Below are 70,658 nucleotides of genomic sequence, written 5' to 3'. Positions count from 1 at the left end.
ATTTTTGTTTTTTTTTCTTTTGGTCTATACTTTCACCTATACCACACTCTCTGGATTTCTGCAGCCTTAAATAGGAAGCTTGGAAATCGGGTAATGCGAGTCCTCCAGCTCTGTGCGTCCGTGTGTGCTGTATCTTAGGCCTTTGGACTTTCCGTATAAACGTTGAAGAAGGCTTTCGTCGATAGCTACCAAATAGCTTGCTGAGACTTAATTGGGAATACAGTGACTGGATAGATTACATTTGCAACAGCTCATTTTAACAGTAACTCGTCTTCCTATCCATGAACATGGAATAATAGCTCTCCATTTATTTCCTTCTTTTTTGATCTCTTTCCTCAGAGTTTTGTAGTTTTCAGCATATAGATCCCATACATATTTTGTCAAATTTATAGCAAAGTATTTCAATTTGGTGGGGGGCATATGTTGTAACTGGTATTGTTTTCTTAATTTCAATTGTACGTTGCTGATGTATAGAAAAGCAATTGACTTTCATATATTAACCTTGTGTCTTTAGACCCTGCTACACTTGCTCATCAGCTCCAGGAGATAGAGAGACAGACAGATGGGTAGATAGATCTATTTATACGTACATACATAGATTGATTTTTGAATGTAGAAATATGCTTGGTCACGCTGTATAATTATTTTGATATATTGTTGGATTTAACTTGATAGTATTTTGTTGATGAATTTTGCATCTACATTCATAAGAGTTATTGGTTTGTAGTTTTCTTTTACTGTCTTTGCTTTGGTATCAGGGTAATCTGGCCTTACAGGTAAATTAGGAAATGTTCCCTCTGCTTCTATTTCCTTGAGAGAGTGTAGAGAATTGGTATCTTTTATTTCTTAAATGTTTGGTAGAATTCACCAGTGATGTCATCTGGGCCTAGTGCTTTCTTTTTTTGAAGGTTTTTAGTTATTAATTATTGTTCCAATTTCTTTAATAGACATAGTTCTATTCAGTTGACCAGTTTCTCCTTGTGTAAGTTTTGGTAGTTTGTGTCTTTTAAGGAATTGGGCCATTTCACCTTAAGTTTCAAGTTTGTGGACACAGAGCTGTTCACGCTATTCTTTTATGACTCTTTTAACGTCATGGACCAGAAGTGATGCTGCCTCTTTCGTTTCTGATATTGGCAATTCATGTCATCTTTTTTTTCTTGGTTAGCCTGGCTAGAGATTTATCCATTTTTTGGATCTTTTCAAAGAACCAGCTTTTGGTTTTGTTGATTTTCTCTATTGCTTTCCTGTTTTCAGTGTCGTTGATTTCTGCTCTAATCTTTATGGTTTCTTTTTTTCTACTTGTTTTGGTCTTAAATTGCTCTTCTACTTCTAATTTCCTAAGATGAAAGCACAGATTTATTTTAGATCTTTCTTCTTTTCCAACACATACAGTTAATGCTATAGATTTCTCTCTGAGCACTGCCTTCCTAGTATCCTGCAAGTTTTGATAATTTTCATTTTTATTTCCATTTAGTCCAAAATATTTTAAAATTTCTCCCAAGACTCCGTCTTAGGTCCATGTGTTAATTAGACACATGTTGTTTAACTTTCAAATATTTGGGGATTTTCCAGCTTCTCTGTTCTGTTATTATTTCTAATTTAATTCCATTGTGGTCTGAGAATATCTTTTATACGATTTCTAGTCTTTTTTTAAGAATTGGAGTACAGTTGATTTACGATGTTGTGTTAGTTTCAGGTGTACAGCACAGTGATATAATATATATAATCTTTTTCAGACTCTTTTCCCTCATAGGTTATTATAAAATGTTGAGTAGACTTCCCTGTGCTCTACAGTAGGTCCTTGTTGGTTATCTATTTTGTATATACTGGTGTGTATACGTTGATCCCACACTCCTAATTTCTATCCATTTAAATCTGTTACGGTGTGTTTTCCCGCCCAGAATGTGCTCTGTCTGGGTGGATGTGAGGAGGGTGTGGCTTCTGCTGTTGTTGGGTGGAATGTTCCAAAAGTGTCCCTGGAGAAAGGTGATTGGTGGTCTTCATGTTGGCTGTATCCTCCCTGGTTTCCTGACCGCTTGTCCATCAATTACTGGAAGAGGGCTGTTCAAATCTCAGCTATAAACTTGGACTTGTCTATTTCCCCTTGCCATCCTGCTGCCCTTTGCCTCATGTCTTTCGATGCTCTGTGGTGTAGGAGGGCAGGTCAGGCTCTCCCAAGGCTGAGACTATAGAAGTTATGGCGAGGTTCCACTCCATCACTCGGCTGCTGTGGCGTCCCTGTCGCCAGCAGATCCCTCTCTTAGTTGTAGGCCAGTCGCTATTGCCAAGACTGTGCAAAACAGCGGGCAGCAGCGAGTCTGCCGTGGAGTTGGGTCATTCTCCCCAGTGGCCCCTCTTCCACGCACCCCCCCTGCCCCATAGAGGGTTACAGTTGTCTCCTTCAGTGTGTCAGTGCCAGCCCTCCAGCCCGAATCTTGATGTATGGAAAATGCAGCCAACAGGTAGCTGGGGTGAGAAATAATCTTCTCTGTTAACCGTGAGAGTTTGAGGTCGCTGCTACCCCAGCATGGCCTGGCACGGGCTGGCTAACAGAGAGACTGGCCCCTCCATTCGGGGGCTGCCGTCCACAAACCAAAGTGTGTGGCATTGGCCCCGGGGCTGGCCGGGTTGTGTGAGGGTCTGTGATTCGAGGCCGAAGGCTGCTCTTGTCCTGCAGCGGTGGAACATTTGACCAGACTGTCATCTACGATGTCTTGGAAAGCAAAAGCTAGAGGAGGTTGTGGATTCAGGCAAAGACATTTGGAAACCTCAGGCTGAAGGAAGCAGGAGGTGCAGATGGAAACTGGTTTGCAAACAGCATTGAAAGCATGGCTATAGGCAGACCTGGCTCTATTGAGCTTTGCAGATACTGCGTTTTCTACAGTTGAAGGGTTGTGGTGACCCCGCGTCCGTCAGATCTATAGCTGCATCTATAGCTGCCATTTGTCCAACAGCGTTTGCTCACGTTGTGTCTCTGTGTCGTATCTGCTAATTCTCACAACAGTCCAAATGTCTTCTTCATGATTCTTATATTTGTTACTGTGCTCTGTGACTCACTGAAGGTTCAGGTGATGATTAGCATTTTTTTAGCAATAAAGTATTTTAAGTTAAGGCGCGTACATAGCTTTTCAGACATAACGCTTTTGCACACTTAATAGACTACAGCAGAGCATAAATATAAATTTATAAGCACCGGTAAACCAAAAACTTCATGTGACTCACTTCACTGTGATATTTGCTTTATTGGGGTGTCTGGGACTGAAGCTGCAGGATCTCCGAGGTCTGCCTGTACTTCTTCTCTCTGATCAGTACAAGATAAAACTAGAAATGCTTCACTAATAACTGCCAATTAGACTCAGCCTGGTGGCAAAGACCAGATGGAGAGGGTGACCACCAGGCCTTCTGTTACAGTCTTGGGATAGACTAAGGGGACAGCCCAGCAGATCTTTTCTGCAGGTGAAACTTTGCAGGAAGAGGGATTGAGGGCCCTCCTCTCCTGAGGAAGCCCAGTAAGCTTGAGGTGGCCGTCAGCGAGTCTAGAGAGAAAGGCGTGTCTCCAGAAATGCTGTGGGCCTGGTGACCAGCACAGGAAGTGGCCTGGAATCAAATAGCTACGGAGCCAGTGAGGTGCTGAGGGGACCGGGCAGCCAGCTTGGATTAACAGTGCCTGTGGACGTGCAAGTCTCAGGGCTTCCAACCTCCTGTGGGCAAGATGCAGGATGCATTTCCAGATATGGTCCAGAGGGTGATGGAAAAGGAAAGGCTCCCTGGATTGGGAACCTGATGCTGTTTTGAATGGGACGTTGGGGTCCTCTCCCAGGTGTCACGTGAGAGGAGAGGGAGGCAAATGTTCACAGCCAACGGGGTGGGCTCCTCTCCTCCTGAGAGGGTTGCCTCTCTCACTTCATTCACACCAGGCTTGTCCAGATAGACATAGAAGAGGGGGCATGCCACATCCAGGCAGAAACTTTAAGGGTGCCAGGTGGTTCTGCCACAGTCTCTCTCCCTCGGCCTGAGAATGACCCAGAGAAGGCCTGCATCTTTAGCCTGGATCCCATGAGAAAGAAGGCACACAGAGCAGACCTGGCCTATTGCCTGCATGTGACATGAGCAAGAAATAGTTCTGCAGCACAAGGCTCCGGGATTCGGGGATGTTTGTTACTGCAACATCGCATAGCATGAGCTGACGGATACACACTGAGTCCTTACCTTTCTCTTGGAGGTCATCACTGACCTCCAGGTTGACAAGCACAATGGACCTCCTGTGTTCTCCACCCTGCTCCCCAGCCCTGCAAGCACTGTCTGCATCCCCACCTTGCTGTCCCATTTGACATATTTTAAACCAGAGGAGAAAGGAAAGGTGAGCAGGAGCCAGAGAAGACTCCTGAGGGTGGACGCACCCCTGGGCAGAGTGGGGCTGGGCGCAGGCAGCATGGGTGATGTGGGCAGCCCTTCCGGGACCCCAGAGACCCCAGGCATTTTTGGTGTCCACATTCTTTTAGCTTTAATGAATTCCTCTAAAATCTTCAGTTACGGGTTTTCTGTTCCAATCTGAATCTGCATCTTTCAGAAGACTTTACAGATTTGAGGGCTTCTTGAATATTATTTCGATCCTCCAGCTAATAGAGCAATTGGAGAATCGCATCGATTAAGGACAGTTACTCTGGGAGGAGAAGGAAGCAGATCAAACACTTATCTGTATGAATAAATTCAGCGCAATCCACAATTAAGCAGCATTTGACATTTAAAAAATATTTGATCCATGTTTTGGCTTCCAGGGCTGCTTAAGGGGGTTGCGATATGTAAATTACATTCAAATCAGGGTTAAATATAGTTCTCAGAGAAAGATTGTACGATTTAAATTGCCTAATTATTTGGGGGAAAAATCTGTTCTCCAACAATTAGGAGAGTGAGGATGTTTGGCTTGTCGGAGAGAGACAGAGACAGACAGACAGACAGACAGATGAGAAATGGATATTTCTGGCCTTGGAGACCTGGAGGTGCTGCCTGGGGAGGGGTCGCGTCTACACAGGCCTGGGGGTGGGGGCGGGGTCTACAGTGAAACGGGACAGGCACCAGCGCAGCATCGCGGGCGGGGCGGGGGGTGGGCTGAGCCAGGGGCCCGGCGGCCGGGCCAAGCGGGGATGAGGTGACATTTCTGCCTGGCAGGGCCGGCCGGCATACGAGAGCACCCAGGCTGCGGCCAAACGCCTCGGGAGGGAACTTGGCACTGCTGGGAGCCAGCGATCCGTTAATTAGGTGATATTTCTTAAAAGTCACGTGGGGGGAGGGGTGTGGATGGCAGGCTGCCTTCAGGAAAAAATCCAAACCGTAGCAGTCCCTCCTTCCAGGATTAAGAAGTGGTGGGGTGGGGGACTCCAGGGTAGGAGATAGGCAGGTTCAGCTGAGGGGGCCTCCGAGCCCCCCTTGACACGAGGCACGCGACCTTGGGCCGATGCAGAGGGGCTCTGAGGCCCTGGTTCCTCATCTGTGAAATGGGAGCATTAACGACATCTCTCCGGTCTGCACCGAGGATTAAACGTGGGTGTGGCTGGCATGCAGCGCAGGAGTCAGCATCTGGACGCAGATGTCTGGCCTGGAGCCTCTGCTCTGTGACTTTGGACGAATTACTTAACCTCTCTGAGCCTCACTTCTCCATCTGGAAAGCGGGGATAGTACCTGCAGCTACCTCGCAGGCTGTTGGGAGATGAGTTTAATCAGACATTCTTTCTCTAGCGAGGCTGGCGCTGTGGCTGGCACGCGGCAGGCGCTCTGCTCCTGCATCTCAATATTTCCTGAGCACCTGTGCGACCACCCAGGTGCCAGTCTTCCTCTAGGAACAGGGTAGGAAAAACTCCTGCTCTCGTTCTAGTGTGGAAATCCGGCCGTAAGGAGGAAATGGGATCATTGCAGAAAGCCCTGTGTGTTCTAACCACAAGGGGTCCGGGGAAGGCCCGAGGAAGTCTGGGGGTGGGAGGGGCAGCTGCAGGTTGTGGGGTCTGCAGAGGCCAGTTGGGGTGAGAAGGAGCCTTTCCAAGAGTGGCGGGGGGGCTCGGGGCTGGGAGGGGCTGCGAGGGTGGCAGTGGGGCACCGTGCAGTTCATGCTGTGCGGGGGTCACTCTGTCCCCCCCGAACTGGATACAGCACAGGTCTGAGGGTAGGGCACTGACCGTGGTCTCAGGCCTGGGGGCCCTGGTCCCTTCTCCGCAGGAAGGGGTCCAGTGTGTAGGCGGCCAGCGTGAGGGTCAGGGGCTGGTGGGGCGATGCCTACAGGGGAGCGGAGGTCGGCTGGCACCCGGGCATCTGGCAGGGTTTTCAGCCGCTGCCTTTGGTTGCTGGAGAAGCCCTCTCCCTCCAGAGCTGCCCCTCTGAGACACCTGCTCTCAGGAAGGACCCCCAGCTCCACCCAACACAACCTCCTGGGGGCTCTGAAAGGGTGGCAGTGCCTTGGGGGCCCCACCTAGCCTTACCTCCCTGCTGGAGGCCGGGACTTAACTCTTCCTGCCGTCCCACGGGCTATGTGTCCGCTCTGGGACGGTCAGCTATGACCACAGGGCTGGATGCCAAGGCCCGTGGCCCCAGGATGGTGGGGTCGGCCTTGAGGTGGGGGCAGTAGGAGTGTGGGTGAGCTGCGGTGGCCACGAGCTGTTGCCCCCCGCGCCCGGCACAGACTCTCCCCACCACACGTGAGGGACGGTGGGTGTGCATTCCCCACGCCAGGCCCCCCTCCAAGCCGACCAGGGGGCCCTTGTCTGGGCACAGAGCAGGTCCCGGGCCCCTGGCTGGGAATATGCTCATTTTGAACTTGGTGCACTTCGAGTGGACTTCTAGAAATTCCTGATCTGTCTTTGTGTCGGTTCTGCAGCCGGGCAATGGCCTTGTACCTGTGCTTCCCGGTCCCTGGAAAGGGCGCTGGAGGTAACCTTGGCGTCCGCCCCTCCCCAGCAGCACTTCTGCGATCACACAGGAGAGAAGAGGGTGGGCGGGGAGGCGGGCGGGGGAGCTGCGCAGCCAGCTGGCGTGAGGTCACATTGGTAAGTGGGAGCGCTGAGCGGCTGGGCTTATAAACCCCCGGCGGTAATTGGATCTGGGCAGGAGTCCTTGACGGGGTCGTTAGAGGAGTGGGCTTCGGCGACGGCTCCTCTCCAGACAGGCCAGGGCCGAGCTTCTCTCAGGACTGCGCAGGCGCTGGGGCATGGACATGATGACCCCTCCACGATGGGGACAGGCCTAGAGCCACAGCCTGGGCCTTTCCACCACCAGGGTCAAGGCTGCTCAGTCCCCACCCCCTTCCTGAGTGTCTGGAACCTGGCTGTCTCCGTGGGCGGGTGGTCACTCTGGTAGCCGGGGGGTGCGCCCTGTGCTGGCACGGGGGTGCCATGGTGACTTGGACCCTGAGCCTGGCCCGTGCCCCAGGTGAGCGAGGGGGGAGGGGGTGTCCAGGCACAGACCTTCCAGAAGGCCCAGATGGTGCCCGGCAGAGCCAAGCCAGCAAGGGCGGGGTCCTGGGGCGGACAGCAGAGGCCTCTGGGTCGGGGTGAGCCGCCAGGCCTGCGCTGAGGCTGGAGGGTCAGGAGGTCTGCTGCCCGCCGAGAGGATGGTGATGAGGGGTAGTGCTAGTAGGAGTGCTTCCACCTGGCCCAGAGAGGTTGAGCGACGTTCCCCCAGGTAGCTCAGCGTGCCCGTGGTGGTCCCCAGGTAGGAACGCTGCACAGACGGCAGGAAAGCCAGTGTGCTTGCCTCGAGGGCCGGTTACCTGGTGTCCCTCAGCTGGCCTCTGCTTCAGTGACTGTGGGGCTGTGGCCCGGCTTCCCGGCAGAGCTGGCGAGGGGGGTGCCCTCGGCACACCTGGCTGGGGCGGGGGATTGGGGGCTGGTGAATTATTTAGTGTTGCCAAAGGTGGTGAGTTAGAAGCTAATTAAAAAAGCTATCTGCAGAGCAACGCAATAAAAAAGCATAAAATTCCAATCTCATTTGTTCCACTCAGCTTCCCCGGTGCAGGATGCCCGCGTGCGCTCCCACCGTCTGTGGGCGGCTCGCCAGGCGCGAGCCCAGCGGCGGTGTGCGGCCCTCCGTGGGGTTCGGCAGGGTGCGCGGCTCGCTGGGCCGCCTCGCTGGCTGGGGCTGGGGAGGGTCCTAACGAGCGGGGCAGGGGCCGGGAGGCTGGGCTGGCAGCCGTGCCGGCTGCGGCGGTGCTGGGGCCCCAGGACTCTGCAGTGGCCTTGCGGTGGGTGGGGGCAGGTGCCTCATGCAGGGCAGGAATGAGACCCGATGTAGGTAAGCAGGTGGGCTTGCCAGACTGCGGGCAGGTGCCCCCTCCTCTGAGGCTGCAGTGGGCCTGCCTGCGGGGCTGGGACGGTGGCGAGATCCCCACGTGGGCGGGGTGGGGCGGGGCCTACCCAGCAAGGGGAGGGGCCTTCTCCCCACTGGCTGGAGGCCTGGCCTTGCTGGCATTTGCTGCGCCCTCGCTATGCCCCTAGTGTGTGCAGCTCTGTGCTCGGTGCCCTGTCCCAGCCGGGGGAGGCCTCACGGAAAAGGGGGGCCGAGGTGGGAGAGCCTGCGTTTGCCCGTGTTGGCCCTGGTCGCCCTCTGGAGCTGTGCGCGGCCTGTGTGCCGGCCACCGAGGGGCCGAGAGTGGCCCCTTTGCGTGGGTCCTGGCGGAACGTGGCTCAGGGTTCAGGTGGGCACCTTTGGGAAAGTCACTTTAGCATCAAAATTATGGGCCTCACCCTCCGGAACCGGATGCTGGCTTGGTCCTGGCTCTTCCTCTATTGGCTGCAGGCCTTTATCTCTCTGTTTCTCAGTTTCTGCACCTGCGGAATGGGTCACAATGGCCACAGCTTTGATGGGCCACGGGGAGGGTACAGTGAGCTGGTCACCTCACCTGCCTGGCTCCGAGCACGGGCTCCCTAAGTGCCAGCGAAGACCAGGGCCTGCCCCCCAGACTGCAGCTCACAGAGCTTGTGTCCTGGGGCCCGTGAGCCCCAAACGCGCCACACCTCTCCCAGTTTAAGGACGGGACGTGGATGCTCAGAGAACTTGGTACCGGGGCCATTCGTCCTGTGGCTGCACGACCTGGGTCTTCTGCTCACAAGAAGCCCCCGGCCTGGCCACGCCCCCATGGACGGGGGACGCAGGCTGCAGAGAGCTCCCCAAGCAAGGACGGGAGAAAAGCCAGGGGCTGATTTGCCGTCTCCCTGGGGCTCCCGAGAAGCCCGGGGCTGCAGCAGGGGAGGAGGCATCCTGTGGTCCTGGGGCCAGTCGATGCCTGGGTCTTAGCTTCACCCACACGCAGGCTTGATTCACCTGCCGGCTGCCCACTGTGTGAGGGCACCAGTCACATCAGGAGGCAGGAGAACCCAGCCACTCCCCCAAGGCAGGAGCCCGGGCGCCCAGGCCACTCTGCAGCCCCGGAGGCCTTGGCAGGCCTGTGAGCCATGGCTGGCGTCCGAAGTTTATCTGGGCCGCACAGGCCAGCCGACAGCATCCTTAATCGAGCCAGGAGAGCGGGCGCTGTCTGGGATAATAGGAGATGGGCCCTTGCCAGCCGAGCCTGCAAGCTGTAATTTGATACCATCTCAGCACAAAGAGGCCTGATTTCTCCAGGCTGGTGGCCTGTGTTGGGTGCGCTGGGGACAGCGTTAGTCTCCAGGCTGGGAGGCTTGGATGTTCGTCATTCGACCAAACTGTCCAAACCCGACGAGGGTGGGAACAGGAAAGGGAGGTGTTTGGAAAAGCCTCACTATAGGCGGTCCTGGAGGGGAGGGCCGGCCCCGTCTGTCCCCAGACCACTTGGGGACCAGGCCGGGGGGCGAGGGCCGTGACTAATTCCGGGGGCAGGTCTACAGGGTGGGCCCTGGAGGAAGGCTGCCGTAGCCTCAGGGTTTGAGGCAAGTGTATGAGTGAGAGTCAAGGGCAGAGGGCAGGCAGGAGGGCGGAGGGGGGAGGTGTCCCTAGACGGGAGACCTGTGTGATTTAAGGCATCACTGCTTCAACAAGAAGCCCAGTCTTGGAACTTGACCTTGCTGGTGGGATGGGTCCTGGTAGAGGGGCTGCTGTCTTTCGTGTGGAGACTCAGGGCCCTGGGTCCCTCCAGCCTGGGCTCTGCCACCCCGTGGACCTCACTTCTGCCAATGGAGGGAAGGGAGAGCATCGGGGCCCCCTGGAAATGGCACCCCAACTGCAGTGAGGCAGGGGTTGAGGACAGGACGTGCAGCCAGAGGGAAGGCAGCAGGCGCTTGGGCGGTCAGCCTCCGCCCAGGGGTGCCCAAGGCGGGGTGACTGGGATGGGATGAGAGACACCAGCACAGGCCGTACGGCATGAGGCCGTGTGTGGAGAAGCTCGCACACAGCCAGGCTGCACACGCGCACACACACGCACACGTGCCAGCGCAGAGGAGGCTCCGCCGGAGAACGGCAGTCGCCCTGCAGAGGCCCCTCGGACCGAGGACGGGGGACAAGGGACTGCTCTGTTGGTGCAGTTTGATTACCATGATATATATTTATTCACAAATCATTTGCATAAAAGAAGAACTAAACTGGAGCAGATTATATGGGAGGTTGGGGATAAGGAAACTGTGACGCAGCCTCGGGGCCGCGCTGGCGGCACTGGCTGGCTGGCTCCCTTGGGCCACCTCTCGGCCCCCAGGCTGGGGAAGGCCTCCATCCTCCAAGGCACCGGCTGTCATTTTTGGCTTCCCTGTTGGTCCAGGGCCGGGACGTGTCGGGAGTCCTCTGCCTCCTGCCCCGCCAGGCCCGGCTCGCGGCAGGAGATGGGGCGGGGCCCACTGGGATGCAAGGACTGGGGAGGCCGCCACCCTGGGGAGTGTGGCGTGTGCCAGCGGAGCTCTGGTGTGGCCCAGTGCCCCTGCGCGGCCCTGCCCGTGTGGGCCTGGGGCCCCGGGCAAGGGGCCGGCAAGAGCGCCCGGCAACAGGGGCTTCGGGGATGAAGGTGAGTTCTGGACGTGAAGTCTGGGAGCAGGTGGCCCGGGGTGGCCAGGAGACTCAGCCCTGCCGTCCTTAGCCCATGGGTGGTCCAGGTTCGCTGCCTTTTGGTCCAAGATGCCCCTTGGCCCATGGTGGCCCCCCGAGCAGGAAGGAGGGGAGGCCTTTCCCGCAGGCCCAGAAGACCCCTTTCACATCTCACTGGCCAAGCAAGACAAGGACTGGCCGGACCAGCCTGGCTCCACCCCTAGCAAGGCGGGCGCTGCCCTCTCTACCTGCATTCAAGTCGTTTTTATTTTATTTTGTCAACGGCGAGAAAAGGCAGCGGGGTGCGGTGAGCAGAGGACCATCTGTCTCTGCCTTCCCGGGAGTGCCTGGGCAGTTCCTGTCGTGGGTCTCGTCCGTGAGGCAGGAATCATGGCATTGGCATCAGACCAAAGGCGCACCTTCCAGGGCTCGTCACGAGACTTCACACGTGTGAATTCTTCTGCTCTTGACAACAACACACGGCACTTTTGTTCATTCATCCCTCCCGTGTGAAGGTGAGGGAGCAGAGGCCCTGGGCCCCAGGTCGGGAGTGGAGGCCCAGAGTGCCAGCCCAGAGCTGCTTCCGGGCGCCTGGGGGCCACCAGCCACTCCTGCACCCGGGAGCCCCCCGGGTGCACCGCAACAGGGTTCTTGTGTGTGGGCAGACGTGCCTGCCGCAGCGCTTCTGAGAACTGGGGGGTCCTCCCAGATGCCCTGTGATACACATGAATTTCATAAAGTTTGAAAAGTCCAGGCAAGCGCAAGGAGAAGAGTCACCCTTTAGCGTCGTGTCCCAGAGACGTCCACCGTGAACACTTGGTGGCAAAGGTGTTGGGGTGTTTTCTGTGCACGTGTTCACATCATTCAGCTCACGTTCCGCACACTGCTTTTCAAATCTTGAAGATCTCTCATTGTGAACAAATACCTGCCCCAAACAACGTCTAAAGCTTGTTTAGGGTTCTGTTATATGGCTGCTCCCCTAATGTGACCGCCCATCCACGGGTGGCCGTTCAAGGTCCCTCCAGGTCTGTCCAGCGGTGACGGCCGTCCTCTGCCACCTCCCCAAGCACATGTCCCAGCCTGTCCCCTCATCAGCCCTCAGCCACCTCCTCCTGGCACTGTTTTCCTAGACACCCCAAGCCCATTCTTTCCTCAGGACCTTCGCACGTCCCAGGAATTCTGACCGGAGTGTCCCCCCCGCAACGTTGTCCTAATTGATCCATCACTTTGCTGGGGTCTCTGGTTGGCTATCACTAGATCAGAGCATCTTCCTGCCCCCGGCCTGTGCGGACGCACCCCTGGTCCTGCCCCACTCCAGTCAAGTCCTGTTCCTCCAGCCCCGTTTTCTTCTTCATAGCATTTCCCACCACCTGGAATTGCTCCTTTGCTTCCACGCTCCCCCCTGGAAGGCAGGTCCCAGAGGCTCTGGCCCCCGTATGCACCCAGCACGAGGACAGCAGTTTTTCTGAGATGTCGGCTAAGTGGCTGGATGATGCCTCCTGGAAGCCCTGTCTGAGAACTGCCCCCACGTTCATCCTCTGAAATAGCACCGGAAGGCCCAACGGCACACACGTGCCCCCAGAGCGGCCGCCGCCTGGGCAGCAGCCAGCGCAGCGCCCCCGCCTTTGCCGCCTTTGCCGCCAGCGCGGTGAGTGGCGCTTCTTGCTGTCGGGAGTTTTCCACGCCCTGCGGTCCTTTGTTCTTTTGCGAATTGCTGCGCTGAGCTTTCTGCCCATCTTTCTGCCCTGATGCCCGTTTTTCCTCATCGAGTCCCGGCCCCTAGCACAGTGTGTGGGCTCTGCTCTGTCTGGCAGTGGGGGTGTGTGGGGGGTGAGCAGGTACAGGGCGCCCAGGAGGAGGTGGCCCTGGGACCACAGTGGGACCTGGCGTCCCCCAGGTTGAGTCTGGCATTCTGGGGGGCATCTGGGTGACCGTCCGCATGAGGGGGAGGCTGGGGCTCTGGAGGGTCACGGGAGGGGCTGCCGGGCCTCCCTGAGAGGCGGACCTGCGGCACAGGCGGGGAACAGCCAGAGGGCGGGGGGACAGCAGGGGCCACAGCGGTGAGGGCCCTGCAGACGGCACCCAGGGATCCGTAGAGCCTGCAGAAGCCCGGGCCTCGGCCCTCCCTCTCTGGGGGCAGCTGTGTGGCCACACTGTGGGGCTCCTGCAAGCCCACCCCTCTTTCCATCACCAGATAATTAAGGAAGGGGTGTGCCGGGGGGCCCTGGGAGCCCAGCCCCCCACCTCTTTGAAGTGGTCCCGGGGGCAGCCCCGCGGCGCCTTCTGCCCAGGGTGGTCGGAGTGCCCGCGGCTGCCCACGGACCACTCTGCCTGCACAGACATCACTTCTTTCCTGAACGGCGCCCAGCCTCCTGCGTCTCCTTAATAGCCGAGCTGTTTTACTTACCGATAATTGGTGTTTACCCGCAGCCTTTACGCACAGCTCCCGCCGAGCTCGGCTTCCTTACACAGGCGGGCTGTGCGGGGGGCCCAGCCTCCAGCCCCCTCCGCAGCCCACGGTCCTCCCGCCCCCCAGGCCTCCCCGCAGGACCCCTCGGGCGACTGGAGCAGGCCGGGTGGTGACAGATGTCCCGCGGCCTCCGTCCGTGTAGCATCCTCCTGTCGGCACCTCCCTTCTTGTCTACAGAGCCCGGCTGGCGGGGGACGGGCAGCACCTGCCTGACCTGGGATGAACCTGGAGGGAGTAAGGCTCAGGGCTTCACTGGCACGTTGCGAGCCTGCCCCGTCCCAGGCCCTGCCCTGGACATCCCAGTGCGGGTCAGGGACTAGACAGTGTTACAGTGCAAGTCACACAGCTGTTCCCTCTCCACCGCGGGGGCAGGGGGGCTCCCGCTGCTGGGCCTGGGGTCTTTGGGGATCCTCTGGGTGATGGGTCCTGGGGCAGGAGTGGGCAGGAAGGAACAGGACAAAGGGTGTGAGGGAGGGGAGGGGTCTGGGGGTTCCCGAGCCCGAGGGGAGCGCCCAGCCGCCCTCTGCAGCCTCGCCCTTCCCACAACCTCTCTGTCCTCTGCATCCAGAGGCCGCAGTGCTTCTGGAGTCTTCTCTGCCCCTCGAAGGGGGTGCTCACCCCACGGGGCAAACCGGGTGCTGCCCCAGCCAACCCACTCTGTGGAGAGGCTTCCTGATGGGCCGGGATGTCCCCGGGATGCTGGAGGAGGCTCTGGCGGGGGGATTTCCGGTCTGGCATCTCTTGTCCCCCAGCTGCAAGAGCCCTGGTGTGGCCACGCCCCTTCCCAGAGGTCCCAGGATGGGGAGCTCCTAGCTGGGTACTTGCATGGCCTGGGTGCCACGTTGTTGTCCTGCGGCTCGATGCCCTGGGCCAGCTCGGGGCCCTCAAGGGGCGAGCCCGGCTCTCTGCGTCTTGCGGGCAGGTGGCCTGAGTGGCTGACGCACCCCACACCCTGTTGGAGTCGGCCGTGCGCAGCGCGTGTGCAGTGTCAACAGACATTGACTGAACTTGGGAAGTCCCTTCTCTGGCTTCCTCAGACCCGCTCTGGGAGGGGTCTGTGCTTGGGGCTGGGAGGGGGCTGGCAGGCAGAGACGGGAAGAGGGTGCGCTGGGGTGTCGGATGTTTGGGGCCCAGGGGCAACGCCTGCCGTCCTCGCGGCCTCTCGCTGTGACTTGCCGTCTCTTCCTGAAAGTGGGCTTTTGTTCGACGCAGCATCTGTGGTTCTTGACGGATTCTGAAGCATTTAATAAATGTTTGGCTTCCGGTTTCAAAATGTTCTGTGTCCTTTTTCGTTTGCCTTATGGAAAGAGACTGGATATCATTACCTCGACTCCTGGGATCCCACGAGCCAGGGTGGGCAGGGTGGGCGTCTCGGACCTCTCACCCCCACACTGCCCAGGCCTGCCACGGGTGGAGACGGGCTCAGTATCCCAACTGGATACTGTGAGTGAGAGACACGGGTCAGCGGAGCGCACGCCCCGAGGGGGCCGGGGTGGGGCCACAGGCCGGGGGCAGCTCTTTGGAGGTCATCCAAGCAAACGTCCGGGAGAGGCTCTCCGTAGAACAGAAGGGCTGTGTTGAGGAGGAAAGCTGGTCTGAGATGGGCCTGGGAGGGCCCGACTCCCACCCCGAGCTGGGGAGGGCTTACGGCTCCCAGGCTGCTCTGGGACGGGGGGAGGAGCCCCGCCTAGGGAGGGGGGCGAGCAGAGAGCCTGCCGCTGGTGGGCATGTGGTGAGGGGCACACAGAGGGGTCCTTCTCAGGCTCCTGTGATCATTTCTGGAGCCCCAGAACCGGGCAGAGCCGGGCTCAGCCGGCGAACGATGCAGGGCCGATGCGGCAAGGTCACGAGCAGACCAAGCCTGCGGCCGGGCCAAGCCCTGAGGGGTGGTGCCTCCCTGTCCGGGCAGCTCGGTGGTGACCGCGCCCCAGCAGGACGCCATCCTGGCTTGTCTCATACATCTCACCATTTACAGCTATTGACGGCGCGAGCTCAGGGCCAGGCCGCCGCCGCCGCAGCCCCGCGTGATGAATTGGCAGATCACCGAGCGCGCTGTCCGACAAGCGATTGTTTCAGCGAAAATGAGAAATAACGATCAGGGCCAGAAGCAGATTATTAAGAAAGACTTCCTGCGACTTCGCGGGTTGTCCTGGCTGTTCTAACAATCAGGGCCTGGCCAGGAGACGCGAGCTTCCGGGGGCAGCCTTCTTCCACTACGAGACAGGCCAGCCATGTGGTTTACACAGACATCCCGGTGGACGGTCAGGAGGCAGGCAGGGGCCCCGGCTAGGCATTGGTGGGGTCCTTCCTGACCGTGCTCGTGGCCCGCGTACGTGGCCAGGGTGGGCCAGGCCGGGGCTCGCTGCATCTGGTTTCTAACGGAGCTCCTGACCTCCCGGTGGGCTTGGAGAAGTGGGGGCATCTGTGTGGTCCACCCCCGGGAGAGGTGGTCATTCCTAGAGCTGGTGTCCACTTGCCTGTGGCCTCCCTGGGGCCCCGGGTCTAGCATTGTTCATCTTCTCTTCTTTTCTAAGGTGGAGAGTAGGCGTCCGTGGGGATGAATTCTCCGGACCGCAGGCTGCAGACAGACGGTGGGCTGGGGTCGGGGGCCTGCTGGTCCTCGGGTGGCCAGGCAGGGGTGGTCTAACGGAGAAGAGTCTGGACTAAATGAATGAATGAATACAGGAAGGAGCCAGGGAGAGCCCCCCAGCCACCTGTCCAGCTCCCTTCCTTCCTCCCGTCCTGCCCGAGTTCCTTCCGAGGGCTGACCCCGTGGCTGCAGGTCCTGCCAGGGAACCTCGAGGCCCGAGAATCCACCTGCTATTTAAAGGCTCAACGACCAGGGAGGGTGTCTGCGGGGATGACCTAAGCAGTCGTCCCTTGGCGGTCCCTGGGCTGGGGCAGGAGCACAGAGGGGTCGTGGCGGCCTGGCTCCTGGGCGGTTCACGTTTGGGGGTTGAAACATGGCCAGTGGAGGGTTAAAGCAGGAAGCAGCTCATCGAGCCCCGTTAAGAAAATGATGATCTGCTGCTTGACGTCATTTTAATTCCATTTCAAGCGCATTTAATCTCGTTTGCCGATGACTGATCCCTGGCTGTGGGTGGATTGGCTCACCGCCCCTCCTCCCCGGGGAAGCAGACCCTTGCAGCCGAGACGTGGCGCCATTGTGTCCTGCCTCGAGTGGGTGGGGGCAGCGGGGAGGACCTCACCCCCGGCCTTGGCATTTGCTCGGCCTTTGGAACTTTCCAGAACGGTGCTGGCTGGCTGTTTCTCCTCGGCCTCACCCTGGCGGGTGGAAGGTGCCCATTTCTCAGGCCTGGGATGAAGGTCCAGGGTCCAGTGATGGCAGGTGCCAGTGTCCAGGGGGCGGCCCTTGAAGGCAAGGGCGGGGACAAGCCCTTTCAGCGCTTTGTTTGGGGAAACTGCAAGTCACGGGGCCTGGGATTTTTCCCTCCATCCAGGCCTACCCAGAGGCAGCAGCAGGCAGGTCACAGCCCCGGAGGCCACAGGCACCAGGCCCAGGGAGGAGAGAAGTGGCCGTAGGGGACGTGACCTCCAGTAACCTTCTCCCGCTCCCCCCACATCTGGTTTTCCTCCTGCTGGTAACTCCACGCTTTCCAGAAACTTCTGCAGATCACTCTAAGTGCTCACCCTGGCCTGGACTTCGCTGAGCTTTGGGGACTTAAGCTGGGGCCGCGTCCAAGCTTGGGGGTGGTGGGATCCGCGTGAAGACCACAGTGCCTGTGGTGCAGGAGCCCGGGGCTTCCCACATGGTCTCAGAAGCCAGTGAGCCCAGCCCCCAGGCCCAGGCCTTGTTCCCCACCTGCATGAGCGTCCCAACACCTGGACACCCGGGGGGGCGGGAGTGTGGGGCACGATGTTTGACCTGGGGACTGAAGGACAGTGTGGTCCACAGGCTGGAGAGGTTGGGACATTGGGTTATACACAGAATGATGGATCACACCATTTCAGACCCCAAAGCATGGCCGATGTGGACGGCACGGGGTTGACCTCCAGCATCCGTGCACCCTGGTGATGCCCCGGGCCCGTCACGACGGCCCCTCCCTTGCCATTGGCTCAGGGATGCGAGGCCTGAACCAGCTTGCTCTGGTGCATGGGAAAGGGGTGCCAGTGGGGCTTGCCCACAGCCCGTGGGCCATATGGGGGCAAGGGGGTTCATGCTTCATGGCTGCTGCAACCAAGGTCCACTCAGGCAGAGCGGCCCCTGACTGAGGATGACGCCAGCACTGAGGATCTTTGCCCACCCGTCTACCCACCCTCCCACCCACCCTTCCTTCCATCCATCCATCCATCCGTCCACCCACCCATCCATCCATCCACCCACCCACCCATCCATCCATCCGTCCATCCATCCTTCCATCTGTCCATCCATCCATCCATCCACCCATCCATCCATCCACCCACCCATCCATCCTTCCATCCGTCCATCCATCCATCCATCCATCCATCCGTCCATCCATCCGTCCATCCATCCGTCCATCCATCCATCCATCCATCCAACATTTATTTGGATCCTGACGTTTCCTGACCAGCGTCTGCAACATCCTGGACTGTGACAGAGGGTAGTTTGGGGGTGGGCGTGGGGTGGGCGTGGGGTGGGCTGTGGCAGCTCAGAGGAGGCCCCTGGTCCCAGAGAGCTAATAATCATATTCCTTTCAAATAAAGCTACCCATGAGATGTGTCGTTTCCCCGACATGGCAATCTTCTACAACACTTTTCAGGAGTCAGATTACGATGTAGAAAAGAATCCTCTGCCAGGATCTTAATTTGGGTCTGGAAAGTACAGCTGTGCAGCTCTAGGGATTTCTTAGAAGGTTCCTTGGAAGTTCAGAACTGGGACCCCAGAGGTGGGTAGAAACAGGATAGATGGGAACTTCATGCTCACAATAAGTTTTAAAAAAACGTTGTGAATTAGCACAGGTGCCGTGGTCACGGAGGTCCTTTAGGCCAAACAACAAAGTATAGAGCTCAGAAAGTGCTGGGTGCCTTCCTAGCGGCTGTGTGACCTTGGGCAAGCAATTTGACCTCTCTGAGCCTCAGCTTTCTCTTTGGCAAAATGGGGATGCGAATTCTAGCTTTCAGGTGGTTGGGCCTAACAGGTGCTTGTACGTGGTGGCTGTGAGAGGCTCTCACCCGCCTGCCCCTGACTCTGGGGCCGCTGCTCTGGCAGGTGTCCCAGGAGTGAGCAGGATCGAGGCGCATCACCCCTCACGTGGCCGGATCCTCCCCAGCCCCTCCTGGCCGGGAGGAGTGCAGGGCTGGGAGGGCTTGGGCGAGAAGCTGGCTCTCTCCTTATTGGATTATCTCATTTGCAAACAATAAATGTCAACAGCAGGAGACCTTGTCAGACTTCCCTTCCAGGATGCAAATGTAGCCTTTCTCTGCCTGCGCCCTTTATTAAAACAACCACAGAGCCACGGCAGATAAACAAGACAATTCAATGTAAATGAGGTCATCTCCCTCCTCCGTTCGCATTAATGAGGCGCCCAGGCCTGGCCGGGCGCTGGCTGGGAGCTGGAAGAGGCTGAATCCGATTACAACGCAACCAAGAGGCGACAGTGACCTTTCGCTTTTAACAGCTGACCCAGCGCCTGAGCGGGTGTGACGGCTGGGACTGGCCGGCTCTGGTCTTTACAGCGACTGCGTTTAAATGCAGAATATTTACTGTCTGCCCTTAATGGGCCGCCCTCCAGCGCTGATTGCACATGAAGAGCCCTGCGTGCTTGGTGGACCGAGGTCCCCCCGGCCCTGCTCAGCGCCTGCAGGCCTGGAGGGGGTGCCTCCCTGGGTGGGGACCCTGCGGTGGCTGCACAGGTGCCGCCACGGAAGCGGGAAGAGACGCTGAAGGCCGTTGGCAGGACCGAGAGATCGTGGCACTCCTGGGAGGAAGGGCTGGGGGTGGGAGACACGCTATGGAAGGAGCGGGGAGCAGAGGTGCGTCCTGAGACCCTGCCAGGCCACGAGGAGCCGCGGAGGCAGACCCACGACAGCCGCATCTGCAGGGCGACAGGACCACCGCCACTGACGTCACTACGGGGGGGCGGGGGTGGAGGACCACCGCCGCAGATGTTACTACCGGGTGGGGGAGAGACCACCGCCACCGATGCCACCACTGCTGTTACTACTACCCACTACTATTCCTACTTCGAGTACCACGGGAGGGGCCGAGGTCTGAGCCCGCCGCGGGGCCCAGGGCCCGTGCTCTCTCCAGGGCGGCCTGACGCCCGGACCGAACACTCAGGCCTCACTGTGGATGTCGCCATACAGTTCAAAGCGTCGCTCCTCCCCCCCACCCCGGGGGACATGGCCTGAGGGTCTGCTGGTGCGGGCGCGCTCATGTGTGCGTGCCTGCGGATGTGCCCGGAGCACGCGTGCGCACATGGTACCCGCGCGGGGTGCCTGCAGGCGCCCGGCCAGGGGGCGAGCGTGGCTGCGCCTCGGCCGTGGTGTGCGCGCCGCTCGGGGCCCTGCTGCTTTCAGCCTGTTCCTCGCGTGCTCACGCCTGTAGCCCCAGGGTCAGCCTGTCCCTCGAGCGCTCACGCCTGTAGCCCCAGGGTCAGCCTGTCCCTCGAGCGCTCACGCCTGTAGCCCCAGGGGAGCTTCAGCCACCGGGGCGGGTCGCTCCGCTTTGGAGATTTGTCTCCTACGAAGCTGCTTCTGGTTTCTGTGTGGCAAACAGAGGAGCCCTGTGCGGGCAGACGGTGGCAGGTCCCTGGGTCGGGGGGCTGGTGACCCACAGGCATCCTAGCCTCACTCCCTGCCTCCCTCTCCCGAGACTGTCCCGGTTGAGAGCTGGCGCCCTGCCCGGCGGGCTGGCCCAGGGTCAGGCCGAGGGTAAGCACTGCTTAACAGCACAGGCTCAGACACCCAGGCTCAAACCCCGCCTCTGCCTCATGCCAGCTGTGTGGCGTCAGGCACGGCCCTTAACCTCTCTGGGCTTCCGTTCACGCGTCTGTAAAATGAGGGAAGCAGCCCCGCCCGCGTGAGCTTGGTGTGAAGGTATGTGCGCTAAAACATTAGGACAGGGCCAGCCAGCACGCAGCAAGTGTTCCTATTATTACATTACAGCAGGCGAATGGGCCGGAATTTCAATAACTCTGACATTAAATATGCAGTCAATTAAGCCTTCCCAGCTCTCCAGAAACACTCCAGCAGCACCAGGGAGAAGCAATTTCGTGTACTGTCAGGTGCCGCTAACAAGGAAGCCAAAGCTGGGGTTTCCGGAACCTCCTGCGCCCCCAGGAGCCCCATCTGTCGGCCTTCCCGTGGCTGTGGCCCAGTGGTCAGTTTGCTGGCCAGACGGTGAGCCCTGCAGGCAGGCTGTGCTTCATCACTCCCCCCCCCCCCCCCCCGGCCAATGGCCAGCCCCAGCTCGGCCCACGGGGCCAGGAAGGTGGGCGGGTGGAGGCTAGGCTGTCCGGGGGCCGAGGCTGCAGGACGTACAGGGTCCAACCCTGCGAGACCTGGGCCGGTCAGCACTCGGCTGGGAGAGCCACGTGGGGCAAGGGAGCTGCCGGCAGGGTCCTGCAGACCCAGGACCAGAACCAGGGCAGAACCTCTGAGCCCCCAGCTCCTCGGGCTCTCTGCCTCCCAGGCCCTGGAACAGATGCCCTCCTGCGTGTGCCCTGTACAAAGACTGACACTAATCTGCAAGCACGCAACGTCACATCAGACTTCCGGCTCCAAACGGCAGACTGGTCATCCTGCCGAGCACAGCTGTGCTCTGAGCTGAGGGCAAAGGAGCGCCACGGTCCAGATCCAGAGACTGAAACGGGGCAGGGGGCCCTCCTCAGAGACCCTTCCCTGGCGGATCAGTCTCTCGAGCGGCCCCAACAAAGGACCACAGGCCGGCAGGCTTACACACAGAAGCTGTTCTCTCATGGTCCCGGAGGCTGGAGGCCCGTAGTCAAGGTGTCGCGGGGCTGGTCCTCCTGGAGGCCCCGAGGGAGAGTCTGTTCCGCGCATCTCTCCCAGCTCTTAGCGCTGGCGGCGTCTCTGGGGTCCCTGGGCTTGTGGACACGTCACTCCAGTCTCTGCTTCCATCTTCACTTGGCTCCTCCCTGTGTCTGTTTCCAGATTCACCCTTCTTACAAGGACACAGTCATACTGGATTAGGGCCCACCCCAATGACCTCATTTTAACTTAATCACCTCTTCAAAGATCCCCATCTCCAGATACAGGCACCTAACTGCGGCTTTGCCAACGCCTGATGCCACCGGCCTTGTGGCCCCAGCAGCCGGGGGTGAGGGCGCCCAGGGCTCTGGGAGCCTGTGCTTTGGGGTCTTGCGGTGCCGAGGTCACTGTGGCACCCCGAGCCTCACCAGGACCGGATCCCTTGCACCTGCCTGCCCGGACAAGCCCGTCCCTGCCGCCGCCCCCTGCTCTGCAGTTCCGTTCCTCCCGCCCATCCGGCTTCGGCTGGAACCTCCACTCAGGCGTCATTGTCCCCTGACGATGCAGGTTAGAGCCCCTCAGGGTCTCACTCGCAGCGGTCTGGCCCTGAGTGTCGCAGGCGTGTGCCGTGGTTGGCGTGTGTTAGGCCCGGGGCTCTGCTCTGTCTCTCGTGCTCTCTCACCAAGTCACCAGTTCCTGATCTCCTGGCCAGGCACCCACTCCCTGCTCCGTGGGTCCCGCGGGTCCCAGCTCACATATCCCCTCCCCAGAGAGGCCTCCCCTGCCCCACACCCCGGCCCCCAGCGCAACTCCTCAGGGCCCCAGGTTTGGTTATGGACCAGAGGAGGGGCCCAGGGTCTGGACAGGAGGAGGGGTCTCTGAGTGCCAGGGGGAGGCAGGGGGTGAGCTCCCGGGCACCAGCAGGGTGAGGGACCACCCCGCGCGGGCACAGCCGCCAGCACTCTGCCAGCCTCACTCCTGGTTTTGTCATCTGGGGATGGGCCTTAATTAGTCATTTGTGTGCACCTCCCAGAAGCAGAGCAGGGGCTTCTGACCTGCCCCGCTGGCTCGGGGCGGGCGCTGGGGCGTGGGCGGCTGGGAGGAGGCCGGGCCATCTCTTCACACCAGCTTCAGGGCGTTGGTAGAGACCACCGGGGGTTCTCGACATGGTGGTGCTGTGGGCAGGGCTCGGCCCTCAGCTCTGGGCCACGTTGGTGTTCCTGATGGGCCGAGGCTGCGCGCCCGGCCCCGCAGAGATGACGGGGGTGCGGGGGACTTAGCGGGGAGGTGGCAGAAGCACCAGCAGGGAGAGGGGGGTGGGATGGGCTGGGGGAGGCCACGCGGAGGAGCGGCCCCCAGGAGGTCCAGGGGTGCAGACGGGCCAGAGGCCGAGTCTCTGGAAAATCGAGACCCGCGTCCCCCAGGGGCCCTGGCAGCCTGGCACAGCCCCCACCCAGGGTGCCGGCTGTCGCCAGCATGCGCGAAAATGGGGGAGCGTCTGAGAGGAGGAGGGCGAGGCAGGGAGGAGGGTGGGGCGCGGAATGACGCCAACGGGCAAACGGGGGTACCAGGCCGGGCAGGGCTGTGGGGGCTGGGACGGGGTGGGCCTGGGGGCTTGTCCTGGGGCCCTGGAGGACGGGAGTGCCCCCGCGGCCCTCAGTCTGCTCATCTCTGAAATGGGGCGTGACCAGGGCTGCCCAGGGTGTTTGCGCAGGGCCAGGACCAGAGGAGAGGCAGGGGCTTACAGCCGCCGTGTGACAGGCAGCGGATGGGCACTGCCGCCCGCCGAGGGCGTGGGGCCGGGGCAGTGGGCTGGGCAGGCTGGAGCCCCACCCCGGGTGCCGGCAGTCTGAGCAGGGAGGGGGGGTGAGGGCTGCCGTCTCCACCCTGGGGAGCCTCCCGCTGGGGGGTTCCCGGACACGGGCCCTGGCGGACCCCCCGGCCCAGCACCTCGTGTTTCCAGTTTGGCCCCTCCCTGGCTTCCTGGCCGCACCGCCCGCCTCCTCCTGCCCTTCCTCCGGCCTATCAGGGCTGGCCCTGTTTATCCAGCTGGGCCAGAGGAAACAGCTCCTCTGAGACGAGACAGGAGCGGCCATCAGTCAGGGTGGAAACTGGAAATTACCCGAACATGGGGGTGGCCCGGGGGAAACACAGGCGTGGGGGGGTGGAGCAGACGGACCCCGGGAGCTTCCGGCGGCTGCTGGCACTGCCCGGGGGCATGGGGCCAGCAAGTTTGGTCATCCATGAGCCGCACCTCCCAGCCCAACCCCGGCTGACCTTTCGGGAGCACCTCCCCTGCAGCCCCGGGAGCCACGTGTACTCTTGCGGGACCCGGGCCAGGCGGGACAGGTGGGTCGGGCCGGGGGCAGCCCCAGGGGGTGAGTGGTGGGCGGGGCCTGAGCCCATCCGCGCATCAGGAGGGTGGACGTTTGCCAGGGTCTTGACGGCCAAGTGGGAGTTTGCCCGTTGGGGCGGGAAAGCCACTTTAGGGTGGCACTGTCCTGAGCAGAGATCCCTAAAGTAGAGGTCCAGGGCTGATAGGGACACGGTCCGGGGCTCAGGGCAATTCTTCAGATAAGCAGCCCGTCCTGAGAAGAGCAGCTGCAGAGTGCCATTCTTTACAGCCACGGGCCACTGCCCTCAGTGGGGTCCTGCCATCCTGTGACCCTGCCCTCTAGCTGGCTCTTCCTGCCACCTGGCATGGGGACACAGAGTCACACAGTGGACGGGACCCACCATCGTTCAGGCCACATCCCGACCACAGGCGGCTCACACACCTCCAGGGACAGCCCCCCGCTCCCGGACAGAGAGGAGAAGGAGAGGCTTCAGGGCTGGACCCAGGGGGGAGCCCGGGGCTCCCCCTTGGCCACCTGCCCAAACGGGAGCAGAGAGCTGATGGGCTGGCCCTGCCACTTCCTGGGGAGGGACACCAGCCCTGGAGCCCTGCTGGCCGGGGGCTGGCCCACCATGGAGCTGCCGGCGTCACCATGACGATCTGTGCCATTGCCGCCAATCAGAGCCCCTTCCCTGTGGGGCCCTCTTCACAAAGGCAGAGACCGCCATTACTAATTGGCTATTCCGTAAGTTAGACGCAAGGACAGATGTTGTGAGTGTTGGAAAAACACTGTCTAATAATTGGGTTATTCTCCTAAGAGGAGAGCCGATTTGCTACCTGTCACATGGCATTCCACCTCCTGCCTTTCTCCTGCTTGGTTGGCTAGAGGCTGGCTTGGGGGCCTGGGGATAGAGGACCTGAGGACCCCCAGAACTCTCTGGGTCCCCAACATCTGGGGGCACACCTGGTCGGTGTGGGGACACCCACTGCTGGCCCGGAAAGCCTGGGCTCTCCCAAACCCCACACATCCCTCACTGTCCCCCAGCAGGAGGGTCTCTCCTGTGCCGAACCTGGGCCATGGTCGTCCAGCCTCCAGGCCCACTCCTACAGCCCTCCTGCCTGGGAGCTCTCAGGCCCCCTGTGCACCTTCTAAGGACCCTGCTGACACCCCAACTCCCCAGGAAGCCTTCTCACCCTTGGCCGCAGCCTGCGGGGACCGGCGAGTCAGCACGGGCCGTGCCCGTGGCCTCCTGGAGGTGAGGAATCATGTCTGCCCGTCTCCACGGCCTCAGCCTGCTTTGCACAGGCCACCCTGACCTGATGGGAAAGGCAGTCCTGGGTGAGAAGGTGCCTGACGCATGGGCTTCTGCGCACATGCTAGGGACACCCACAGTCCAGCAGTAGCTCCCCCCACCCATGCCTGGGGCACCCGAAGTCCGGCAGCAGTCCCCCACCCCAAGGCTGCAGCTGCAGGTGCTTGCACAACCTCGGCACAGGGAGCTCACAGCATCGGGACAGTACTGGCCGTCGGCCCGGCTGCCGTGCACCTCTGTCTGGCCTCCCCAGGCCTCCCCGAGCCTCCCCGGTGGAGAACTATCTCCAAGCACAAGAGGGACACAAGCCCTTGCAGGGCAGAGGCAGAAGGACGGGCTGCATAGGGACCAGGCAGGCAGGCACCTCCCCGGCTGGCAGGGGGGCCGGGTCTCCATCCTTGGCCAAGGCCCAGGGGCTGTATCCTGGCCACTTGGTAGCTTTAGGGCGGCCTCAGGGCCCAGGCTGCGGGGCAGGTGAGGATAGCTCTTGGGTTCAGCAGCGGCTGGGCTTTACTCTCTGTCCCTTCCTCCAAGTGACACAGCCCAGCAGGAAGCCGGTACCTCTGGGCCCAACAGTCCTGAGTGGGAAGACAGAGTGTGGAGAGAGAGGCAGGAAGTGACCTACGTGACCCCAGGTGGGGCTGCCAGGGCTGTCTGGGAGGTGGCAGAGTCCAGAGACTGTCCTTACTGGAGCCAGTGGCCCCACCCCCTCCTCTTTGACCCATTTTCCTGCTCTGGCCCTCTGCAGGGTAACAAATGGCCCTGAAGCCCTTCTCCCTCAGCAATGCTAGGATGTGGGTGGGACAGGGACCCCTCTACAGAAGCCCAGAGAAACAGACTGGGGAGAGCCCTCGTGGAGGTGACTTTAGAACTGAGATGGGGGAAGGAAGAGCTCTCTAGGCAGGGGGAACAGCAAGTGCAAAGTCCCTGAGGTGGGAGGGAGTGGGATAAGCACCGAGGGTGGAAGAAGCTGGTGGGACTGTAGGGCAGGGGGGCAGTGGGACAGCAAGAGGGAGCTCCAGGGGTGAAGGGGGCAGTTCATTTGTAACCAGTACCCTTCTAAATAATACATGTTCATGAAGGGAGTTTAGGGAAATAAAAAATAACAGTGAACTAAGTGAAAATGAAACACAACATGTCAAAAATTGTGGGTCACAGTGAAAGCAGAGCTGAGAAGGAAATCTATAGCACTAAATACACACATTAGAAAAGAGGAAAAGTTTCAAATCAATGACCTAAGCTTCTGCCTCAATAATCTAGAAAAAAGAAGAGCAAAATAAACCGAAAACAAGCAGAAGGAGGGAAATAACAAAGAGCAGAGCTAAATCGAATTGAAAACAGAAAAACAATAGAGAAAACCAATGAAACAAAGAGCTTGTTTTTTTAAAAAGATTGATAAAATGGGCATACCTCTAGTAAGAGTGACAAAGAAAAAAAGAAGACACAACTTAGCAATATCAGGAACAAACAGGGGCATCACTACAGACCCTGCAGACATCGAAAGGATAACAAAGGAATGCTGTGAGCAACTCTACACACAGAAGTTTGACCACTTCGGTGAGAAGGACCACTTCCTCAAAAAACACAAACTACCACAACTCACTCAAAAAACAAAGTACCACAACTCACCCAAAATAAAGTAGGTAATTTGAATAACCCTATAACGATTAAGGAAATTGAGTTCATAACTTAAAAACTCACACAAAAAATCTCTAAATCCAGGTAGTTTCAATGGAGAATTCTAATTAATATTTCTAATATCGATTCTGTTTCATATCTTCCAGAAAGTGGAAGAGAAAAGAACATTTCCCAATTCATTAAATGAAGCTATTATTACCCTGATACTAAAACCAAAGACAGTAAGAAGAAAGAAGGCTACAAACCAGCATCCCTCATGAATATAGACACAGAATCTGTAACAAATCCAAATAGAATTCATCAAATATAAAAATAATTATATACCAGAACCAAATGGCATTTATTCTAGATATGCAAGGCTGGTTTAATATTTAAAAGTCAACCAGTGTGATTCACTATATTAAGAGGATACAGAAGAGAAATCACATGATGATATTAATCTATGAAAAAAATCATTTGACAAAATTCAATATCCATTCACAAAAACTCTAAGCAAACTGGGAACATAGGGGCCCTTCCTCAACTTGATAAACAACACTTACAGGAAAACTACAGTGAACATAATGTTATAACTAAATATGTAATTAATAACTGAATTATTTCCCTCAAGATAGGAACAAGTCAAGGATGTCCACTCTCACCACTTTATTTAACATAGTGGTGGAAGTGCTAGCCAGTGCAACAAGGCAAGAAAAGGAAATAAAAGGCATACAGATCTGAAAGGAAGAAATAAGACTGTCCCTGTTTGCAGGTGGCATTATTTTCTCCATAGACCACCCCAATGAATCTACACAAAACTCATTGGACTAATACAGGGATTCAGTAAGTTTGCTGGATACAAGACAAACATACAGAAATCGATTGTATTTCTATATCCTAGCAATGAACATGTGGACACTGAAGTTAAAATACACTGCCATTTATAACCTTTCAAAAAATGAAATACTTGGGTGTACATCTATTAAAACATATACAAGACTTGTGTGCTGACTCTGCTGCAAAACACTGACTGAAGAAATCAAGGAAGATCTGGGAGTGGGGGATGGTGGCGGCGGGATGAAATGGGAGATTGGGATTGACATATATAAACTAATATGTATAAAGTAGATAACTAATGAGAAGCTGCTGTATAAAAAATTAATTAATTAAAAAAAGAAATCAAGGAAGATCTACATAAATGGAGAGAATAACTGTGTTCACGGATTGGAAAATTCAATATAGCAAAGATGTCAGTTCTCCCCAAATTGATATGGTGATTTAACGCTATTCCTCTCAAAATCTTAGCAGTATTTTTTGTAGATTTAGACAAGAAAATTATAAAATTTACATGAAAAGACAAAGGAACTAGAGTAGCTGAAATAATTTTGAAAAAGAAGAGTAAAAGAATCAGTCTACCTGATTTTAAGACTTATTAGGTAGCCGCATTAACAAAGAGCGTGAGATACTCAGGGAGGGATGGATGCACAGATCAATGGAACAGAACAGAGAACCCAGAAACAGACACACACCAATGTGCCCTGCTGGTTTTTGACGGACGTGCAAAAGCACTTCAGTGGAGGATAAATAGCATTCAAACCAATGTAGCTAGACCAACTGGATATTCGTGAGCAAAAAAAGCCCCCAAACAAACAAACAAAAACAAAACAAAAAAAACCCCAACCCCGACCTAAGTTTACACCTTATGCAAAAATTAACTTGAAGTGGACCGTTGACCTTAAATGTAAATTGTAAAACCGAAGCTTGTAGAAAAAGACATAGGGGAAAACCTGTAGGATCTAGGGTTAGGCAAAGCGTTCAAAGACTTGACACCAAAAACATGGTCCTTCAAAGGAAACATTTATATTTGAGCTTCATCAAAATTAAAAACTTTTGCTCTGTGAAAGGCATTGTTAAGAGGATAAATTACAAGCTACAGAAGAGGAGAACATATTTGAAACCATTTATCTGACAAAGGACAAGGATCTAATCTATACATAAAACTCTCAAAGCTCAACAGTGAGAAAGGAATCCAATTAGAAAATGAGCAAAGGACATGAAGAGACATTTCACAGAGGAGGATTTACAGATGGCAGTAAGCAGATGAAAAGGTATCTAACCTCATTAACTGTTCTGGGAAATGCAAATTAAAATCATAATGAGATGTTACTACACACCCATTAGAATGATTATAATAAAAAATAGTGGGACTTCCCTGGTGGTCCAGTGTCTAAGACTCCACGCTCCCAATGCAGGGGGCCTGGGTTCGATCCCTGGTCAGGGAACTAGATCCCACATGCCACAACTAAAGATCCCACATGCTGCAACTGAAGATCCCATGTGCCGCAACTAAGACCTGGCGCAGCCAAATAAATAAATAAATATTTTTTTTAAAAAGTGTTTAAAAAAATAAAAAATAGTGACAACACCGAATGCTGGTGAAGATGTAGAGAAACAGGAGATTGCTCACGCGTTGCTGGAAGGAACGGAAAACGGTACAGCCACTCTGGAAAACAGTGTGGCAGTCTCTCAAAAAACAAAAACATGCAACCACCATCATCTGCAGTGATTGCACACCTGGTCAGGTGTCCCAGAGAAATGAAGATGTGTGTTCACACGAAAATTAGTACATGAGTGATTATAGCAGCTTTCTTTATAATAGCCCCAAACTGGAGACTACCGAGATGTCCTTCAGTGGGTGGATGGCCAGAAACTGTGCACACACAGGGGACACAAGCAGGAACAAGCTGACTCCATCCTCTGCCCTCCTGGAGCAAGCGGCTGCCCTGCCTCCATCGTGGCCAGGATGTGTGGGGTGGGGGTGGGCTGGGGGGTCTCCCATGTTCCTGACCAAGATGCATAGGCGATTCTCAGGGTCACCCTTGTTGCCTGTCTGAGCACCACCCTGAGGTGGACCTCCGCTAGGGGCAGGAAAGAGGAGGTACAGTGAGCAGGGGGCTGCAGCCCTCCCCCACCAGTGCCCGGCGTCATTTAGACCCTGGGATTTCCCTAGACAGACAGGCATGGGGTCACTCCTCTGAGCACACCTGACCCCTCAGTGTCCAAGAAGAAGCTGCAGCCGCAGACGCAGCTTCTCCGCAGCACGGGGAGGCTGGCCGGCCTGACGCGCAGGCACGAAGGCTGCCGGGCACTGACACCAGGCACTCAGCGTCCAGGCAGGCCTTCGGGTCTCTGAGGACTTGTCTGCTGGCCCTGCCCTCTTCTGGGGCATTCTGTGCCTGCCCAGACCCAGCTGAGAGTGGAACCCCACCCCGGGACCAGATCCGAGCATCCCATGGGGCAGTTTGGGTGAACACACCAGAGCAGCGGGTGGTGTGGTCCGAACTGCCCACCGGAAACCCACCTCGCCCTGTGGCCACCCGCTTACCCAGCCCCAGCCGCTGGGGTCTCCACCTGCTGTGGAATGGTCTGGCCACGCTACAGCGCCCACCCCGTTTTAATTGGAATTGCCCTATCGAGGGCTTAAATTAAAAACCAAACACTCAAAGCACGACTGCCTTTTAGGTGACTAAAATTAAAACCTAATTGAATTTTCCCAGGGAAAAATATCTTGTGGAAATTTAATTAAGGAAGTAAAGGGCTGGGTTTTTAAAAATAGATATATATGGTTTTTAATTCAGGGTTATTTGCAAAGCAAATTAAAAAATAAAAAGAACTCGCTCCATGAAGAAGTTGGATGCAGACACAGGAGCTCGGCGAGGTCCCTGAGCGCGTGGCAGGGCTGCGCGGGCGCCCCGCGTGCAGCCACCTGGACGGTGACTCTCCTGCCCCTCTGCCCCTGGACCGAGTGCCGCTGTCAGACTCGGAGGACAAGCTCTGCTCATCTGGGCTGGTTTTCAGGCTCTGGGCTCTAAGGGGAGTCCTTCGAGGACTGTGGGAACCCCGCACCCCAATGCCGTGGCCTGCACAGCCTCTTCCCCTGGGCTGGGCCCCCCACCACACTTCCTGCCCCCCCCGCCCCCGACCACAGGCCTGGGTGCCGTGTCTTTGTCGTTCTTCCTTCTATTCCGGAAAGCGTTTTTGAAAAACTAGAACTCTATACTGAGAACCGCCTGGCGCGACGCTCACTCCAGCATCCGGCCTCAGCTACAGCCTGTCTCCTCGCAGGTGGATCAGGCCCGGGCAGTGGTGGCCGACACCCCGGCCTTGGTCACCGCAGCACCTGTGCCCTGGAAGATACAGGATGGCCTCCCCACCCCAAAATTAGTCCTGATGGTGCCACACGCACCAAAGGCCATGAAAGGGCTTGTTACTCACATAATGAGGCTTCTGGGGGAGAGCAGGGGACCCCACGCTGCTCTGGAAATGGCTGGGGAGCACCGACGGGGGGTGCTGATGGGCACCGTGCAGGCCAGGCTCCTACGGTTTGAATCTTCCACGGTGCCAAAGGAAGGGCCACCGGGGACCCCCAAAAGGGCTCGGCCTTCTCCTTAAGCCTCGTTCACCTCCCCCTCGCCTTCCGCCTGCCTGGACCCTGACCCCAACTCCAGGGCCACCTTCCTTAACCCTGTCTGCTGGCCCCCAGCAGTGGGGCTGGGTCCCTTGGCCCCCCCGGGGCAGCCCGGCCCGTCGTTCAGATCTCAGACTCTCCCACCCCCAGCCTTCCCCTCTGTCTCCCACGTGGCTGTTGACTGAGCCTGGTCTCTCCCGAGGGGCGGTGGGTGGGCACATCCTGCTCCCAAGGGGGTCAGCAGAGGGTTCTTCCAGGACCCTGCCAGCCCGGGACTCACCAAGGGTGCCTTGTCTCCGCAGAGCCGCAGGCTGACGACGGCTCCCACCTTTGTTCTGGGCGCTCCTGTTTGCACCTGCAGGGAAGCCGCAGCCTCTGCATCCTGGGCTGTGACGAAGGCCGGATTGAAGGTCGAAGGAGGGGGTCAGGTGAGAGCCCAGGGAACGAGACCTGGCAGGTGGAGGTGGGTGCCGTGACGGGGGGAGTGTGTGCATGCGGGGTCACCAGCCTGGCCGAGGCCAGCCGTCAGCCCTCCTGTGAAGGCAGCCCCTGGGTTGGAAATTCGGAGCTAATTCTGATGAGCTTGGGGTGTGAGCAGGTTGGGCAGAGGCCGGGCTTCTGGGTCCCCCAGTGCCTCTGCTGAGGGGCATCCGGGCCTGACTGCCAAGGCAGGGCCTGCGTCTCCCTGTCCTCTTCCCTGAGGAGTGGTTGTCGTGCCCACGGAGAGATCCTGGGAGAGAAGGGGCTGCAGACGCCCCCGGGGGCACATTTGGAGGCGGAGGGCTGCTGTGCCCCGCCTCCCCCTTGGGAGGGCCCCGCCCCCCCCTTGGGAGGGCCCCGCCCACCTCCTCCCATCCCCCACCTTTGCCTTCAGACCTTCAGGATCTCGAAGTTGTACTGTTTTGGTAACTAAAGGGTTTTCACAGTCTCGCCAGCGAGCCGGCCTGGCACGTGGCGGGAGGAGTCCGGGCCGCTTGCTGTTACCTATCAAAGGGGCAGATTGCTGAAAGGTGCTGCCTCGGCCCCTATTGGGAGCACGCTTTCATTAAGTGGGGACAAGCGAGGTGCCGGCAGTTTCTGGGGGACGCTGGGTGCCACCAGCGTCTCATTACCTGCCTGTCAATGCGTCATGGGCCTGGCAGGAAACTCGGGAGGGTGGGGGGAGAACGTTTGCAGCTAGGTCAGCCTCAGGATGCATGGCTTCGAGGAGAGGGACGCGTGTCCATTTCTGCTCCAGGTCTGCCGATTTTCACTGAGCACCTACTACGTGCCAGGCCTGCATTCACAGGCGCAAATGTCCTCCGGGTCTCTGCCCTCACAGGGTGGTGAGAATGAGGAGTGGGTATAGGGGACCCCAGGAGGGCCCAAGGGGGTCAGAGGAGGTAGCCACAGGGAGAGCAGCCTGTGCAAGGGGCCTGGGGCCAGGAGGAGCAAGGGTCAGGAGTGACAGTATGGCTGGATTAGGAGGCCAGACGGAGGGCGCTGAGGGAAGAGCTGCGTGGGGTGCAGGTGGAGAAGGGGGCGTGCAGGCTCTGCAGGGAGTTTTTGTTCCAGGCTGGGAGCCCTGGAGTCCCCTTCCCTGGTTCCAGTCACATTTTGGAGGAATTGCTTCCTCGGGGCGCTGTGTGGGCAGAGTGGGCGGGGTGCAAGCAGGGAGGCCCGAGGGCAGGCGGCGACCGTGCGGCCCGCGTGGGTGGCCCTCAGCGCAGCCGTGGAGCTGGAGGGGCTTCGGGACCTCGAAGGCCTGGGTGCCTGCACACTTGAGGGTCTCCCACCCTCCCCTCTTCCCTCCCTGTCCTTGTAGCCAAGGTCCCTGCTCTGCAGCGCCCCCCTCAAGGGACACCCCTGCCCCAGGCCTGGGGTAGCCTGGGGGCCTCTGGAGAAGAGTCTCTCGGGGTGTGGTCCGAGTTTCTGGCCTGTTTATGTGGGGGCCACGTCCTCCCGCTTCCCCTCAGGAAGCGGGGAGCCAGGGCTTTGCTAATGTGGCCCCTTGGACCAGCCCCTCCAGTACAGACAGGCCCAGCTTTATGACTGGCCAGTGTGGACCACACACTGTTGGAAGGACCCTGCCACGGGAGGCTTATTTCGGTCGCTGCCCTGAGAGGACAGTGGTTAAGAGCAGACAGCCTGGGTTCAGGCCGGGCTCCGCCCCTGCTGGCTGTGTGACCTCAGGCAAATTACTGACCTGCTCTGTGCACTGCCTCACCTGCAAATGGGCCCATGGTGACAGGGGAGTTGAGAGAGCAGAGCAGAGGCGTGTGTCTGTGCTCGTGGAAGCCGCCTGCCCTGAACACTAACGGGCACGAAGGAACGGACAACACAGAAATCAATGTTTTACTAAGCGGTGCATTGTCTAAAGTACGGACGCTTTTCTGAGAGCATTGCAGGCCGCCGCTGTGGACCTCAGGGCTTTGCACAGCGAATCCCTTTTCTGGGTCCCCAGGACGCTGACCATATGGAACCCCCTCACCGAAGACCCAAGAGCAGTGGGTCCCCTGAATTATTACGGAGTCAAGTCGTTTCCCCCACAGCTCGGCCTGGGGCTCCCCCAAGCCGGTCTGGAGGTGGGACCCGTGCATCTCCCTGCCCCCCTTCCCCCAGTCACCTGCCTCTTGGGCGGTGGCCTTCGGTGGCTTCCCCAAGGCACAGGGCGGGGTGCTGGGTGGGGAAGGGGCTCCCAGACTCTCCCTCCTGCCCGGAACGCACAGTCCAGGAGGACGGGACCATCAGAGAGCCATCTGCAGGGCCCGCTGCAGCCTGGCCCCTTCACCCCTGTGCTGGGCTCCTGTCCTGTCGGTGGCCGGTCCGCGTCTCTGTCCTGCTCTCACCGCCACGCAGGGAAGCTGCAGTGGCTTTGAGGCCGGCCGCCTGCAACCAGAGCCTTCGTTGGCCTGAATGTGACAGAAGTTGGAAAGATTACACGTTGTAAATGGATATTAATGTACCAGAGCGGCTGCAGGCTCCCACAGAACGAGCTTCCACGCCCCATGTCTGCCCCTGCCTGTCGGGGGCCCGCACCCGGGCCGGCAGCTTCTCCCCCATCCCTGGTGGTCTCCGCCTGCTACCCATAAGGCCCGTCACCTCCAGCTTCGGGGGCACATGAGTGAGCCTCTGTGCGGACAGCACCCCCCCTGAGTCAGAGAGGTGGGGAAGCCGAGGTCTGGGGAGGTGCAGGGCAGTCCCCCCATCCCAGGGCACTTTCTGAAGACCCCAGCCTCCATGGCTTCAGATCTTCTAATGAACCGAGAGGGCCTGCAGGCCGTGTGGGGCAGTGGGGCCTGGTCAGCTCCGGCCATCCCGGGCCGAGCCCTCTGGGGTCCCCTCCCGGCTGCCCCGCCCCCCTCGTCTGACTAGCAGCTCTGTGTCCTCGTGTCCTCAGCTGGGCTGGCTTGGGTTGGATGAGCCTGACACTCCTTGGCCGAGGTGCCTCCTGGGGGGATGCCCAGCTCTGGTCCCTCTGCACAAGGGCTTGGGGATGTTCGGCTTCAGCTGGGAGGAGAGACGGAGGGCCGAGAAGCCAGGCCGCCCCGCCCTCTCCCAGCCTCCTGCCCGCAGCTCCGTCTCCCTCTCTTGGTGACAGCTGGGCCTCGTTCCTGGGCGAGGGCCGCATCTAGAGCCTGGTGATGCTTTCGGAAGCAGCTGTCACTCTGGGAGGACGTCTGTTGCTGGGGTTCCCTCTCCACGCAGCCCAAGCTGGCCACGTTGGGGGGTCGGCCAGGGCAGGTGCTGTCAAATGGGTGGCAGTGGGAAATAGCACCCCTTGTGTGGCCCCCCTCTGCTGCCGAGCGGCCCGGTCTCAGGGCTGGGAAGCAGGCTTACAGCTGAACCCCTCCTTTCCGGGAAGACCGGGAAGGCCGAGTTTACACCTCCTGCCCGGGATCTGTCTTCCCCGGGGTCTTGGGTCTCCTCTCAGGGGCTGTGCTCTGCTCTGCTGGGTGTGGACAGAGGGTCGGGGGTCTCCCTGTGCCCCTGCACTGCCCCCCATGGCCTCTCCTGTGTAGCCGTGCTGGACCGGGCGAGGCGAGGCGGTCAGAGTCTCATCGCAGGGGCCGCGCGCCTCTGGAAGTGTCTCCCGGCTTAGTGAGGTGCACCACGGTCCTCAGCTGGGGCCACGACGCCCGGGGTTTCTGCCACCGCTCACGAGGACCCCGGGGCAGTGCTGAAACGTGTGGCACCCAGGCCTGTGTACAAGACCCTGGGTGCGGGGGGTCTGGGGGCTGCAAGACAGGCCCCCGCCTCTCTTCTGAAGGAGAGTGGCCGCAGATGCTTTAGAATTCATCAGACTCCCCATGCTTCAAAGTGCACGCACAGGGAAGAGAACGGGTTCTAAATTAGTGAAACTTTTTTACAGGGGACGTTTGTCAAGGGTCATCTTTAACTGCAAGTATAAAAATAAGAAAAACCCACTCCGAAAGCTGGCCGTGTAGAGGGCGTTCTGACTGCTCCTGCCCGTAGCAGGAGAAGGGCAGAGAGATCCGGCCCCCCCGGCCCCGACAGGCGTGTCCTCCTCAGCTCAGTGCTCAGCCCTCCACAACCCAGAGTTCCTCCCTTCTGGACTGGCTAGGCCTGGCCCCAGGCTCCTGTGGGGATCCAGGGCTGTCATTGCCCAGCCCAAGGCTGCATCCTTAGGGGCAGAGTGTCCCATGGATAGGAGGTCTGCTCAGAGGACAGGGACAGGGGGCTGGGGCCTGACCACGTCCAGCTGGAGAGTAGGAGAGAGAAGATGCTGGCCATGGGGCCCTGCAGGCAGAGGCTGGGCAGGGGAGCGATTGGTCCCTGGGGAGGGAGGGAGCTTCCCGCCACCAGGGGTGTGCAAGCGGAGGCGTCAGGCTTCTCTGGCAGGGAGGTGGGGTTATTTTAAGTGCCCCCGCTCTGAGCTGTGGCTAAAGGCGGTCCCTGGTCCCAGGGGGGTGGGGTCTGTGCCAGTGGAGCAGTGGTTGGGTCTCAAAGAGTGCTTTTCACAGAGCCCGCGGTGGAGACAATAACACCTCTTAAAACGTGGTAATTAACATCCTCTCTGCACACAGCGATAAATCCACGCAGCACAACTTCCTTGTAAAAATGACCTTGGGAGATGGTCTTTTCCAGTCGTGGGTTTTATCAGTATCACACGTGGACAGCACCCAACATGCAATACGGGTCTCCCTCCCGTCTTCCCGCCGAGGCTCCTCGGCCCTGATGCCCACCACACCGCCCCCAGGCCTGCCGCCTTTCTAGATGCTGCTCAGATGCCTGGGTGCCCCCTCTGCTGGCTGCCTGCCCACGCCCCCGTGCCCTGTGCTGGCTTGGGCTCCCACCCCCACCACTGACCTGTCCAGAGCTCCCGGCCCAGCACCGGAACTTTCCAGGCCGTCTGGTGTTAAGGCAGGGACGCTCCTCAGCAGGGAGCTTGGGGGTCACCCGCGCTGGTCCTGTGCCGTGTCGGGGGAGAGACAGCAGGTCCTCCCTGCTCAGCGAGGGAGGAACGGTGCGTGTGCATCCTCCCGCCTGTCACGACGACGGTAACAGCTGCCAGTGAGTGTCACCAGGAAGGGAAGGGACGCATGGCTGTCCTCAGCAGGGCCTGTGGCGATGCTGTCTTCTCGCTCGTGGACAGGCTCTGTGGGGCCCTATAGCTCCTCACAATCTTCCTGCTGGGACCATGGGAATCCCCGTGACAGACGGGGAGACCGAGGCTCGGTGGGGCTCACAGACACGAGTCACACGGGTGGCCGGTGGAGGAGAGGGGCTTTGTGGCCAGGGGTCCGGCTTGGATATGAGCAGGTGCAGATGGAGAGATTAGCCCGCCAGCCCCTGGAGCTGCCCCAGGGGGCGAGGGCTGCCTCCAGGTACAAGACGCATCAGGCGGCATCAGGTGGGGCCTGAGGACCCCTTCCCGAAGCTACGCCCCGCCTCCTGATGACTTCCTGATCGCCTGGAGCCCGCGTCTGCTGCTTCTCCTGCTGGTTCTCCCTGCTCCGGGGACCCAAGGGCCCGTGGGATGCTTCCTTCTCTGACGTGGAGCGGGGGCAGGGAGACTCCGCGAGGCGGGGAGAAGAGGCTCTACAAACACTGTGCAGGCACCGCCTCTCCTACCTCCAGGCCTCCTCTTCTGCACCCCTAGCGCCTGCGCATGCCACCCCATCCTTCAGCCTCTCTTTAAAAATAGCTTTGTTTTGATGCAATTCATTTACCATATAATTCACTCATTTAAAGCGTGCACTTCAGGGACTTCCCTGGCGGTCCAGTGGTTAAAACTCTGCGCTTCCACTGCAGGGAGCTTGGGAACGATCCCTGGTTGGGGAACTAAGATCCTGCGTGCCACTCGGCCTAAAAATAAAATAAAATAAAAAATAAAGTGTGCACTTGAACGGTTTTTAGCAGATTCACAGACGGGGCAGCCACCCCTCTGCCTCCCGTCTCGATGGATCTGCCCGTCCAACCTTCACGTGAGCGGGGTCACACTCTGTGGCTTTTTGCATCTGGCCTCGCCGGCAGAATGCCGCTCAACTTCTGTATTTTTGCCAATCTGATAGGTGGGAAACGTATCTGGTCTGGCCTGCATTTGTGTGTCTCTCATTATGGGGAAGTCGCAGGGCCACTTGCATTTCTGTGTGTGAACCGCGTCCATCTCTGACACGGGAGACGTGTAAACCCAAAGATGATATGAAGGCAAGAAACCGCCATCCAACTCACAGCCCCGACACACTGCTTTCAGGTCAGGACCTTCTGCATCTTAAGGGAACACAGGAAGTCCTGAATTGGGGGGGTCCTGAGGGGCTGCTCTGATGGCCAAGGGAGGACCTGGAGGGGCAGAGCCGGAGATGTGGGGGGCAGCCCGGCTTCCTTCCCTGGGGGGCGTTTTGTCTTGTTGAATGAGAGAAAATAACTAAGGCCATGGAGGGTGCAGTCCCCTCCCCCAGCCCCCTCCCTCACAGTGGGCGCTGGCGTGTGGAAGGCCCCTCCAGGAGCAAACAGAGCCCAGCAGCCTGCTTGCTGGTTTCAGGCCAAAGCCGGAAGGGGTCTGTTCAGAGAACTTTCCGGGCACCGCTGCTGGTGCCGAGGAGAGGGACCTGCCCTGAGGGGCTCGGGCTTCTGTGGAGGCAGCAGCAGGACGGGGGACATTTATTTCCGGAGCATCAGCTGGTGGGGGCCAGGGGACAGCAAAGACTCTGAGAGACCCACACACCGGGGGAGGTGAGGCCGCGGTGCGAGGGTCAGAGGTGCTGCAATGAGTGACAACGCTCGGGGTGCTGGACAGGCAGTGGGGACGTCTTAGGCCCGGCGCTGGTGGAGGGGTCTTGCGGGGGAGATGGGGGGCTGACTTGGCCACAGGAGGAGTTTGGGAAAGTACAAGGCAGACGCACCGAGCGGAGTGGCTGGGCATCTTCTAGGAGGTGCAGGTGGGCTTTGCAGCTGGGAAGGAGCCAGAGAGGAAAAGGAGGACGGGGTGCTGGCCAAGAACCTGGCTTTGACTCAGGCTGCAAAGGGCAGCGTGGTCTGGGCCTTGGGAAGCTCTGTCAGTGAGGGTGGACGCCAGGGTGGAGCCTGCAGCCAGGAGGCTTGGTGGGCCGGAGTCTCAGCTGTGGGGGTTGGGGGAGGGCTGGGCTTTGGGAAGCTCTGTCAGTGAGGGTGGACACCAGGGTGGAGCCTGCAGCCAGGAGGCTTGGTGGGCCGGAGTCTCAGCTGTGGGGGTGGGGTGGGCTGGTGTCTCAGCTGTGGGGTGGGGGGAGGTGATCGGGATCCTGTGACTTGGAGCTGGGGTGGCAGGATCTGCTCATGAGTGAGGAGTGGTGGGAGAGAGAGAGAGGAAAGTCAGGGTGGCTCCTCCTGGGCCTGGCAGAGTCAGCGAGTCCTGCTGCCGTCAGCTGCCATTGGGAAAGTGTGGGGAGCTGTGGAGGTTTGGGAGGAGAAATCCATGGCCCCTTTTGACCATCTGGGAAACGTGCAGGGAGAGATGTGGAGAAGGCGGTGAGGGTACCAGTCTGGGGCTCAGTGAAGCCATCAGCCCTCGGGTGGGATTTAAGCTGTGGGTCTGGGGTCAGGTAGGGTGGGTTCAAGGGGGCACGGTCAGCTGACAAATGGGAATGCAGGTAACGTGTTACCAGGGATGGTGGAGCCAGGAGCTAGGTGAGCCCCTGGGGACCTGGCCTGGGCTGCACCCCCTTTCTTCTCCCCTGTTGAGATTCTCCTTCTTCTGGAGGCCAGCTTGCCACACCATCACCTCTGAGGAACGTGGGGTCTCTGCCCCCCACGTCTGTGCCACTGTCCTTACCAACACCCCCTTGCACCCCGCCCAGGTCTGTGTGGGCCCTAAACCTCCCTGCTTCCAGACAGTGCCCTGCCCTGGCCCCTGACCCCTGAACTCCACTGGTATTGGGAAAGGCCTGGCCCGGGGCACAGACGGCCCCTCCTCCTCTGGACCCTGTCATCTCCCCTGTGCCTCGAGGCCCCGACAGGTGAGCTCAGGTGCTGCTGGCTCCAGCACCCCGAGGCGTCCCAGGTGCACGGCCTGTAGAGAAGAGAAGCTCGCAGAGTCCAGGGCTGCCCCAGGCCCGTGGGCGGGGAATGGCGCCTCGGGTGGGCGGGGCCTAGCATGGGCGGGGCCTCCTAGCAGCAGTCTGCGCTGTCGGATGCGCCCTGAAAGCCAGACCCCAGAGGGAGCAGGAGGTCGTCCCGTGACACCCCCGCCCCTCCACGTCCCCCCCTACACCCCGCCGTGAGGAAGGCAACCAGCACATTCCAGGGACAGCTCTTGGGGTGGACCTTTGATACGCTGGCTCTGCACGGGTCACACCCCTCTTAGCGCCCACACCTGTGTGGTCAGAGGGGTTGGCGGGACACCAGCCCCCCAGGCCTCAGCGGGCAGCCGAGCTCAGTCTCTGTAGCCCCTCTGGCCCCTGCAGGAAAAGCCCGTCCCTCTCGGGCGCCAATGTGAGCGCTTGGTGCGCCCCCGACGCGCTCTCCGTGTGGACCCTGGGATGTGCGGGAACCGGGCTGCTTGATTCTGGAAGGGGAGCTGCGGGGCCAGCCTTGTGGAGACAGCGGGCTGTCCTCTTCCGCCCCTGGCGGTTTGGGCGGCCCGCGGTGGGGCTCTCATTCCCAGGCCCCGGGCTCTGGCTGGACACAGCATCCCACGAAACGGGTGCAGCTGAGGTGGGGCCCGGGGAGGACGAGGGCTGCTGGCGCGGGCTTTACAATTCTGAACCCGGGATCAGAGGGCGGACCCCGAAGGGAGAGGGCAGAGCCGAACCCAGTTGATTCTCACGCAGAGGGAGGGCCTCCACGACCGCCCTGCCCGGACACCCAGGAACATACTTACCTGTGACACTGTTTGGGTCACATGGCCTCTCTGTGACCCCATTTGTCCCTGTCATCACCTCGGCGCTGCCCGCCTTTCCTTTCCAATGGCAGCAGAGACCACCGCTCAGCCAGCCACATTTGGCCAGGCCGCCTGGCCTGCGGGATCTTAGTTCCCTGACCGGGGATCAAACCTGGGCCCTCGGCAGCGAGAACGTGGAATTCTAACCACTGGACCGCCAGGGAATTCCCAGCTGCTTTCTTTTCTGGGGGAGGACTTAGCCAGGCCACAGTGGGCAGCTGTCTGCAGGGCTTCCTCCCTCCACGCTTGGGCCAGGGTAGGACAGCTGGGCCACAGGGCGGCAGCTCCACTGACTTGTCTGCCGGGGGTCTTGGTACTTTCTGTTCATCACTTCTCTTCCCGCTGGTTCCAGGGCCTCTTCCCCTCTCTTCTTGTGGCTTCTCCGCACGGCCTCTCAACGTGGTATCAGGTTCAAGGCGATGGAGAAATAAACTCTGCTTCTGCACAGGGGCAGTGGCAGGGAATTTGCAGCCACCTCTAATGCACCACAGATGAGTCCAGCATCTCAGACGCGGGACCCAGTGCCCGGTATGCAGACGCGCCCAAGCAACAGCCCTGGGTTGAGCAGAGCCGCCGCTCCACGGTGGCCTTGGAACTAGCCAGAAGCGAGACCAGACCTTACGAAGACGCCCCTCCCCTCCCCTTGATGGCCGCCAGCCTGGAGACCCTGAGCTGCCCCAGGGTGGCTGTGCACAAGGGACTTCAGCACAAGGGCGGGTGCGGACAGGTTTGCAGTGGGGTGGTCGCATCTATGGGCTGAAGAGGCACTGAGAAGGAAGCAGGGAGGGGTGGGCTGGGCTGGCACCGCCTCCAGAGCCTCCGCAACCCCTGCCCGGAGCCCTTCCCCATTCACTGCTCCTCTGCAGGTCCCCAGCCAGGGTCCAGGGAGCCGAGCTGAATTCGGGCCAGTCTGCACTTGATAAAGGATTTCACCCTGTTCTCTGTTGTTGCTGACCACCCAAGTGTCCCTGTGACACAGGACAGAAGCAGCAGTCCAGGGATGATGTAGGTGGTGACGCCCCATCACACACTTTCCATGTGCTTGTCTCGTCTTTTAATTGTCACTAATTCAGATTTGTTTGTAAGAGAAAATTCAAAGGGAAAAGTATCTGGGTTTAAAGTTCAGGGGGTCCTGTTGGTTTCTGGAGATGGACACATCTTAAACTGTGGACAGGCAGAGGAATTGCTCAGTTCTTCCCTTCGACTCCTGGAAGAAGGGTTAGGAATTTTTCTTCAGGCTTTAAAGTGGGATCACCCAGATCTAGACATTCTTTGAAGCCAAATCACTAAGGAACCCACATTTTTTGCTTAGGGAGAAATATTACAGAAGAGCAAAATGCTTCAGTGTTTCATTTTAAGAAATTCGAAGGCACAGACAGTTTCCATCCGTTCAGATTTTGTTACGTGGACATGAAATTCATGAGGCCACCTTGTTACAACGACTCGGGGCTAGCGATCGCCCAGATGTCACACCTCTTTCACAAGCATGACGCTGTATTTCATGCCCACTTTAACATCTTCCAGGGCAGCCAATGCTCCGCAGGCTGCAGAGTGAGCCAGCGGCAGCCGGAAAAACCAGACAGCATGCCATCCACGGCCTCACCAGGGTCCGGGATGGTCATGCCAGCAGGGATCACCTCAGGGCTGGTCTCAACCAGAGGGTGAGGTGGACACCGGGACCCCCTCCAGGGCTGCGCCTGTCAGGGCTCCTTAGACAGTGCCTGGTCCTACCGGCTGGCGGCCGCCGGAGGACAGGCCCGGGTCAGACAACACATATGTTGCGGCAACACCATTATCTCCCGGGTAAACGGCCCCGTCTCTGCGCGGCCAGGCAGAGCCCCGGCTGCCGTGTAATTGGACCATTCAAAAGTAAATTATCTGCAGCTGGAAACAAGACACTGCCTTTTAACTCGGGCATTATAAGGTCAGGACTCGAGACATCACGGGGAAGAGCATTTATTGAAAAGCGATGGGAAAATGAAATTTTAAATTCAAAGCCTTCATGTATGGCGGGGGAGGCGGGAGGCTCTGCGTTCTTCGGTGGCCCTGGGGGCGGGTCAGGGGACTTATTTGCATCTTTATTTTGCTGACGCGGGAGAGCACCACATGAAGTGACTCTGATATCCATCTGATGAAAAAATAAATCCTGGGACAAAAGCCGCACGGTGTCACGGAGACTCGGCAGTGCCGGGCGAGCCTCGCAGCAGAGTCCAGTGCGGAGGTGGGAAGCAGGCAGGGCTCTGGGCGCCCAGCTGGCATGGGGGCCTCGTCCAGGCCGGTGACTCAGTGTCCAAGACTCCATGCCCCGCCCCGCCCCTCGCGAGGGCGAGCTCACCCGGTGCTTCCCGTGGTCCTTGGCACGTCTGTGGCTCCAGCCTGCGTCTTCCCTGTGACTCGTCTGTCCCACGTCCTCCCTGTCCTTAGGTCACCCCAGGTTGGGCACCCTCCCCTGCCCTCTGAGACCTCGCCCTGTGCGTCCTGTGCTCCACTGCGGGCACTGCCAGGGACTTTCCCTCTGCCAGGTCCCCACGCTGTGCACGCAGTGCTGGGTACTTACCCAGGCTTCCCCACACAGCCATGCTTTATGGGACACTTTGAGGGCCAGCAGACCCTTTCCCACACCAGCAAACAGCTCAGAGCCTTAAAGGGACTTGGCCAACATCAGACAGCCAGTTGGTGTGTTGGTGACAGGATGGGGCCCTGGTCTGCCTGGTGCCTCAGGCTCCCCAGGCTCCCCCGTGCTCCCCCGTGCTCCCCCAGCCTCCCCCAGGCTCCCCAGCCTCTCCCGTGCTCTCCCAGCCTCCCCCAGGCTCCCCAGTCTCCCCCGGGCTCCTGCAGCCTCCCCCGGGCTCCTGCAGCCTCCCCCAGCCTCCCCCGTGCTCCCCCAGCCTCCCCTGTGCTCCCCCAGCCTCCCCCAGGCTCCCCAGCCTCCCCCAGGCTCCCCAGGCTCCCCAGCCCACTCCACCTCCCCCAGTGGTCCCCTGAGCGTGTGGGCAAGTAATGGTCTTTAGTTGTTCTACTTTGATTTTGGAGAATTTTCTGCTGCATCTCACTCCTATACCAAATTAGGATTAGGCTTGGCTGGATATAACAGAAAGCCCACAAATAATCATGAATTCAAAGTGATATAAATATATATTTCTCTTCATGCGTGTAAAGTCTGAAAGGGTCAGCCCAGGACCATCATGGTGCATCCTGTGTCAGGCCCCCTGGATCCTTCGGCCTCTACTATGTTCCACTGTGTATGAGTTTTATTCCTGAGGTTACACCATGGTCCAAGATGGCTGCCGATGCTCCAGCCATTACATCACATTTTAACCAACAGAGAAGAGGAGACCATGAAGGGCACACCTTCCCCCTTCCCCAGTAAGAACACTTCCTAGGAGTTACACACACACACATTCCTCTTAATTTCCATTGCAAGAGGAACGTGGTTGAACTATATTGCAAATAGGGCAGGGAAATTCAGTCTTTATTCCTGGTGGCCAAGTACTCAGCTAAAAACTGGGGGTTCTATTACTCGAGAAGAAGGGGAGTACAGATATTTGGGGCAGCTAGAATCTACGCATGCCCTAAAACTGTACACCTGAGAAAAAATATTTTAAAGAGTAATAATAATGACAACAATAATGAAAATAATTATAATGTGAACTCTTGTGTAGCCACCACTCAGACTGCGAAGCAAAATCTCTCTTTAAGTGCAGGTTTCTCATGACTAACCACTCTGTCTTCCCCATCCCTGACCCCGCCCCCAGGTAATACTAATTTGAATTTCTATTCATCTTTCCCTTGCTTCTCTGTATCATTTTTACCATTTATGTTTGTAGTCCCCCAAAACACATAGTTTAGTTTTAGCTGCTTTTTAAACTTTATGTATAGTCTTCCTTTATATGTAATAGTTGTGTTTTGCTTCTTCCGTCTAATATTCCACGCATGAGATTCATCCCTGTCAACGCTTATGGTGTCACTCATTAGTCTTTCCTCTTGTTTGCTATTCCATTGTGTGACTATATCACACTTTGTCTACCAGTGCTATTGTTCATGGACATTTCTGTTGTGTCCAGGCTTTCTACTATCACAGCACTGCTGTAAACATCCTAGTACAGATCTCCAGGTGCACATGCGTAATCCTTTCTCTGGATGAGCCCACTGGGTGCTGTGGCTGGGGTGCAGATATGTCTGAGTGATGGACCTGCCTGTACTTGAGTAGCTGGGCAGGGGCTGGGGCAGCCTGGGCCCTGGACCTCCTGGCTGGCCCCAATGTCCTGGAGAAGCCTTGCCCACTTACTTCACTGTGCCATGCAAGTACTATCATGTTTTGCACAGCGAAAAAGGTTGGGGAGCATTGCTCTAGGGACATCACCAGGTGGGGAATTGCTGCTCATGGGTTATGTGCAAATCACCTTTACTAGGTATGGTGAAGTGTTTTCCGAAGTACCTGTAACTCTGACTGTTACGGCTGACAGTTCCTATTGCCCCGCACCCTTTCCAGTACCTGGAATGGGCCTGCTTTTTAATTAGTGCAAATTTCGTTGTAGTAAAATGATATTTTGTTGTTTTGTTTTAAATTAACAAATAATGCAAGTTAAATACAATAAATCAATTGTATATTGTTGAACATGCATCTAGTAAACAAAACAAAATGCCAAATTCATGTACAGATCTTTCTCTACTATGGGGTTATGTCCCAATAAACCCATCCTAAGTTGAAAACATTGTAAGTTGAAAATGAGCCTTACCTACTGAACATTGTAGCTTAGTCTAGCCTACCTTAAACATGCTCACATCATTAGCCTACAGTTGGACAAAATCATCTAACACAAAGGCTATTTTTATAATAAAGTATTGAATTTCTCATGTAATTTATTGAATGCTATACTGAAAGTGATAAACAGAATGTCAGTGAGTGTATCAGTTGTGACTGTGTAGCAGACTGGGAGCTCCAGCCTACTGCCCAGCATGGTGAGAGAGTATCATACTGCATATTACTCACCCAGGAAAAGGTAAAAATTCAAAAGCAGGGACTGTCTGTACTAAAAATCTATGACAAAATACAGTAGTTCATTGATCATTGATCCTCCCTTCCTTGATCCCTCAAAAATCAACCATTATTAGATTTTTAAATAATTTTTCTGGCTTTCACACACCACATATTTCTAAATTATATCTATCTATCTATCTATCATCTATCTATCTATCTTACTATCCTGTTACCTTTTGATTAATCAATTTAAGACATAATTTTTAAGATTTCCTATTAGAGTAGATGAGAGTTTAGCCCTCGTATTCTGACACCCCCTCTGCTTCCCCTCTCTACTCTTCCAGTATAGTTATAATTTTTGGTTAAATCAAACTGAATCTGTTGGTATAGATCACATTATATCTATACAATCATAGCTTAACTTAGCATTATAGCGTACTCCAATTGTTTCCTTTCTTACTCTTTGTATTTCCTAAAGTTATTAGTTGCCTCCCTTTTTCGTTTGCTAAATATTTTCTAACCTATTACTCATTCTTCGCACATTTGCCAATACCCTTTTTCCTGTACTTGTCCACATTCATTGTTCCTGGAGGCTCTCTGCCTGGAGGTCTCTTTCTCCTCTGATCTGCCCTACCCCCTCTCTGGGCTGGCTGCACACTGTCATCCTAACATCTGCTTCTGCTGATGCCTTGCCTTTCTCCTGGGTGGGAGCCCTGTTTCCTGAATCCCACCCATGCCTTCCTGGTTTACTCTCTTGTTTCGGTGGGAACCATTCTCCTATGGTTAAGTGAAGATAAAAAGATGGTTCATCGGTAGAAATCATCATGACGACAATTTGGTCTCCCGGAAATGCTCCTCTGATCTGGACAGGTTGCCCTGGGTGCTTGGGCTTGCCCTTCATCATCATCCCTGAACGTTTACTTCTCTCCTGTTTCCTGGACGCTGTGGCTTCTTTGTTTACTCCCTTGTTTGTGGAGCACACCCACCTGTAATTCACTGAGGAAGGACACACAGGAGGTAAATTGTCTGAGATGTGTTTTTCTGAAAACAATTTTATTCCACCTTCACAGTTGATTGACACAGGGCTTGGATATGGAAATGTGGGTTGGAAATCAGTTTCCTTTAAAATTATGAAGGCATTGCTCCATTGTTTTCTTGTTTCCACGTTGCTTTTCTCAAGGTTGGGGCCATTGTTTTCCTGATCTTCAAACATGCCCATCATTGTGCCACAAGATACAGAACTAGTCCATCACCATGAAAATCCCCCTCATGTTACCTCTTTGAAGTCAAACCCCTCCACCCCTGCCCCCCCCCCACCCTCACTGTCATCCTTAACTCTTGGCAACCTACATTCTGTTTTTCTTCTATATAATTTTTATCGTTTCTAGAATACTGAATAAATGGAATAAGAAGGCATGTGAACTTTGAGGCTGGCCTTTCTTCACTCAGCATAACTGAGAGCTATCCAGGTTGCTTCACATGTCAATACTTTGCTCCTTCCTGTTGCTGTTCCATGGTATGGGTGTGCCATTTTGTTTAACCATTCACCTGTTGGGGGTCATTTGGTCTGTTCTAGTTTTTGGCTATTACACATACAGCTGCTATGAACAATCATGAATAGGTTGTTTTGCACATACATAAATTTTCATTCATCTGGGACAAATGCCCAGGAGCACGATTGCTAGGTCACATGGGAAGCGTACGTCTGTTCATTTAAGACACTGCAAACTATTTTCCCGAGTGTTTTTACTGTTTTATAGTCCCACGAGCAATGTATGAGAGACCCAGTTTTCTGCACCCTTGCCAGCATTTGGTGCCGTCATTATTTTCTATTTTAGATGTTATACTGGGTGTGTGGTGATCTCTCCTTGTAGCCTTAATTTGCATCTCTCTAATTTGCATCTCTCTAATTTGCATCTCTCCTTAAATTTTGTGCTCTGGCACTACTTTTACCTCACTTTGGTCCTGGTTCTGCCACCACCTCTGCATTCCCAGTCCCAGAAACACCTGCTACTACCACTTCCTGAATATTTGAAAAGTCTTGGGAACAAACCAGGTTCATTCACAGTTTTCCCCCTGTTAGCCTAGAATTTATCTTCCTCTGGTCTGCTAAGGCAGTCACCACTTGTTCGTATGTTTTTCAGCTTCCAGAATCTTCTTGTTTTTGTCTCCTGTTCTGTTCTTCTATCCTTAATGGTTTATGTCATAACAAATTCTCATTACTATAGTTTTAGTGGGATTTTGGAGGGAAAATAATGAGATGTACATGCTCAGCCTGTGATCTGAACCTGAATTCCCCATATCAGGGGTCCCCAACCCCTGGGCCGTGGCCTGTTAGGAACCGGGCCGCACACCAGGAGGTGAGCGGTGGGCGAGCGAGCGAAGCTTCATCCGCCGCTCCCCATCGCGCTCCCCGTCGCTCGCGTTGCCGCCTGAACAATGCCCCCCACCCCATCCGTGGAAAAACTGTCTTCCACGAAACCAGTCCCTGGTGCCAAAAAGGCTGGAAGCTGCTGCCCTATGAGACTTGACATATCCTTGGCTGCTAGTGACGTTGGCTTTTTCCAAACACTTATGAGCCTGTATGTTTCTTTTTCTGTGAAATGCTTGTTCCTAAGTCTTGCCCATTTTTTCTATGAGACCGTTTGCCTTGTCATAGTGATTCCTAGGAGCTCCTTATGTATTTTGTATGTTGTCTCTTGTCAGTTAGATGTGTTGCAAATATTTTGTGTCAGTTTGTGACTTCTCTTTTCACTTTCTTTATGGTTTCTTTTAATTAATTGAATTTCTTAATTTTAATGTGGTTGAATTTGTCAGTTTTTCCTTTATTGCTTGCTCTTGTTTGAGAAATGATTTTCTATTCCATAGCCTTTTTCGTTACGCTTTTCATCTTTTGCCTTTAATCATTAGAGCTTTATTTCTAAGTATGGCGTGAGGTAGGGATTCGTTATTTTCAGTATGTTTAGTCAGGTTCCCAGTATCTCACAAAAACTCCGTCTTTTTTACACCAGTCTGCACTGTTTACTCAATCACAAACTATGCTTCAAGTTTCCATAAATGTATATTTTAATTGTGTTCTTATTCTCTTCCATTCTTCTCTTTGTCCATCCCAGCATCTGTGCCAGATGGCTTAATGACTGGCTTTATCATAATTATTGATGCTTTGGTGGGGCAAGCTCCCCGGCTTACTTCTCTTCTCCAGGACTGTCTTAGCTGATATTGGTCATTTTCTCATCCATAAAATTTTAAATCAGTTTGCCAAGTTTCATGAAAAGACTTCTTGGGATTTTTTTTTTTTTTTTTTTTTTTTTTTTGCGGTACATGGGCCTCTCACTGTTGTGGCCTCTCCCGTTGCGGAGCAACAGGCTCCGGACGCACAGGCTCAGCGGCCATGGCTCACGGGACCAGCCGCTCCGCGGCATGTGGGATCCTCCCGGACCGGGGCACGAACCCGCGTCCTCTGCATTGGCAGGTGGACTCTCAACCACCGCGCCACCAGGGAAGCCCAACTTCTTGGGATTTTTGATGTAATTGTATTAAATCTTTAGATCAGGTTTGGGAAATTTGACATCTTTATGAAATACACAGCATATCTTTCCTTTTACTTAGGTTTTCTTTAATGTCTTTAAAGAACGTTCTAATAATTTTCCCATAATGTGTTTACACACTTCTTTTTGGCTTTATTCCTAGGTGTTTTATATATACTTTTTGCTGATACTGTAAATGGCATTTAAATTTTATATTTTCTTTCTGATTGTAGTTGATATCAATGTATGGAAATGCAGCTGAGTTTGGGATATTGATTTTGTATCCAGCCTACTTATTAAACTTTCTTATTAAGTAAGTAAGTAAGTAAATAAATATTTGTTTGTTGTTTGTTTCGCTTGTTCATGGACAATCATATCACCTACAAATGATGAAAATCTTTTTTCATTTTTTATGCATTTATTTCCCTTCTTTCTTCACAGAATTGTTTGAAAACGTTGGTCAGCTTCTATTTTTATTGTGGTAAAATATACATATCATGAACTTTACCATTTTAACTATTTTAAGTGACAGTTCAGTGGCATTAACTATATTTACATTGTTGTGTAACCATCACCACCTTCCATCTCCAGAACTTTTTCATCTCTCCAGAATGAAACTCTGTGCCCATCAAATGCTAACTCCCCATTTACCCCTCCCCCAGACCCTGGCAACCACTATCCTACGTTCTGTCTCTCTGAATTTGACTCCTCTAGGGACCTCATATGCACGAGTGGAATAATACAGAATTTGTCTTTTGGGTAACGTCTGTCTTTGTATATAAGTGTATTAAACATGAATAACCACTAAAAGAATGTAAGTAGTATGTATAGCTTCCAAACCAGAAGAGGAGGAAAAGTAAGAAATTTAAAAAAGCTTAATTCTTATGAAGGCCAGAAAGGAGGGGGGAAAATGAACAAAAACCAAAACTAAAAACAAAAAACAGAGGAAAAGTACTAATAGGAACGTTATGATGCAGAAATCAGGGGAAGTTGCCTGCAACACCGCCTGTAGGCAGGAGGAACTCGAGGCAACCCCAGCTCGGCTCCCTGGATCTAGCTGGCCCACCTTGTGGTTCCTAAGGACTAGATCCTGCAGAGACCTCACCACCCACATGACCCAGGGTCCATGCTGCTTGCCTACAGAGGACTCTCAAGAATTCCAAGAGGTGCAGCGATGCCGTCGTAAAGCAACATAAAACGCTATAAAAGAGTTTAATCGTGCACACATGGCAGACATCGCATCTAATTTATCGCTCCGCAAAATTAAAGCCGTTCCAGGGTTTGCCATCGCTCATGCAGCATGGAGTTATTTATTGGACACTGTCAGAGCTGAGGGGATCCGGAATTCAGGTCAGGAAAAGTCAAGTTTTCCAAAGGCTTGTCTGAGTCCTCAGGGGCCCAGCCAGCTCAGGGCGATGCTCCTGGGTTGCTTTGCTGCAGACGCAGGAAGGGGAGAAAGTACTGTGTTCATTTCCCTGATGAGAAATCGGAGGCCCCACGAAGGTGTCTGGGATGCCCCCTCTCCTGTTCTCCTTGCTCTGACCCCCTGGACTAGCCTCTGGAACTCTAAGTGGGCTGTCTCCTGCACCTGTCCTCGAACAGTGTACCAGGTGACAGGTGCTTGAAGTGCATGCTTCCACCATGCCCAGTCCTGTGAGGAAGGCGCGATCACCCCCATAGGACAGATTCGAACCCAGGCTCGGAGAAACGGATTGCCTGGCCTGGCGCTGTCCACCCAGGAGGTGCTGAATCTGTGATTTCAAAGAGAACCACCAGGCAGTGGTCCCGGCCCTGGGAGGAGAGGGGCAGGGCAGCCACAACGCCTCTCTCTCCCTCTTTTTTTTTTTTTTTTTTTTTTAATTGCGGTACGCGGGCCTCTCACTGTTGTGGCCTCTCCCGCTGCGGAACACAGGCTCCGGACATGCAGGCTCAGCGGCCATGGCTCATGGGCCCAGCCGCTCTGCAGCATGTGGGATCTTCCAGGACCGGGGCACAAACCCGCGTCCCCTGCATCGGCAGGCGGACTCTCAACCACTGCGCCACCAGGGAAGCCCCAAGGCCTCTCTTGAAGGAGAGAAGCTGGTTTGAAATATGTCTGGGCAGGGAATTCCTTGGCGGTCCAGTGGTTAGGACTCCACGCTTTCAATGCCGTGGGCCCAGGTTCCATCCCTGGTTGGGGAAATAAGATCCCACAAGCTGCAAAAAAATTAAAAAATTAAAAAAAAAAGAAATGCGTCTGGGCAAGTGCTAAGGCACACACCATGGCTTCTCCCTTCAAAGCGCTCACACAAGCAACTACACACCGGGACCGATTAGGTGGCGGCCTTTGGCCGAGCCCCGGGCTCTAATCAACCAGGTAGTACGGCTGTTGTGACAATGTGCCGAGGCAGGAGGAACGGCGGCTCAGCCGCTGCCTGACAAGGCGGGGATCTAGGGTGCGTGCCTCCCCAGCAGGCGGTGGCAGCCCCTTTGTTCTCCTGCCCGCAGGGCCTGGGAAGAGAAAGTGGGGGCTGGGGGAGCCCGAGGCAGGCGGCCCATGGTGGTCGTTTGCCCCCAGACCAGCAAGGCACTGCCCGCCCCGTTGAAGGTGCTCTGCCACCTGGGGAGGGGGCGCCCCCTGCCCATTGTTGCCAGGAAACGCTTTGGAGGTCAGGGCACCCACACCTCCCAGTCTTCGCTCCGCCTCAGTTCCTTTGAGAGGAGAGATAATAGAGGCGTGGAACAGAGCAGGGGCGAAGCACCGGCAGCCCTTGCCTACATCCTCCCCTTCCAGCCCCACCAGCATCCCGGCACCCACATTCCAGAGGAATCAGCCAGTGCTTGTCCAGAGGAGCCGGCTTGGCCTCAGACACACGGGAGAGATGCGTTGCCCGCATGCAATTCAGCAGCATGGGTGTGCATTCCTTCTTTCACTCTCCCAGGGCGAGCTTCGGACCCTGGGGGTCTCCCCAGCACCTTGCTCCTCTAGGCTTGGGTCAAGGTGCACCTTAGTGGCAAGCTTTCCTCACTCAGGGGAGCAGTTTTCTCAGGGTAAGTTCCCACGTGGTGAGCTTCCTCGGCACGGGAGCCCTCGTTGCTCTCACCACACGGCGCAAGTTGCATTCTGGAAGCCGTGCGCCAGCTCACAGGGCCACCAGCGGGGCAGGCGTACAGGGGGAGGTTAGGCTGCATCTGGCCCTGGGGAGACCTGGCTGAGCCCAGCCCCAAGGGCAGGGTGACGGAGAGACATCTGCGACCTGCCCACTCGGGAAACATGCCATCAGGGGCCTTGCCTTGGCGGTGCCGGGCACCCTTGGGCGGGATCAAGGGCACAGGGGGTGCAGGGGCTGTGGTAGGGGAGGAGAGTCCATGGGGCCCACGGAGTCAAACACCATGCAGAGAACCGTGGCTACGTCCCTGATGGAGGAGGTCGGTGGCAAGGAGCTTAACAGATGAAAAAGGAGTAGGACACGCAGACAGAGGAGAGAGGGCAGGAGGGAAAGACCAGAGGGGCCAGCAGGCCTGCATCACCGCACTGGGCGGCCGTCTATGCATTCGTGGGCCTGGCACCCTCTCCTCTCCTGGAGTGTAACAGCAGCCCCCCGCAGGGTCCCCGTCACAGGGCTGGCTTCCACTCCCCCACCCCAGCCCCTGGTGGGGGGATCAGACTCCAGGCCAGTTACTCAGCTCCAACGTATGCTGAGCGCCCGGCACAGCCCGGGGCTCACAGGCGCTGAGAAAAGGCGAGAGAGAAGTTTGCAGAAGAGGGGGACACCCAGTGCCTTGGAGCCACGGCAAGGAGTTAGGCCAGGCTTTATCCCGAGGGCACCGCAGAGCGTTTCCAGCGCGGATGGCGGGGAAAGCACACACTCCCACGCGCCACGCCAGCTGCAGTTTCTCCACGTACAGGACAGGGTTGTTGGGTGACAAGTTCCAACACAAGCCATCCAGGCCACGCCTGCCGCACTCGCTGGTGGGGAGCCAGAGGAGGCCTGCCTTGAACTTTTCTTGAGGTGAGAAAAGCTGACATTTAAAAAAGTTGTCAGCCAAGCCCCACTTCTTTTACCCAACACAGCTCCAACTGGACCGATCCTGCAATAGATACAATGACACACTCTGGGCAAAATCATAAAAATAAGTAAACAGCAGGATTTCAGGTTCAGCTGCAACATGTAAAGAGTTTGGAACTCGTCACTCCTCTCTTTACAACTGGAAAAAAAAAAAAAAAAGCAGCCCAACTGGAAATCAGTGACTTTTCTCAGACCCAGCAGAGAAAGGAGGTTGCAAAGCAAACCAGCGCCCTGAGGTCTGGAGATCAGTCAACCACAGAGAAACACACCTGAGAACTACTTACCTGGAGCAGATGCCGCTGGAGCACTGAACTGGTAGAAACACTGATGGAAACTTTGATGAATTGCTAGAGGCCGAGTGCAAACCAGCATGACAGTGAGGAATTCCTGGGAGCCACAGTCGTAGGGGGTCCCCAACACCTCCATGGGTGTTTCCTCCAGAAACCTGACCAGGTTCTCACGAGAAGGTCTGAGAAAGATCCCAGCATCTCCAGCAGTGGGTGGAGAAGGTAAGGGTGTGAAATAGGCCCAGAGCCTTCTCCATAACAAAGGCCCACACCTGAGGGAAAGGCTTTGCCAGAGGGCAAGTCCCCAACCTCACCCACCTGGGGGAAGGGGGCTCCTCCCCCTCCAGCCCCCTCCAGCCTTCCTGTTCCACCTTAGGATAAAAAACAAACAAGCAAACAGTGGGTGAGGGCCAGGGCTTCAAGGAAGTAGATTGAGGTCGTTGCAGCAGGAAAGGAGTAGGGGCAGCAGGAAGTAAGCTGTACCCTCAGAGAAACACATGGGAGGCTCACAGCCCAAGGTCACAGGGTCAGTAAAAATCTGACATTGTTTGGAAGATTATAGAATGCCCCCCGACACCCCCCCCCCCGCCCCGCACAGGGCCCCCTAGAATAACAGTGGACTCTGGGAAAGACACAGGCTCTCCCTAAGGAGCAGGACTCAGAGAGGCTCCAAGTCAACAGCGGGGGCAGGCGTTAGGCACAGCCCAACTGCTAAGCTAGGTTAACGTCAAGCCTCACACTAAGGCCTGGTTACCTCAGTCCCTGTCATCCACTCCAAATAGGTCAGCTTTTCAGCAGAAAATTACAAAGCGTGTTAAAAGCTAAGAGACAAAAACAAAAACATCGTCTGAAGACACCATGAGACCATCAGAAACAGACTCAACTATAACATAGATGCTTGAATTATAAGACAGGGAATTTAAAATAACTATGATTAATACGTTAAAGGCTCTAATGGAAAAAGACAACATGCAAAAATGGATGAGTCAGCAGAGAGAAGAAGATGTTAAGAAAGAGTCAAGACTATGCTAGAAATAAAAACCATTGTAACGGAAGTGACAAAGCCTTCATCCGTAGACTAGACACGCCCAAGGAAAGCATCAGTGAGCTTGAGATAGTTTGACAGAAACTTGTCAAACTGTTCTCCATGTCTCTTAATATCCCTCTTATGTTTTCTACCTCTTTTCTCCCTGAGCTGCGTTCTGTGGGATTCCTTCAGTTCTATCTTCTGATTTAGGAATTCTCTCTTTGGCTGTATCTAATCTGCTCTTGTAAACTTCTGTTGAATTTTTAATTTCAGCAATTTTTATTTCTAGAAGTTCACTTTTTTGCAAATCTGCCTGGCCATTTTTACTATTCTCTCTTTTACAAATTTGTGTCTTTATTTTCCCCAACAACTTCTTTCAGAATTATTGAAGGTCCTTTTAAAAATTTCACATCTGATAATTCCAATGGCTTGTGTCCTACTAGGTCTGTTTCTGCTGTTTGCTCCTCTGTGATGCTTACTCAGGGTGCCATATCTCAGGCACATTTTTGAATTTTGTTTGTGAGCTCATACTCCCTGAAGTCCATTTACAGAAATTCCTTGAGATTTGTGTTCAAAGTGTGGTCTTCCCAGAAAGGATTTGTCTGGGGACACGACCAACCCAGGAACATTTTAAGTCAATTATTTTTAGGGCACACAGATGTGGATCCCAGCCCCCAAATCTTCACACACGAGAGATTATGAGTGGGCATCCTTAGGGGGCAGTCCCCCTCACACCACCCCCCTGTCGCCTCCACTGAGACCTCAGGCCAAGTTAGGTGTGTCTCCTGGGTCTTCTCTAGTCCGTCTGCTGGGCAGCTTGACCTTGGGACCCCGGATTTGTGCAGAGGGTCGCGGAATCAACCCACCATCCTGCAGGCTCGTCTCCCTTGCCAACTCCTCCCTCTCGACCCCACACACACCTGGTCTCTGAAACCCAGGCTGAAGGCCATCCAGGGCCAGTGGGCGCCTTGGGGCAAATGCCAGCGATTGTGCCCACGTTGCATCCTGGAGTTGTGTTTTTCTGACTCTGGGGTTTTCTCTTACTTCCTCACAAACTCAAGCAGGCTTTAAAAATATCACTTGTCGTTTCAAGTCTCTGCACACCGACTCAGCCGTGCTGCCGGAACGAAGGTCTGTCTCTGTCACCCTCTCCTCTTTAGCACAGATACCGCCGGCGGAGCCTTGGGGCCCCTGCCCTCGGGGCAGGTGTGGGCACCACAAGGAGGCAGGACTGCAAGCCCTTGGCAGACAGATGCTGCCTCAGGACACTGTTTTAAAAATCCTGAGACAGAATTCACACACCGTGAGAGTCACCATCAGTTTGCCTCTGCTGGGCAAGAGACCACCCCCCATCCTCGTGGCTGACAGCAACCGTTCGTGGTGCTCACGACTCTGCGGGGGGGGGGGGGGTGCTGGCTGGTCTCAGCAGGGCCCCTCGTGCGTCCACAGTCAGCAGCGTGCCAGCTGGGGGCTGGGTGGTCTGGGCGGCTCACCCGTCACTCAGTGGCTGTCAGCTGGGGCGACTGAGGCTGGAGGCCCCACTGCCACGCTGGGGGTCTCAGGGCCCCACCCCCCTGGATCCCCACGCGGAGTCTCTCCTCCAGGGCCTCCCCACATGGCTTGGTTTCTTTCGTCTGGTTCATCTCAGGGCAGGAGAACTTCCTACACATCAGCTGGTTTCCCCAGAGCGAGCATTCTGCTGAGCAGGGCAGAGTCGCGAGACCTCATATGACTCGGTCTCTGAGGTCCCAGCACATCACAGCCACAGGCTTTCTGGTCACGCCACACAGGCCAGGGCAGATCCCAGGCTGGGGTGGATTAGAGTTCAGTTCCCAACGGGAGGGGAAGCAAAGGACCATCTTCAACCTCCCAAAGTCTGCCCTGTGGGCACAAAGTGTGTATATGCCTTTCATAGGCACAACACACCCAACCTCACTCGGGGCTCCCACCAAACAAACTGGACCCCATTCCAGCCTCCACTGGCCCTGCCTGGGTTTGGCTTGCTTGAAGTCCAGGATCCCCTCATCAAGTCAACGCTGCCTGCCCACGGGGGTCCCCGGTGTGGTTCCTCAGCGCAGGGCTCTGAGACCCCTGAAGACCTGTGACCCTGACCTGGTCGTCTGACCCCACCCATCAGCGTCCACGCGGAGACCTAGATGGGCTCGCCAGGACGGGCACTCCCGTTCCACAAAGCACAAAATGCTGGTCTGTCCACAGCGATCCCGAAATCCTGCCGGGTCCCCGTGGCCAGTTCCTGCTCCCTGAGAAAGACCACCCCGGGCCCCAGCCTCACCCTCTGCGTCCCGGTTTGCCGGAGTCACTCTTCCTTTTCCATAGGAAATATCCACTGCTTGGCCCTCCTCCTGCCCACAGGGGTGGAGAGTGGTGGTGCAACTTCTCTAGAAGCTGTGCGGATTCTTGCGCATTAATCGGTGGTCATCTTGGCTGGACAAAAGCCACCCACCCTGCCTTCCGAGGAAGCCTTTCCTCCCCTTGGGTGACCTGCTCGGGCTGCTGGGGGCGAGGCCCTCACCATTCTTGGCAGTCTGTTGATTGGCTGGGAGGGTCAGGGCGCACCCTCGAGACTTTGAGACGCACCTTTGTGGAGCCGGGGGAGTAGTTGACATGCCACCTTAAACCTTGCTGAAGTCTGAACAACAGGTCCGCCAGCGCGCCGGCTTTCAGCCACATGTCTCTGCCCTGAAGTCATTTCTCGTGTTAAGAATCTCTGTGGAGGGTTTGAAGTGGGTTATTTTTGAGCACAGCAAACCCTGGATCCTTCATGTTTCCTCTAAATTCTGCCCAGAAAAGTAACCGTGCCTACGTTAGCTCATCTCTCTTTTTGTGTTTAATCACGGGCAGCTAGAGGAAGCCAGCTGGCTCTTCTGAATCCTGCCTGGAAGTTTCCACAGCCAGACTCACGCCTGCCCATCTCTCTTCCACGGTACCACAGCTAAGCGCTGGCGAACTTGCCATCACCAGGCACCAGGGAGCCTTTCCTTCAGCCTCCAGGGCCAGCCATGGCCCCTCGAGCCGTCACAGCCCCTTGGCCTCAGTGCCCTTCCAGCTCATCCCTACCTGGTGCCCAAGCCAGTGCAGTGGCCCTTGTCTGAAGTTTCTGCTTTTTCTTTTGGCTGTACCGCATGGCACGTGGGATCTTAGAACCCCGACCAGGGATTGAACCCGTGCCCCCTGCATTGGGAGTGCGGAGCCTTAACCGCTGGACGCCAGGAAAGTTCCTGTTTGAAGCTCCCGCTGTAGCAGCGCCTACTCCCAGGCCCCACTCTGTGTCTCGGGGCCTGTTGCGAAGTAATAGACCACCCCAAATTCAGTGGCTCACAATCCCCTTTGATTTCTCTCCCGATTTGACGGTCAGAGCTTGGAAAGAGCTCTGCGGGGAGGTTTCCTCAGCTCTGCATGGCGTCAGCTGGGCCGCCACTCCCCAGATGCTGGGCTCACCCACGTGCCCAGGCGCTGGCACCCCTTGGTCCATCTTTCTCCACACGGAGGCGAGGGAGGTGGGCTCTTCCATGCAGTGGGTCCCCTGGGCGGGCTTCCCCAGTGAACCGGCAGAGCTCTGGTCTTCGGAAGACTTGGATAGCATTCTGCCACATTCGCTTGGTCAAGCCAGTGGCTGAGGCCGGTGCAGACTCCAGGGCGCCAGGACGTTAGACCCCATTTCTCGAGGGAGGAGAAGCAAGGATTCGCCTGCGTCTTGACTCGGCGCGGTCCCTGCAGTCTGGCGTCTCCGGCACGGCTCTCTGCTTCCCAGCCCCTTCCAGGATGCCAGCTGCCCAAACTTCTCTTTGCTTCTGAGGCCTAAATCCCCAGCAGGAGAACAGCGAGTGTGGCACCCCCAAGTCTCCATGCCTGCGTGGGGGGAAACCCAGCCAGCTACTCCCAGCCTGGTGGCTCTGGGCCCCCAGGTGTCTACACAGCAGCCCATGGGCAGGGGCACTTGGAGGACCAGGGGGCAAGGGCCGAGGAGGCTGAGGGGCCTACAGGTGCTTCAGGGGCAGGTCACGGGTCTCAGCGAGTGGGGGAGGGGCGGGGCTGAGAGGGCAGGGCTGGGGGACGGAGCGCGAACAGAGCGGGGGAGTCTGTAGGAGCCCTCCTCCCTCAAACTCCCAAGCCCGCCCCCAGGGCAGCATCCCTGCTTCCCCACTTGGTTCCCGGCTCCAGCCGCGTGGGGTAGAGAGGAGACTCCCGGGCAGGACGGGGAGGGGCGGGGCTGAGCCAGCGGCAGCCTTGGCCAACCCACTTTATTCTCAGAGTCTCGGTTTATCCATCTGTAAACTGGACGGAAGGGTCGTGCCCACCGCCAGGAGGCTGTCGGGAGGGTCGGGAGTCTGAAGGGCTCGGTCATAAGAGGTCTTTGGAAGGAATTAAATAGCATTCGTTTTGGTGACAAGTCTTCCAGGCAGAGGGGAGCATAAGGGGACAGAGGTGAGGCCGGGTGACCGGAGCACCACCTAGGGGAGGGGCGGAGCGAGCAGTGAGGCTGGGGGTGCGTCCGGCCGTGCTGGGGAGCCTCGAATCTCATCATTGTGTGGTGAAAACCACAGAGACGCTCGTGCAGCGTGGAGACCCCAACCTGGTTTCTCAAAGATCACGGAGGAGGGAAGGCTGTGGGCTGCGGACTTGGGCCCCGCTGTGCTGGTCAGGAAAGGAGGTGGAGAGACAGGCCTGCTGAGCGTTGCTTTGCAGGGGACAGGGTGGCGGCCCGGCTTGGCCCCCGGGGGCTCGTGAGTGCCGGAGGCCTAGGCAGGGGTGAGGGGTGGTGTTGGCTGTGCCGTGGCCTGTGTGCCTGCCTGCCTGCTGGTGCTCTCGGCCAGGAAGCGCTGGCATGGGGGGCAGGACGGTGCAGGGGTTCAGGGCACTGGGCTCCCTCACCACCCAGGAGCCTGCCCAGTCCCGGTAACGATGCTGCACTGGCACTGGGGGTGGCTGTGACGTTCAGTATCCAGGAAGTTCATCGTTATTGCCGCCCACTGAAGGCAGAAGAATCCGTAATGGTGGCGGAGCAGAGCTAAAATATTACCCACGTTTCAAATGACTTTGGATTATTGAAACTGTTCCACGGGCAGGAGGGGTGCATGGAGGCGGAGTGGCTGCCCCGCGAGCAGATGTGTGGCTACAGGTCCCTGCCGTGGGCCGGGGCGCCCAGCTCCGCTGGGGGAGCAGCCCTCGCATACGTCCTGGCTCATGAATCCTGTCCCGGGCCTGCCCCAGGGAGCCCAGGTCACCGGGAGGCCGACTGACATGGCCGCAGAGCAGGCAAGGTGTGCCCCTGAGCTCTCACCCACAGTAGGACCAAGCCGGCCGGGGGACGCCTTGCACAGGAGCTGAGGGCCAGGGCTCCCACGGCCGCCTGACCAGTCCAGCGCCCTCACGTCACCCAGCTCCAGCCGCCAACCTCGACAGCTACTCCACCAGCCCCCCACCCATTTTCATCTGCTGCAAACTTGACCTCGCCCCCTGGCCGGGATGGGCTCCTCCTGGCCAAGCCACGGCTGCTGGACCCCTCATGCCGACCAAGTCTGCACCCACCTACCCCGGCCCCCCAGCGGCTCCAGACGGAGGCCCTGGGAGGAATGTGGGGTCCTCAGCCTCCTGCAGTGCCCTTGGGGAGGGGAGGCCAGGATGAGGGGGGCGGGGCAGCTGCTTTCCTAGTCTCCACTGTCCCGCGGTCGGCTGTGTGGCCGACAGACGTGGGTGGACGGGGACAGCCTCCCCTCCTGGGGCCTGCGCCTGTCCCCACCCCCAGCATGGCCGCAGCTGCCGAGGCGGCCACCTCCGCGGGGAGTGCCAGCCGGGGAAAGGCTCTTTCTTTCTTCCCTTTTCTTTGTTTTCTTCCATTGCCACTCAAAAAAGAAAAAAAAAAAAAGGAAAGAAATTGCTCAGAGACAATTTAGAGCCTTTTGCTAAAAGTGCCTTTTATCATCACACAGAGGAGGCACCCCGCCCGCCCCGGGAGGACAGATTTTCAGCTCATTCTCTGGCCCTGCCCGGCTGCAGCTCTCTCCCCAGCCCCGAGACCGCCCTGGGCACCGCCAAGGAGAGAAGCTCCGCGTCCTCTTAGTTCCCCAGGAGGCCCTTTCCCTGGACCCTCCATGCTGGCTGGGGTGGGGCTTTGAAGAGATGGGCGGGGCCTCCGGGAGTCTGCGTCAGCCACGGGGCGGGGCGGGGGGGGGCGGTCTGTGGGGGAGGAGAGGCCACGATGCGGTACCCTGGGGGGCCGGGGCTCAGTTTGGGACAGTCCCCTCCTGCCCGTCAGACCTCACAGGTGGGTTTTACGCCCTCCTCCTGTCTGTTCCCCTCAGGAGGGAACTGCCAACCCTTGTGCTGAAATTCCGGCAGCGGCTGCCTTGCCCAGGCCCGGCCGTGGGACGTCCATGCCTCCTGATGGAGCCCGCGGGGGAGGCTGTCCCGACGCAGCCCCCCGCCGCTCTGTGCAGTTTCCTGCACCTGTGCACGTGTGGCAGGGTGGCCCCGCCGCTCCAGAGCAGACGGGAAATGGCCAGCTGTCCCCCGGTGCTGGTGGTCCCTGTGTCCCAGGGTGGGCGCCACCGGCCTGGCCGAGTCCCACCTGAGGGGCACCTTCTGCCACCATCCTCCCCAAAGACGCAGCTGGAAGGCCCGGCCCACCCACGGCGTGGCTGCTCGGAAGGCTTCAGGTAGCCACATGCCCGGGGACCCCAGCTGGCACAGCTGTCCTTAGATGCCGCAGTGAGTTGAATGGTGCTCCCAGTAAGCCAGTAAGGTACATCCACGCACTGACCCCTGGGACCTGTGGACACAACCCTGTTTGGAAGAAGGGTATTTGCAGGTGTAGTTAAGTTAAGGATCTTGAGATCATCCTGGATTATCCGAATGGGCCCCAAATCCAAGGACTGGTGGACCGAGGAAGAGACAGGAGGGACACGGCCACAAGCCCAGGGACACCCGGAGCTGCTGGACGCTGTGGGAGGCAGGAAGGACCCCTCCCCTGCAGCCTCCGGAGGGAGCGTGGCCCTGGGACACCTTGACTTTGGAACACTGGCCTCTGGAGCCGTGAGAGAAGACATCTCTGTTACTGGAAGCCCCGCCGCGTGCCGCAGCCCCAAGAGCTGGTACAGACGCCGGCCCGTGGGCTCTGGATGCCTCCCAGCATAGCTGTCTTTCTCCTGCGGTAGCAGGATGCCAACATCGAGTGAGGAAACGCAGGAGCAGAAGGCCAGTGCTGCGGCAGGGAGCACGGCGCTGGGGTGGGCGGAAGGGGGCGCCACTGGGGCCCCGAGGCCGCTGGTCCTGCACCAGGTGTCGGGGCTGGAGCTGCCGGACTCGCCGTCCTCGCCCTTCCAGCGCTTTCTGGGGACACGGATTTTGAGGCCCTGCAGGGAGCTGACCGGCGCCGGGAGGTTATGCGCCCCACGTCCGCGCTTGGGCCGGCCTTGAACTGGGCCTCAGCCCCCTCTTCACCTGCAAGGAGGTTAAGCCCAAGGCCACACAGGCTAGGAGGCCATGAGCCTGGATCTGACCCTGTGTCCCAGCCCCACGTCTGTCTGCCTCCCAAGAGGCTGGGCTCAGGTCTGCAGCCCAGAAGCCGGACTCGGATGAGCTGCTGCAGTCAAAGGGTTGACACGGGGGCGGGCCCTGGAGGCCCGGGCAGTGCGGGACCCCGTGTGCACGTCACGGAAGGCCACACGCCGCGGCACTTGCTCAGCCCAGGCCACCCTGCCCTTTGTGAAGCTAGTGCCGGAGCCGGCGTGTGCCCCACGGCTCAGGGTGACCGCAGGCCTGGTGCGCAGTCCCGGGCGCAGAGCACGGGCCTCCATTCCTGCCTGCAGAGGTGCCCGTGTGCCCTCCCCCACACAGGGCCTCCTCCCTGCTCTGTCACTGGCATCTTGTCCAGGGCTGTGTTTCAAATTCGCGTGTTTCCACTCAGGCCGGAATCTCACTTTGCCTTGTGTCCTCGGGGCACACATAGCTTCCATTAGAGACTTGCCAGGCTCTGCAGGGGAGGGCGTGTCGGGCCCATTTATCCAGTCACAGAGGAGACCGGCTGGAGCAGGCCGAGGCCTGGGCACGCACCGAGTGAGGTCCGGCCAGTCCACTGCGGCTGCCTGCTCGCCAGGCCCCCTTGTCACACGCCGTCGGAGAGCGCATGTCAAGCTGGGCCGGGATGCCCGGCAGCTGGCAGTGCTGGGGCCACTGGGGCTGGGGCCGCTGCTGCCCCCTCGGGTTCCCCCGCCTCCTGGAGCTCCAGACACAAGGGTGCTTGTCACCTCTGGAGGCCCACTGTGCAACGTGGCATTTCAGACCCTGGGGCCGTTGGGCCCATACCCTGACCTGAGTCCCCGGAGCCTTTCCTCGCCTGCCCTGTCCTGCCCCGAGGCTCCGTCACAGTCCCCATCCAGCCCAGTGGCCACCGTGCCAAAGGCCCAGGAGCCCGTTCCGTCCCTCCAGCCCCGGGCCCTGGCCCCCTGCGCACCCGGCGTCCTGAGCGTTACTCCTGCTAGGGGGCCTGCACGCCCCACCCAGGAAGCTGGTGAGCCCACGTGAGCCCAGCTGCCCTCGCGACCCTTGGCCTCCTTCAGGTCTGAGAAGTTTCCTGCCCCGCCCTCATGGGGGGCTCTGGCTCCCCGGGGGAGGAGCCTCAGGTCCCAGCCGGCTCCCTGTCTTCTACCCCCTGGGGGCCCAGTGGCTGGGTGGGGTTCGGTCTGCTTTCCCATAACATCTGAAATCACAGAAACCAGGTCCTTCAATGCACAGATGGAGAAGCCGAGGCCCAGGGTTGGGAGGGGGTCTGACCCACCCCCAGGGGCCCCGTCCTCGCCCTCAGCTAGGCCTCCTGGCTCCACCCCGCTCTGGCCCCTGACCGGCTGTGGTCTGTCTGGGTTGAAGGATGCCTTGGCCTTTCCCGGCATTTGACTTCGACCTGAGGGGGCGCTGACTTCAACCAGGACGTGGGGATAGTGGTCACAGGGCCTGGGGAGGGGTTCTCCTCTGTGCCTCTGCCCCTGAGCTCCCCGGAGTACCTCCCCTGCTCTCCTGGGGGCCCTTGGCCTGGAGCAAGCTCCCGGGACCAGCTCGTGCACCGGTTCTCACCACCCCACAGGGCGGGGCTCCTCCACGTTACCCAGAACCATGGGAAGCAGACAGCCTGGGCATCCACGAAGGGCACGCGGGGTCAGCAGGCGGGGTCAGCACCGGGACCCCACCAGGCCTGGGGACAGAAGCCCCCTGGGAAGAGGCTCTTGGAGGAGCAAAGCCTGTGCCCTCACCAGAGGTTGAACGAGGACCTGAGCTTGTGGTGGGCTCACCAGGGCCCGGTGGGCAGTGGCTGAGCTGCTTTGGAAGGATGTGGGGCCAGCAGACCTGGGACAGACATCTCTGTGTGCAGAGGAGGCTGTAGTTTTAGAAGCAGCACGTCCTCCCGTGGAGCAAAGCCATCAGCCAAGGCTTAGCCTCCTCCAGGAAGTCCTCCGTGATTCACATGGTTGTGTGCCAAAGAAAGGAAACTCTGTCAGTATATTTCTGCCTTCTCTCCCCAGTTTGCCCCAAATCATGAGCTCTAAAGAAAGCTCTGGTATGCCCACTTTGTCTTCTGGAGCCTGGGAGGAACTGGCCAAGGACAAATCAACACCAACCGGGACGAGGGCTGAGTGTTGGGAGGGCTTGGGCTCTCTCACAGCAGCTGGGCTGTGCAGACATCCTTCTGAGAGTGAACCGTCCCAAAAGAGACGGGTGCAGCCCTCCAGACCACATCCTGTGCTCATGGATGGAAGGCTGGGTGGGCATCAGTGCTCAGGCCCAGTCCCTGTTTTGTGTAAGGGGACAGGCTTGGAGACACTTAGTGACTTGCCCAAGCCCCCAGAGACACACGGCAAGCCAGGAGGGAGCCTGCGTGTCCTGTGCTCTCTTTGATCGGTCTGGATACTGGCCAGGAGTCAGGGGTCATGCCCTGAAGCCTCGGACCATGGTAGATCCTGGCCAGAGCCTGCACCCCTGCCTTGCCCTGGAGGCTGTGCCAGACCCACTGCCCCCAGGGGAACCTGAGCACACGAGAACCCCTAGGGGACCCCATTCACAGAGGACCCCCCAGGGGAACCCACCTGCACACCGGAGAAGCCCCACTCCCTTCCCCGGGGCGGTTGCGGCTCCCTGGCTGTCCGCACTCTCACTTCTCACAGGGGTTTCCCATCCTCCAGAGACGCTGCCGCGTGTTTTCTAAGAGCCAGACTTCATGGTGCAGAACCCAGGGCTATAAAAGGGAGGGCAGTGAAATTTCTTATTGGGGTCAATGCTTGGGGCCCTGGGGGCAGGGAGGCACATGTCAGGGCTGCTCCCGGTTGAGGGAGATTGAAGGGTCCTAGCTGGGCACTCGGTCATTGGCTCGGCCTCAGGGGAGACGGATGGGTGGGTCAGCTCGCTATTTACATGAGATTGGAGCTGACCAGGAGGGGGTGACGCCCGCCCGGGGAGGAGGGATCTCCTGACTGTGGCTCTAATTCCCTCTGGCACCCACCTACCTCTTCCCCTCCGGGCACCCAGCTGTCAGAGGAGGCGACTAGCCGGGAGAGCTCCGGTGTCGAGTCCTCGTTCCCATGTGTTGTCAGAGAACAAGTTCTGGGGCAACGACTTCAGTGGGATTCTGCAGGGGCAGCACCGCCATGGGGTCTGTGCAGCCCGAGGGACCACCGAGCAGACCACCAGGTGACTTCGGGAGGGCACTTCCAGGACACGCACTGGAGTAGAGCGAGGGTCATCCAGGTCGCGGGACGCAGCGGGATATCCGGGACGGGGTGGTGGCCTCAGCCGTGCAGCCACATTGATGTGGCTGGACGTCCTGGGTCAGAGCCACCCTGCCAGGACTCCATGTGCCCTTGGCAATGGGGCTGAGTCCATGTTCCTGGTGGTGACTGATTCCTCACAAAGGGTCCCTCTCTTTTCATGCAGGCAAGGCCCAGAGAGCAGAACGGTGACACCCCTTCCTTCCTCCACCTCCAGCTCGCACCTGCGCCCTCTTCTGAGTCATCTGGGGGCTGAGACCCCAGTCAGTAGGAACCAGAGGGACCCTAGGCTTGACGGGCATCCACGCCCAAAACACTGTTGCCCTGACTTTCTGCCTGCAGGTGACAGGAGCCCTCGGAGGCCGATGTCGGGGAGGGTTGGGGTGTCACCTGAGCCAAGAAGCAAGGCCAGGGCACTGAAGTCGCGCGAAGAACATTCTCTACTGCGGCGCAACGAACATGGAAATCACCCAGGATCCTGGGAATTAAGAAAAGAACCCATCAGTCAAAGAAGAAAGCAGAAGCTAAGATTCGGCTCAATAAATTAGAAAAAACAGGAGGGAAATAAAAAGAAGAGCAGTGATTAGTGAAATGAGAAAATAAATATACAAAAAAGGCCCAATAATGCCAAAAATGGATCTGTGAAAGGATTTATGAAACGCATAAATCTCTGGTAGGTCTGATCAAGAAAAAAGAGAGAAGACATAAAAGGCTGAGATTTGGAGTGAGAAAGGGGACATCTCTACAGCGTTTGCCAATAATAAAAGTTTAGGAAGAGGAAAAATTAAAATGGAATGTTATAAACCAATTTATGTCAACGTGTTGGAAACATTTGATAAAATGGACAATTTCTAGAAAAATACACTTAAAACTCACACGCTAGAAAGAGAAAACCTGAAAAGTCCTTACCTATGACTACTAAAGAAATTGAATTTAGGTACCTCTCTGGAGGCGTAGTGGTTAAGAATCCGCCTGCCAATGAAGGGGACATGGGTTCGAGCCCTGGTCTGGGAAGATCTCACATGCCGCGGAGCAACTAAGCCCGTGTGCCACAACTACAGAGCTTGTGCTCTAGAGCCCACGAGCCACAACTACTGAGCCCACGTGCCACAACTACTGAAACCCACGCGCCTAGAGCCCGTGCTCCACAACAAGAGAAGCCACCGCAATAAGAAGCCCACACACCGCAACGAAGAACAGACCCCACTCGCTGCAACTAGAGAAAGGCTGTGTGCTGCAACTAGAGAAAGGCTGTGTGCAGCAACGAAGACCCAACGCGGCCCAAAATAAATAAATAAACAAAAATTAAGAAAAAAAAAAGAAATTGAAAACCTTCCCTCAAAGAAAACTCCAGGACTAGATAGCCCTCACTCACAAGTGTTGCTTAAATATTTGAGGAAGAGCTAATACCAATTTTATACAAGCTCTTGAAGGTGACAGTAAAAGAGGGAGCTCTTCCCAACTTATTTTATCAGGCGAGTGTACCCTTAATACACAGATCCAAACAGGAAAGTATAAGGAAGGAAAATCCCACGTATTAATACACATGATTTTAAATAAAACATCAGTCAACTGAACTTTTACAGAAGGTCACCCGTCATGTGCAGGGTGCCTTTATTTCAGGGTCACAAAGTTAAACAGAAAAAAATCTATCAGTATAATTACCCGTAAAAAAGGTATTAAAGGAGAAAAATTATATGATCATCTCAAAAGATGTACCGAAAATGTTTGATAAAATTCAACACTAATTTATAATAAAAATATCCATTAGTGAACTTGAAGTAAAAGAGAACGCTTTAATACAAGGAAGAATTTTTTTTTTTTTTTTTTTTTCCGGTACGCGGGCCTCTCACTGTTGTGGCCTCTCCCGTTGTGGAGCATAGGCTCCGGACGCGCAGGCTCAGCGGCCATGGCTCACGGGCCCAGCCGCTCTGCGGCATGTGGGATCTTCCCGGACCGGGGCACGAACCTGTGTCCCCTGCATCGGCAGGCGGACTCGCAACCACTGCGCCACCAGGGAAGCCCAATGAAGAATATTTTTGTAAGACATACGAAAGCATAATACTTAATGGTGAGACAGAGAGTCTTTCTCTTTGCGATTAGAAACCAGAGAACGGTGCCCTCCTGAGCCCAGTTCCTGGACAAACCTGAGGGAAGAAGCAGAAAGGGTGGAAGGATAGGAAGAGACAAAGCAAAACTTTCATTATTTGTAGATAAAATTGTTGAGAACATAGTAAATGTCATACCTTATAGTTAAGTTATTAGAATCAATAGGGAGTTCAGCAAGGTTGTTGAATTAAAAAAAATAGGATACACAGTTCAATTATGTTTCTATAATGCTTCAGTCGACAATTAGAAAATAAAGTTTAAAACAAAGATACTATTGGTAAAACATCAGGAAATACAGTCAGCCCTCCTTATCCGCGGGTTCTGCGTCCGTGGATCCAACTAACCGCTGAGAAAATTGTTGATTGAAACAGCAAACGCGGAATCCTCGGATACGGAGAGCTGACTGCACTTTGTCATTTTGTATAAGACACCTGAGCATCTGGGGATTCTGGTAACCACGGGAGGAAGGAGTGGGCGGGGGTGTGTGGGGGTGTGGGGGCGGTCCTGGAACCAATCCCCCGAGGATAAAAACGGATGGACGATTGTGTTAAATACCCAGGAATGAACCTAACAAAATGGGGGTAAAACTTCTATTCAAAAGTCTATAAAACATTATTGAGAGAAATCTTTAAAAATTTAGATTAAAATTTAATTTTGAAAAAGACCAGGAAAATGATGGTCGTGGATTTTAAGATTCAATATTTTTACGATTTAAAATTTCTCCAAATCGATCTAATATTTCTATGCAATACCATCCAAAATCCCAATGGATCTGCTCCCTCCACCCCCCCACCCCCAGCCCCCATCTCTGTGTGTGTCATGACCAGGAAATTCTACAATCTATTTTACAATATAAAGGACCAAGAATAACCAGGACACAAAAGGAGGGGGAGGAAGAGGGACCGTAGTACCGATTTTGACATTTGCCGTGATGTTAAAACTGAGCCAGTACGGTATTGGCGAAACAATAGACATGAGCGGATTTAAACAGAGAACCATGAAACAGACCCGTGCATAGACAGATATTTGGCTTGTGAAAAATGTAGCACTGAAGAGCAGTGGAGAACTAGTGGTGTGCTGGGATGATCACATATCCAAGGGGATACAGATGAACTTGAACCCCACCTCACACCACACACTCGAGTCTGTTCCAGGTCGGATGGAAATCTACGTGCAAAAGGCAGAATGATGAAGTCTTTAGAAGTTCATGTAGAAGAAAAGCTTCCTGCTGTTGGGATAGAAAACATTTTATCATCACTAACCCTAAGGGAAAATATTGATGTATTTGACTACATTAAAATTAAGAACCTCTGTTCATCAGAAGACATCACTCACAGAGGATAAAGACAAGCGCAGAAGGGGAAAGGATATTTGAAAAACGTAGTAAATAAAGGGCTGGTATCCAGAATTTAAAACAGCGTCCTACAAACAATAAGAAAAAAGGCAAGAAAAAGGGCAAGAGACTCAAACACTTCGCCAAAAAGGACATCCAAATGTCCAATAAACGTATGGAAAAGTATTCATCAGAATCATTTATTATGAAAATGCTAATTAAAACCCCAAAGACCTATCACTACATAGGCACCAGAATGGATAAAAAGAGGAAAAGACTGACAGTAAAAGTGGAGGTAAGAACACAAGCGACGGGGTCTCATCACTGCAGTTGGGTGTGTGAGTTGCCACACTCAATGGAGAGAACCGTTTGCCAATATCTGGGTAAGTTGGAGATGTGCATTTGCTCAGACTCAAAAATTCCACACCCCAGGAGTACAGCTCAGGGAAATGCACACACCTGTGCACCACAAGACGTGTGTAAGGATGGGGCATTAGGTGTAATATGTCAACTCAGGAAAACCAAGCATCAATTGATGGTAAAATGGATACAAACTTTGTGGCGTCATGGTGCAGGAAGCGGCAGCCAGAAGAGTGGTCCAGCTGCAGCAACACCCACCGCGACGAATCTTCACGTCATTTCATGGGAAAGAAACCAGAAATGAAAACATGCACGCCAGTGAAACTGGAGAGATGAATAGCAGGTGGTAATAAAACAGATGGCAGCAGTGACCTTGCGCTGCGCCCTGAAGGTCCCAAGGCCACATTCTTGGTGGGCATATGAGCACCTTCATGGGGGCAGAGGGATTTGCGGCCGGAAGGCAGCTGGGAAACCAGAACACGAGCTGAGGACCCAACTGAGACAGCCTCCGCATGCCGGGGGAGCTCTGGAAAATAAAGAGCTAGAGAGTATACATCACTGGTACCCTACCTGAGGAACTCAAATACCCGTGAACGAGGACAGGGAAGGTGCCTGGAGGAGCAATGACCTTTACAATGTCTCTGACTTTACAAGGAAATCAATGGAACATTGGAAAACGGCTCTGTTTTCTTTATTCATTCTCGCCCCTCCCCCCCCACTCGTGGTCCCATCTCTGGGCACAGCCGTGCTTGGGGACCGGGAACAGAGTAGACATCCTGGAGCAGGACTTCCAGACCATCCTCAGGACTGGGGACTCCTGCAGCCCCTCCCTCCCTCTTCAGGGGTCCTGTGTCGGACCTCCGTCCTCCAGGGCCAGGAGAAGAGGCTGGCTGGAAACTGGTGGGAAACAGGGTGGCATCTCCCACCCACCACCCCATGGGGAGCGATGGCTGCCCTGCCCCAAACCAAGTTGGTCAAGATAAGGTGCAGGTCCAAGTGCCAGTGGGTCAGCAAAGCCGGTCCCACCAGGTCAGCACCCTGGTCAGCGCCCTGCATACACCGGGGGCGGGGTGGGGGGGTGCCCACGGAGTCACAGTGGGGTGGCTGTGGTGGCAGTGGGGGGTGGGGGCATTGCGCCAGGCGTGGAATGCCTTTACCTAGATGTCCAGCTTCTCCCACCTGCACACTGATGATGCCCATGCCCCTGTGTCCTTGAGCCCTGCTGGTGGCCCCTGGTCATGGAATCCAGAGTGAACCCTGGGAGAGAAAGACAAGGACTTGTCAAGGGGGGATGGGGTGCCCAGTCCCCCAAGAAGGAGAGGATTCTCCATGCATGCTCGTCAGGACTTCCAGGTTCCCACTGCGCCCGCCCCCTTCTGCTGCTGGAGGCCGTGACCCACCAGCCCCTCTGGCCACGACAGATTCCCATGGGGACCTTGCTTTTCTCCCCCTTGGGCTCAGGCCCCACTGCATGCATTCGTCCAACATTTATTCAGCAAAAGTCTGCCAGGCTCTGGCTCTGCCTCGGCCCTGGGCGGCGGGGCTCGAGGGGGTGGGGCAGGTGGGAGATGCAGCGCACCGTCTCCCCACGTCTGGGACCCTCTGCACAAATTCTGGGGGGTTCCTGGGCCCATGTCCAGGAAGCGCCTTCTCAGAGAAGGACTCAAGGTGAGCGGGGACCTTCAGGAGATGAACACGCATGGGAGGGGCACTGGCTCCTGGCCCGAAAGCGTTCATTAAGCTCCCTGGCAAATGTCCCCT

This window comes from Stenella coeruleoalba (assembly GCF_951394435.1).
Source record: "Stenella coeruleoalba genome assembly, chromosome: 2".
In the NCBI taxonomy this organism is placed as follows: Eukaryota; Metazoa; Chordata; class Mammalia; order Artiodactyla; family Delphinidae; genus Stenella; species Stenella coeruleoalba.
Note: the sequence above shows the minus strand (reverse complement) of the source record.